At 45.3% G+C, this 72,089-nt stretch overlaps 1 long non-coding RNA gene across 1 annotated transcript; it reads right to left on the reverse strand.

The window, feature by feature from the left end:
* Nucleotides 1-2,993: 2,993 nt before the first annotated feature.
* On the reverse strand, nt 2,994-49,229 carry LOC146860677 (uncharacterized). Its single transcript, XR_014978848.1, has 2 exons — nt 49,116-49,229; nt 2,994-3,752 (listed from the first exon to the last, which is right to left on the reverse strand). It is a non-coding gene; the product is annotated as an uncharacterized LOC146860677 (long non-coding RNA).
* Between the last annotated feature and the right edge of the window lie 22,860 nt (nt 49,230-72,089).

A 72,089-nucleotide genomic window follows, 5' to 3' on the forward strand; every position in this document is an offset into this window, starting at 1 on the left:
TTACTGGAGGTAACAGGAGGGGTTGTTGGTCCCCAAGGATCCTGAACAGCCAATGGGACTTCATCCCCCAACCAGTTGAGCGCCAGAAGGTGCATTTGCAGAGTGGTGAAGAAAGGGTGTGTGGCCTCTGATGACCTCTCAGTAATCCCGCTGTGTGGGACTTATTGAAGGTAGCATGAAGGGTTGTTTGACCCCAAGGACCCTCAGCATCCAAGGGGACTTCATCCCCCAACCAGTAGTGCTTTAGGAGGTGTGTTTGCAGAGTGATGTAGAAAGGAGGCGGGCCTCCGTTGACCTCTCAACAATCCCACTGTGTGGGACTTTTAAAAAAAAAATGTATTTACCATTTAGTATATCATAGGAATACAGTCATAGGTGGTCACTGTCATTGTCATTGCAATTGAGAAAGAGAAAATGGAGCATTCAACGTCAATACACTAATCAACATTGAATGTGTCTATTAGAGAAAGCATACCAGCAAGGCATAAAGAACACAGTCCCGAAGGCCCATCCCTCCACCCCGAAAGCAATCTTACCCCCTCCAGCAACAAGACTATAGGCCCACCTGTGTCCAACCACCTCTTATGAAGCAACATAGGCAAAGAGTCATGAGTACTGCAGGGTACCACAAAGCAGAGGAAATCAATCACTTGAAAAGAGCGAAGTTAGTTACCCAACCCCTGTAGGAACAATGCCCCGTTCCAGTTGGGAGCCAGTGGCTCATCGAGCTTTTTCCACATAGGACCTGTATGGACCCCAGATATCCTTGGGGCGGGAAGAGCTAGGCAGTGTACTGGAGTATATTTCGCTGTTGGTGTTACAGTAAGCCAGACTGTTCAGCCAGCCTTGCAAAGTGGGAGCTGACCTACGACCCCAGTGAATAGCTATTCCTCTTTTAGCTAGCAGCAGGCTGAGAGATTCAAACCTCCTGATGCCCTTAGAGAAGTTGACCACATACCCCAGTAGTGCCACTTCAGGTGTGGGGACGAGTGACAGCTCGGTCATGTCGCCTAGTGTACTATGCACCCCCTCCCAGTTTGACTGTAGTTTCGGGCAGGACCATGTGACGTGTGGAAAATCAGCATGAGGGGTGTCGCATTTACAGTAGGTATGGGGTCTGGATGAATCCAGTCTATGGGCTCTGGAAGGGGTGATGTATATTCTATGCAAGAACTTAAAGTGTAGTAGTTTATGCTTGCTGTTGAGTGACACTTCCTTCGTTACTGCACAGCATTTAGTCCACTGGTCGTCTGTGATGGGGCGGCCTAAATCGTTCTCCCAATGTTTGCGGATCTTGTCGTCATTGACCGGAATCATCGCAGAGCATGTCTTATACAATTTAGATATGAGATGAACCCCACTCTCGTTTTCAATAATGAGCGAGAGCCGAGTGAACGAGTCCGGTTCAATGGGGAAACCAGGCAGCGTGGCACAAAGAGCCGAACGAATCCGGCCTAGCACAAAGCTGTACATAAATGTGGCGTCATGGAAGCGGACATCCTCTTTCACCCAGAAGATGTCACCATCCGGATACAAATCACCCGGTTTAGAGATATCAAATTTGGCCAAAGTGCGCTGCACCAGTTTTTTACCTGTGATTGGCAGCCAGTGGGCGTTGGGGACAGGAAGAGCTGAGGAATACAGTGTGGCGGCACCTGTGACTCGTCGCAGCTTGTCCCAGGCCCAGCTGGTAGTGGAAACAGTCTGAATTTCATTAGGGTCTCTGGGTATACCCTTGGGGAACACAGTGGATAACCACTCGGGAAGGATGAAATCCGCCTCTGGGCGGAGGAAGGGAATCCTAGCGTCAGGGTGGAACCATGCAAAGGCATAACTGCATTGGGCCAACAGATAATACAAGTGAAAATCCAGCACCCCGAACCCTCCCCTCTCGTATAATAGAATGAGCACCTGCCAGCGCACACAAGCTTGTTTGCTCCCCCAGACCAATCTGATAAGGTGTGACTGCAACTTCAAGAAGAAACTGTTCAGGAGGGGAATCAGAATATTGTTGAAAGGATATAAAAATTTGGGGAGCACCACTATCTTAATGACCAAAACTCTGCTGGCGATAGACAGTGGCAACTGCGACCATTTTTCCACTTGAGCCTCGAAGGCGCTGATTGCTTGCCCATAATTGAAGCGAAGGATCTGGGCGGCATCAAGATGGATGTGAATGCCCAAATACTTAACTGAGTCAGAGCACCATTCGAGGGGGAATTCACAGTCCAATGAAGTTGTACTGGAGGTTAAGGGAAAAATAACTGACTTGCGCCAGTTGAGGCGCAGGCCAGAGTGTTGACCGAATTAGAGGATCTCTCTAATGAGCGGCTCCAAGTTCACCTGGGGATCTCTGACATCGAGGATGGTGTCGTCTGCGTTGTGTTCAGATTGGTCTTGAGTGCTTTTTTCCACTGGGACAACACTCTACCATGGGAGTAAGGCTCCCAGATAGTGAACGCTCTGATTGGCTGGCCACAACATGAAAAAAAAATTTGCAGGCAGTCATTACAGGAGTAGTTCCCTAGCCTGAGTTTGTTTAAGAAACAATTTTAGTGAGAAGGGTAGAGATAGTGATCCAGCACGAAATCGGGGGGAAAAAGAGGGCAAATTTTACAACTATCCTTCCTGCGTCGCAGACCCGACGTCACACTAGCTCATTCACACACGCAGTCATTGGTGGGGCCCATAACACCAACACTCATACGTTTTCTCTCTCTCGCTCGAGTCTGCACGCAGGAGGGAAAATGACAATAATCAAGCGCTGGACATGTGGGGGAGTACCTTATTACCTATAGGGAAGAAAAGTTATTTTACAGAATATACATTTGCATCACCACCTATAGGATCCTAACCTTAAACATCAAGGCACTCCACCATTTGGTCGACGGACCAAATAGTTGGACTGGTGGATGGTGATTTAGAACCAGCTAAAACACATTTAAGCCTAGGAATCCTCTAATCTCTTCATAGAAAAACCACAAACTCGTAAATTCTGTTAATCAAGTATTTGTTTATCTAAATATTGTTTAAAATCACTATTAGCATTTTGGTCAATCAAAGTTTAGAATTTTGTTCAATCAGCACAAATCGCATGACATTTATATTTACCTATTCTTGCTATCGGGATTTTTCCTAATTCATTTGGCTCTGCATAACCAAATTTAGCCGTTTAATTGTCCCAATAAAGCAGGCCAAAGCTCAAAGTCCGAAAGTTCTTTGCTCAGCACGTTACAGTCCCAAAGATCTCCAAAGGACCAGGAATCGTGCAAGCATCTGTCATCGCCTGTGGGGTCGATAGGGGTGTGCAGTCATCGAAAACTGCAGAATGCCAGCCCCTCCCTATTCTACTACCTTTTTATAATGAAATTCGGGATAACATGAAACATTCTTAGACTAAGGAAGCAGATGATTGGTCAATTTGATGAATTTTGTAATATCGTCCAATTTTCACATCAGTCTGGGTTCTCATGGATTTTGCTGGTTCACTTCCTCTGTCCATGTCGTCCTCATGCAGCATTGTAAAGTTTTGCTTGTATGTCTCAATTGTTCATTTAGACCAGATTTTACTGACTGAAGTTTGGCAGTCCTCCATGTTCCTATCCTTGACCAGGAACACTGTGCTTCTACTTGAGGTTGCCTGGAGGTCTACGGAGCCATCCGAGTCTGCGCAGTAGGCATCGTGCTCACGAGACGGTGGACATTTCTGAACTCCATTTTGGATGCCATGTTTTGGTAGGTCCAAATGCCAACTTAAGCGAAACAAACACAAAAGAGTAATTAATAAACAGAAATTAAGATTCTAATTTTAAACACTTACTAATCCCTTTATCTATTAGTATTTTCCTAGCTTTTAGCGACATTTAAATCAATAAAACTCACCCTTCGGTCCAAAACAGGAACGCAAACAACACAAAAGTGACATAAATCATGCGATATCCTATTACCACATTTACTACTATTAATAGGCGTACAAATTTTAGTTATTAGAGTCATTCTGCCATGCAAATAGCAATAAGTTCCACGTGTAATTGGTGTTTAATAAAGGTGCAAATAGTTGAATTAATATAACAAAGCAAACAGTTAATTCAAATTATAATATAAGTAGGTTATGTAATTAGTATTTTTATGCAAAATAGAGGAGGTATACAAAATTTTGCTTTACCTGCTCCATCAATAGCATGCCCCCCTTGCACTTGTGGAGATAATGAAGAGAAATGAAATGATATGGCAGTGCTTATTTCAATGGCATAATAATAATAACTGTAGAATCCAAAGGTTGCAGCAAGGTTGGAGTGTTACTGCTATTGGTTTTGCTAGAGGACCATCTTCGGTTAGATAGTTAATTTACTGTAAGTCTAATTCATGCTACTTCGTGCTCATGGGACTGGCTTTCTATTTTCTGGTCCTGTATCAGAAATTAGTTTGTTCATTCTGTCACTTTACTGTCAAAAGTCCCTCAGTGGACAGAAAACCATCACTCTGATGTTCCTTCCTGAATCAAGCATTGTTTTTTTTTAATTTAGACATCCTAAGGTTGTTTGAAGTGAGGAGGGTCTGTCTGATGCTCCTGGCTGATTCCTGCATCAGGTGTCCTTTTTTGCATCCTTAGTTTGAAAGCCAAATCCATGCCAAACTCTGTGTTGGTTTACATTTGTTCAAAACACTATTTTAAAGATAATGTGAAGAGTGCAAAGGTGCTCAATAAAAAAATGAATGCAGAAGAAATGTCTGCTGATTAACAGTGCATAAACTAGGTATAGTTGCATCTACACTACACTACTACACTACATTTCACAAATACAGTGTATTTCAGTGTCATATCAATTTTTTGACTATTTCATTTTCTTTAAATAGAGAGTATCGTGGTAGTACCTAGAAAATACTCTTCTCGTTACATTTAAAAAAACAAAAAAACAAAAACACTACTACATTAAAAACCAGAACACAGACCAAGTGCAGTCTAAACCATAAAGTACAGCTGTAGCTGTGGCATGGAGAAAAGTGGCATATAGTGAAGTCGAGTGGTTTGTAGTGGTGTAGAGTAGAGTGGTGTGGACTGAAGTAGCATAAAGTGAAGTGACACAGAGTCGAGTGACATAGAGTAGAGTGGCATGTGTGGCCTGGGGTAGAGTGGCACTGTGTCAGTGACTTAAAGTGGCATACAGTGGAGTGCTGTGGAGTGAAGTTGCATAAGGTGAAGTGACTTAGAGTACAGTGGCATGGAGTAGAGTGGCATAGAGGAGTGGCACTGTGTGGCGAGAGGTAGAGTGGCATAGAGTAGTACTGTGTGAAGTGGAGAGGCGAGGCATAGAGTGGCATACAGTGGAGTTGCAGACAGTGGAGTGGCATAGAGTGGAGTGGAGTGGCATAAAGTAGAGTACTGAAAAGGTAAAAGAGCTATCTGCTTGTACCTCAGTACGTAATAATGGCCAATTTTTGGAAAGTGTAATATATTTAGGTCAGAAACCATGGGTGAGGCTGGGCTAGAGAGGAACATGGCGGCCGCAAGCTAAACGGCTGCGGTCCGCTCTCCGGGGGGGGGGGGGGGGGGGGGGGGCGCTTATGGTGTTAACGGTGTCCCAAAAGGTCTAACTGCAAATTTTATTCCACCCGTACCGAGGTAGGCCTACCTCTCCCCCCGCCAATATCTTAAGAGGGTTATGTGTTGTGATTTTCTCCCTTTCTGCCCCGATGGGGGACCGGACCGAGATACCTGTGGCGAAGATGGCGTGGCTGGCGGCTGGCGCTGGGAAGAGGCGGCGCTGAAGCTCCGAAGACAGGATCTGGCCCGATTTCGACTCCGGGTCATTGGGGGCAGAGCCAGCACTGGTGCCGGCGTATACTGAAGCTCGAGCTTCTGGGTCCGTATAGAGTGCGGGTGGAGGTCGAGACCCGACACCCAGGTAGGGAGTCCAGATCAGAGCTATTTCCTCCCCGAGAGTAACGGATGGGATGAAGGCGAGAGGCGGCTTTTTTCTTCGTTTGGAGGCTTGGGTGGCAATATGAGTCTCTCTTACAAAACGGCCATTACAATTTCTAAATTGCTCACAGAGGAGGAGGCTCACTTAAACTGCATGGAGATAAGTGGTGAAACAGGGACAGGGATAGCGGGCGCCTCACCACCTAAAATAAATATGTATATTTTACGGGCGAGAGTGGCGCACTCATCTAATAACATCGATATCACTAAGCCTGTTTTCTCTCCACAAGTTGCCCCACCCGTTTCTGAAGTAAGAGCTTCTGTAACACAGCGCAAACAAAAGGAGTCACGAAGGACGACGGGGCTGTTTCTAAGGGGGAAGAGGCTGGTAAGAGGAAGGGCAAAGGTAGGGGGAAGAAGGCATCACCCCCAAAAATAAAAATTACCCACTCATTGAAGACAAACTATAAGGTCATGTCCTCCTCAACTGCCTAAATTGCCTTCGGCTGTGTCCACTCAATGAACGTGGGCCAAGATAGTCCTCAGGTAGGTGAGCATAGCCCTCTGAGGCCCCCAGCGGTGGGCATAAGTCATCCCCAGTAGGAAACATGCGTAGCACAGGAGGAGATGCCTAGTGCTCAACAGGAAAACTCAGTAGGGAGTATTTACGGCGCACCAGCGATACACCAAGAAGTGAGCCTTTCGAACAGATATTATGCCCTGGCCACCCATGACCCTCAGGAAACGCCACAGAGTGTTCTGGAAACCACTGAAGACCTTGTGATTATAAATCCCACGACACACTCCTTGGCAGACATCTTACTCGCCCTGAAAGACTAAATGTCAAGTAGATTCACCGTCTCTGAGATGAACCAGGCTGAGATGACCAGTAGATTTTTGGTCTCAGAAGCAAATCAGGCAGCCATCCAAGCCTCTTGCGAAGTGCTGACTAAACGATTAGACGAAGTTACCCTAAGAACTGACGCAATTGAGTTGGAGATTCCTAAAATTAAAGAGACTATGTATACTACCTCCGTAGAAATGGTTAAGTTATCAGCCCAGAACAAAGAACTTAAGGAAGACCTTGAACGTTTAGAAAACCACTCTAGGAAGAACAATTTAAGACTCTTGAACGTCCCCGAAGCCCTTAAAAGATCAGACATAAAAGGGTTCGTGATTTCCCTATTAAAGGGGACTGTTTTGAAGAACTCATCCGATGTGGATCTCGTTCGTGAAATACAAAGGGTTCATCGTGATCCCTTTAAGAGGAACTTAGCTAGGCAAAAACCAAGGAAGATCCTGGTTAATTTTTTGTCATACTCAGTTAAGGAGGAGATATTATCTTTAGCTCTAAAGGAAGGCAAGATAACATCTGGAGGTCTAAGTCCCTTTTCTTTTTCTATAAGATCTGACGTTTCCCATATTACCGCAACAAGACAGTGGGAACTGGGGAAGAGGCTCGAGGAGCTAAACAACATGGAGGCTAAGGCTCAGCTGAAGTTTCCCGCATTTTTGCGCGTAATGTGGAATAACCATATGCACCAGATTCGAGGAGGCCAATGCTCTTATTGCAAAAATCAAAACAGAGTTGAGGGGTAGGGAGGGGGGCCGCTGAGGTGTTAGGTGGGAGGAGTTATAGACAGGAGTTAATAGGCAGTAAGACCCAAGTAAGACCCTAGTTTCAATGTATTTTTCTAAGCACCGGGGGAGCAGGGACTTAATAGGCTTCACCTATTGGAAGGGAGGGTTCCTCATGGGAACATGGGAAAGGGAGGTTGGGGCACGGGGGAGGGGGAAGGGGAGGGCAGGAGGAGGAGGAGGTGGGGAGGGGGGGTTCACTGGGTGGGGTGCAGTGGGTAAAATAAAAAAAAATAAAACCTCATCTCACTTAAGTTTGAAGAAGGTCTGTCCTGTTGGTTTAAAAAGTCAGCTAGCTAATGATAGGAACCTCATTAAAAGATAGCAAGGTCACCTTTATAACTTGGAATGTTAAAAGGTTAAGGTGCCCCCGAAGGCAAAGATTGATTTTGAAATATATATAACTTTCCCCAGCTCAGATCTGTATTATGCATGAAACACATTTAAGTTTTATAGAAAGTCGTTTAACTTTTTCCAGAATTCCCTGGATAAAATGCTTTTGCACTTCACAACAGACGATTAATAGCAGAGGTGTTGCAATTTTGATTAAGCACGGGGCTAATTGCTCAATTAAATCAGTGCTGACAGATCAGACTGGGAGATGGATAGTTGCGCAGCTGGACTTCGGAGGGACAGAGCTAGTATGTGCTTCATTTTACGGCCCCAATGTTGATGATGCGACATTTATCTGTAAGCTACAATCTAAACTAATTTTGGCAACCCCCCCTGTGATTATAGGTGGTGACTTTAATTCAAACCCTGAGGAACTGCTATCAAGGGGCCTCTGCTAGGATCCTTCTAAACAGCATGTTGACCTCTAGTTTTAATATCCAGAGAGGAACTAGACAGGGCTGCCCTATTTCCCCTCTCCTGTTTAACATCTACATAGAGCCATTAGCGCAAGCCATTAGATTAGATGACTCAATTTACCCTTTTACGTCTCAACAATATAGCTGTAAGTTAGCTTTGTATGCTGATGACTTGATCTTATATACCAACAACCCTGAGGTGACTATCCCTAGGGTTGAAGCCCTACGAGAGGAGTTTGGTTCTCTCTCAGGTTATTTAGCCAACACCTCAAAGACCGAGGTGATGAGTTGGAACATCGACTAATGGGAGAGTATAACCAGCAATGAGTTTAGGTACCTAGAAATACACATTGTTAAAGATCTGGATAAAATCCCCTTGATCAATTTGAATAAAATCACAAAGGAAATAGACCGCCTCTTTAGTAGATGGAGGATCTTCCCTTGACTATCTACGGGAAGGTAAATTTGGTTAAGATGGTCATTCTCCCTAAATTGACTTACTTGTTTAATGCGGTCCCACTGGGGTTTCCCAGTAAGAGCTTAAGTAAGGTTCAGGGTAAGATCTGGAGCTTTATTTGGGGCGAGAAAGGTGAGAGGCTTTCCTGGAAAAAGCTGAGGCGCAAGCTTATAAAAGGGGTTTTGGCCCTTCCGGATATTGGTTGGTACTCAGTTGCTTTCCAATTTAAAGGTATCTGGATGTTACTTTCAAAACCAGAGGAGTCAGCGTGGGGAAGACTGTTGGGTGAAATGGCTATGATGGAAGGTGGAGGAGGCGGAAAGGGCTTTCTGTATAAGTTTGGGGCCCCAAGGTATTTTAAACGAGTACACCTGAAGGTCCTTAAGGCAGCCTTGGAAACATGGCACAAAGTGAGACGTAGATGGGGAATCGGATATTTTTCAGATTTTGCACTTATCTGGGATTCCCCCGGTACTCCTTTATGCCTCAGGGACAGTTTGGCTGTACCTATTAAGAGGGCGGGCATTAACATCTGGTCGGAATTGTTAGACGCAGAGGGGATTTATCCTTGGGAATTGTTAAGGGCTAAGATCGGTATTGGGTTTTCCAGGTTTAAGTATCTACAACTTGTTTCCTGGTTTGAAGCTGAAAAGGAGGAGGTTAGAGGAAACTGGGAAACAGAGTTTTCTCTTCAAACACCGCAGCCAATTAAGAAGGAGATATCTATGTGGTACAACAAGTTATTGGATGTGGAAGATCTGGAAATACCATCACAACTCTCAGTGTGGAATCAATCCCCCCTTGAACCTATTATAGATGCCCTGTACAAGCCTTCTCTGAAAGTACTATACAAATTTATCAAACCAGCAAGCCTAAAAAAGAACCACTTTTTTGTTATTAACAGGCTTTATTACACGCCCGCCAAAATATCCAAGTTTGACCCATCACCTATTCCTAAATGCCCTAGATGTATGACCTATAATGCCAACGATATTCACATCTTTTATGAGTGTCTCGAACTGAAAAACGTTTGGAAGAGGGTGGGAGACGCTATTTGTGGCATTTTTAAAGCGTACATTGAAGTCAACCTGTCTCTAGTATGTTTTCGTGATGACGGATCATTTAGTCAGAATGCATCACAGCCACAACGCGGGTTATTATACGTGGTGCTTCTCGCCCGGAGAGAGGTTTGTAAGAAGTGGAAAGACCCTCTACCCCCGAAGAGTGATGACTGGCTTAAAGCTGCTTTTGCCATGGCGCGCTTAGATCAAGATGGAGTAGGGTAAAGCTCGATTAACACTTGGCAACCCTTTTTGAGCTGGGGTCGCAATTTGAGACTAATATAATCACTCCTATGATTACACCAAGCTCCAACTAAATAGAGCTGGTTTGGGTGACCTAAGCAAGTGTGGTAAGCCGAAGGGTGCTCAGATCGAAATATCGGCTTTGTAAGATCCGCAGAAGCTTATTGGTGAGATGAGGACAAAAAAAATCTTACAAAAAAATAAATAAATAAAAGAAAGTGTAATATATTGGGTGGCTTAAGCCAAGCCCTTGCACTAGGCCATGGAACCACAGAAGAGAAGTTTAGACATGTAGCAAGGTGTCAGACTGTATGCCTGGAATGTTTCCTTTTATCATAAGGCGATAACCGATTCATGATGTACTCTTATTGCGCACTAGCCTTTTTCATTATAGAGCCCTGATGAAGTTCCATGAATGTATCTTGGGAACGAAATACGTTGGCTGGTCGTTCATCAAACTTTTGAATAAAGAATTTTCTTTAAGAATAACAATGGACTAAATCTACATTCTTGGTGAACCTTTTAGCTTTCATCAAAATTCGAAAAGTATTCAATATACTTTTAGCAGTGGTTAATAATTAAATCATTGTGTTTTTTATTTGTGTAATTGTATTTAATCGAAAACATAAATACTTAGATTTCCTGACATTTGCGTCAGGTACAAGCATCACTGAACTCTGAGTAGAGTGGTGTAGAGTGCAGTGGCAAAGAATGGTGCAAAGTATAGTGCAGTCAGGAGAGTGGAGTAGAGTAGAGTGGCATAGAGTGCAGTGATGCAGAGAAGAGTGGTGTAGAGTGCAGTTACAAACAGTATTTTGCTTCTGAGTAGAGTGCAGTGGCATGGACTGCAGTGGTGTAGAGTGCAGTTGCTTAGAGTGGAGTGATACAGAGTAGAGTGGCGTTGAGTGCAGTGACATAGCACAGAGTGGTGCAGAGTTGATTAGAGTGGAGTAGGGTGCAGTGGCATAGAGTGCAGTGGTGCAGACTGCAATGGTACAGAGTAGAGTTGTGTAGAATATAGTGACATAGTGTGTCGTGGCATAGAGTGAAGTGACATAGATTAGAGTTGTGCAAGGTAGAGTGCAGTGGTGTAGAGTAGAGTTATGTGGCATAGAGTGCAGTGGTGTAAAGTAGAGTGGCGCAGAGTAGAATGGCATAAAGTGCAGTGACATAGAGTAGAGTGGTGCAGAGTAGAGTGAAGTGGCATAGAGTGCAGTCGTGTAGAGTAGAGTTGCGTAGAGTACAGTGGCACAGAGTGCAGAGACTTGGAGTAGAGTGGTGTAGAATAGAGTGCAATGGCATATACTGCAGTTATGTACAGTGCAATGGCATCGATTAGAGAGGTGCAGAGTAGAGTAACGTAGATTCCAGTAGAGTAGAGTGGTGCAGAGTGGAGTGCAGTAGCAATGAGTGGTGCAGAATGGAGTGCAGCACCATGGAGTGCAGTAGCATAGAGTAGAGTGGTGTCAAGTGCAATGGCGTAGAGTGCAGTGTTGCAGTGTTGAGTGGTACATAGTAGAGCAGTGTGGGCTGTGGAGAACCCCCTCTTGCGCTCACTGCACTTACATTTGGAATCCATTGCATCTCATTCCTCCAGGCGCAGGAACTGCCATCAGACTTGGGAGGAAGAAAATCAAAGAAAGGACATTAGAATGGAGGCAGGGCTGGGAAGGACAAACGTGCCACCAACACTAAGAAAGGGCTTCTCTTTCCTGGTGCAGGGGGGTTGGAACTGTGACCTCAAAATGGAAGACGGACCAGTATGAGGAAGCACAGCAGTGTTTGGAGAGGCACTTCAAGGAGAAGGTAAATGACAGAGTGCTGGAGAGGGGGAGGAACCTGTGAGAAGGAGGTCTGTGGATCACTGTGCAGGAGAGGTGGAAACAAGGGCGAGTGAAGCTGACCCCCTAGAGGATCCCCAGGAGACGTTTACTGAGGAGAGGTAGATACCGCCGGAAGATGCCTGCAAGACGGCCACAACTCAGGAGAGTTGTAGCAGCATGGTGAGTGGCCTGTTAAGGGGTAGCCTGAAAACACCTGTGGAAAGTGTGCTCACTGTGTGGTTTGGAAGGGTGGTGGGAGCACGGGTGTCGCCTTGGTGCTCTTTTATGCTGCTCTTCAAAACGAGGCTCAGAGACCTATTTATCTTTCCTTCTGCGTCTTCCACAGTTTGCCTGCCTTATTGCTTACAGTTGTTGACTCACAAAGGTGTGTTGCCTACATCTGGTGGAGGGGTATTATATACTAAATATACCATGAGGTTACACTTGGCATTACAATAAATAAGGAAAGTGGGCACACCTATTGTTCCTGGTCACTGAAGGTTCTCGAAACCCCAGTGAAGTTGGTGATTAGACAAGCTCTGATCTCTGGTGGGTATATCAGAAAACATGGGGCAGATCATGGTATCACGGGTGTTATGGTGAAGGAAAACCAACTGCACAGTGGGGAGCTAATGCTTAACGCCTCCTTTCCCATTTCCCTGAGGGTAGTGGCAGCGACAAAATCTGGGAAGACCTGTGGAGAAGGAGAGAAACCAAAACCTCCCATGTTATTGCCAGCTATCCGCTCCGGGGAGCAACATCCATTAGACAATTTACTAGTCTGTTGTGTGATACCAATAAATTACTAAGATTAGTAAATCAAATCAGCCTCCGAAGCCATATATCTGCCCATCCCTCCTACATGGTTGTAGAGTTCAGTGGTGTAGAGTGGTGAAGAGTAGATTAGAGTGGCATGGAATGCAGTGGTGTAGAGTGTGGTAGAGTAGAGTGGCAAAGAGGGCAGAGGCATAGCATGTAGAGTGGTGCAGAGTAAAGTGCAGTGGCATAGAGTAAAGTGGTGCATAGTACATTGGCCAAGAGTGCAGAACCGTGGAGCAGAGTGGTCCAAAGGAAAGTATAGTGGAGTGGCATCAGGTACAGTGGTGCAGAGTTGAGTAAAGTGGCATAGAGTGCAGTGGTGTACATCTTTATTGCATAGTGTAGAGTGGTATAGAGTAGAGTGTCATAAAGTGAAGTGACATAGAGAAGAGTGGTGCACAGTTAAAGTATAGTGGCATAGAGTGCAGTGGTGTATAGTAGAGTGGGGTAGAGTAGATTAGAGGGGCATAGACTGCAGTGGCATAGAGTGCAGTGGTACAGTGTTTAGTGGAGCAGAGTAGAGTGGTGTGAATTGCAATGGCATACTGTCCGGTGGCATAGAGCAGAGCATAGAGGCATAGAGTGGGGTAGAGTGCAGTGGCATAGAGTAGAGTGGTGCAAATTAGAGTGCAGTGGTGTAGAATGCAGTGGAGTAGGGTGGTGCAGAGTAGAGTGATGTGATGTAGAGTGCAGAGGCATAGAATAGAGGGGTGAAGATTGAAATGGCATAGAGGGCATTGGCCTACTATAGAGTGGTGCTGAGTAGAGTGAAGTGGGATAGAGTGTAGTGGCGTAGAGTACAGTGGTGCAAAATATAGTTGTGTAGAGTACAGTGGCATAGAGTAGAGTGGTGCAGAGTAGAGTGCAGTGGCTTGGAGTGTAGTGGCATAGAGTAGAGCAGTGAAGAGTAGAGTACAGTGGCATAGATTACAGTGGCGCAGAACAGAGTACAGTGTAGTGGCGTAGAATGCAGCGGCATGGAGTAGGGTAATACAGAGTAAAGTAGTGTAGCATAGTGTGCAGTTACGTAGAGTGCAGTGGCGTAGAGTGGTGCACAGTAGAGTAGAGTGGTGTAGAGTGCAGTTGCGCGTGCAGAGTAGAGCAGAAAGGCTGTAGAGTGCAATAGTTTAGAGTGAAGTGTCGTAGAGAGAAGACTGGAGTGGCTTGGAGTGCAGTGCCATAGAGTGCTGTAGAGTAGAGTGGTGTAGAGTGCAGTGGTGTAGAGTGGAGAGCCGTAGAGTAGGGTGGTGCAGAGTAGAGTGGCATAGATTCCAGCAGAGTAGAGTGGTGCAAAGTAGAGTGCAGTGGCATAGAGTGGTGCACAGTAAAGTGCAGTGGCATATAGTAGAGTGGTGCAAAATAGAGTGCAGTGGCGTAGAGTGCAGTGGAATGTAGTAGAATAGTGCAGGGTGGAGCAGTATGGCAGAGGGTGCAGTGACGTAGAATGCAGTGCCGTACAGTAGAGTACTTTAGGGTAGAGTAGAATGGTATAAAGTGCAGTTATGTAGAGTGCAGTGTTACAGAGTTCAGTGATGCAGAGTAGAGTAGAGTGGCCATGGAGTGCAGTGGGGTAGAGTGAAATGGCATAGAGTGGTGCAGAGTAGAATAGAGTTACATGGAGTGCAGTGGCATAGAGTTCTGTAGAGGAGAATGGCACAGAGTGCTGTGGCATAGATTTCAGTGGTGTAGAATAGAGTAGTGCAGAGTAGAGTGCAGTGGCATAGAGTAAAGGGGCATAGATTATAGTGGTGCATAGTACAGTGGCAGAAAGAGCAGTGGTGTAGAGAAGAGTGGTGCAGAGTAGAGTAGAGTAGAGCAGACTAGAGCAGAGTGGTGCAGAGTAGAGTAGAGTGGCATAGAGTGCAGTGGTATAGAGTTTAGTCACATAGAGTAGAGTGGTGCAGAATAGAGTGTCATAGAGTGCAGTGGTATATAGTAGAATGGTACAGAGTAGAATATTGTGGCATAGAGTACAGTGGCATAGAATGCGGTGGCGTAGAGGAGAGTGGTGCAGAGTATAGTGCAGTGGGGTAGCGTAAGGGCCATAGAGTAAAGTGGTGCATAGTACAGTGGCATAGAGTGCAATGGCATAGAGTAGAGTGGTACAGGGTAGAGTACACTGGAGTCGATTCCAGTTGAGTAGAGTGGTACAGAGGAGAGTGCAGTGGCATAGAGTAGTGCAGAGTAGAGTTGAGTGGCATAGAGGGCAGTGGCAGAGGATGCACTGACATAGAGCGCTGTGGCATAGGGTGCAATGGTGTAGAGTACAGTAGAGTAGAGTGCAGCATTGCAGAGTTCAGTCGTGTAGTTTAGCAATGGGGCCATAGAGTGCAGTCTCGTTTAATAAAATGGCGTAGAGTGGTGCAAAGTAGAGTAGATAGTCATGGTGTGCCATGGTGTAGAGTGGTGTAGACTAGAGTGGCGTAGAGAGCACTAGCATAGAATGCAGTAGTATAGAGTAGCATTGTGCAGAGTAGAGTGCAGTGGCATAGAGTAAAGTGGTGCATAGTACAGTTGCGTAAAGTGCAGTGGCATAGAGTAGAGTGGCATGGAGTGCAGTGGTGTAGAGTTTTGTTGTGTAGAGTAGAGTGGTGCGGAGTAGAGTGTCATAGAGTGCAGTGGCATTGAGTAGAATGGTGCAGAGTAGTGTATTGTGTCGTAGACTACAGTGGCGTAGAGGCAGTGGCATAGTGGGCAGTGATGCAGAGTAGAGTGGCGTAGAGTGCAGTGGCATAATGTACAGTGGCATAAAGTGGCATAGAGTGCAGTGACATAGAATAGGGTGGTGCAAAGTGGTGCAGTGGCACAGAGTAGAGTGGTATAGATTAGAATGGCGTAGAGTGCAGTGGCATAGAGTAGAGTGGTGCAGAGTAGAGTTGCGTAGAGTCCAGTGATGCATAGTAGAGTAAAGTAGAGTGGCATAGAGTGCAGTGGCATACAGTAGAGTGGACGTGCTTGGAGTGCAATGGTGTAGAGTAGAGTAGTGCAGAGTAGAGTAGAGTGGCGTAGTTTCCAGTGGCATATAGTAGAGTGGTGCAGTGTAGAGTGCAGTGGCAGAGAGTGGTGCAGTGTAGAGTGCAGTGGCAGACAGTGGTGCAAAGTAGAATGCAGCAGTTTACAGTGCAGTGACGAAGAGTGGTAACAAGTAAAGTGGAGTAAAGTAGAGTGCAGTGATGCAGAGTAGAGTGGCGTAGAGTTCAGGGCATAGAGTAGAATTGTGCAGAGTAGAGTATAGCGGCATAGAGTGCAGTAGTGCAGAGTGCAGTGATGTAGAGTGAAGTGGCATAGAGAGGTGCAGAATAGAGTAGAGTGCTTTGGCATAGAGTGCAGTGGCGTAGAAGAGAAAGGTGCAGAGTAGAGTGCAGTGTCATAGGGTAAGGTGGTACATAGTAGAGTGGTGCAGACTGCAGTGGTGTAGAGTAGAGTGGTGCAGAATAGAGTAGAGTAGAGTTGCATAGGATACAGTGGCCTATATAGAGTGGTGCAGAGTAGAGCAGAATGGCATAGGGTGCATTGGTGTAAATTACAGTCGCAGAGAACAGAGAGGTGAAGAGTAGAGTGTCATAGAATATAGCTAAATAGAGTGCAGTGACAGAGAGTACAGTGGCATAGAGTGCAGTGGTATAGAGTAGGGTGGCATAAAGTGGTGCAGAGTAAAGTAGAATAGCATTGAGTGCAATGATGTAGAATGCTTTAAAGTAGAGTGGTGTAGAGTACAGTGGCATTGAGTAGAGTGGTGCAGAGTGGAGTGCAGTGGCATAGCGTAACGTGGTGCATAGTGCAGTGGTTCAGAGTAGAGTGGCGTAGAATGCAGTGGCATAATGTACATTGGCATAAAGCGGAGTAGAGTGCAGTGACATAGAGTAGAGTGGTGCAAAGTAGAGTGCAGTGGCATAGAATGCAGTGGCATAGAGTAGAGTGGTGCAGAGTAGAATGGCATACAGTGCAGTGACACAGAGTAGAGTGGTGACAAGTAGAATGGTAGAGGGCAGTGGCATGGAGTGCAATGGCACAGTGTAGAGTGGTGCAGAGTAAAGTTGTGTAGAGTGCAGGGATTAAAAGTAGAGTAGAGTGGAATAGAGTGAAGTGGTGTAGAGTAAAGTGGTGTAGAGTGGTGTAACCAGCAGTGACATAAAGTGGTGCAGAGTAGAGAGTTGTAGAGTGCAGTGGCATAGAGCAGAGTGCCATAGAGCAGAGTGGTGCAGAATAGAGTAGAGTGCAGTTGTGTAGAGTGCAGTAGTGAAGGGTGCCGTGATACAGAGTAGAGTAGAGTGGCATAGAGTGCAGTGGCATAGAGTGCAGTGGCGTAGAGTGGTGTTGAGTAGAGTGGCTTACAGTGCAGTGGCACAGGGTGCCGTGGCGTAGAGTACCTTGGTGCAGAGTAGAGTGTAATTGTGCAAAGTGCAGTGATGTAGAGTGCAGTTGCATAGGGTGGAGGGGTGGAGAGTAGAGTAGAGTGCCATATAGTGCAGGTGTATGAATTGCAGTGGCATAGAGTAAAGTGGTGCAGAGCAGAGTGCCATAGAATGCAGTAGCATACAGTAGAGAGGCCTGGAGTGCAGTGGCCTAAAGTAGAGTGGTGCAGAGAGGAGCGTCATAGAGTGCAGTGGCATAAAGTGCTTTGGGGTAGAGTAGAGTGGTGCAAAGCAGAGTATAGTGGGGCAGAGTGCAGTGCCATATAGTTCAATGGCATTGAGTGCAGTGGTGTGGAGTGCAGTGGCATAGAGTGCAGTGGTGTAGAGTGTAGGGGCTTAGAGTTTAGTGGCACAAATAAAGTGGTACAGAGTAGAGTAGAGTCGCATAAAGTGCAGTGGTATAAAGCGGTGCAGATTACAGTGGATTAGAGTGCAGTATAGTAGACTGGTGCAGAGAAGAATATGGTGGTGAAGTGTGCAGTGGCATAGCATGTAGTGGTAAAGAGTGTAGTAGAGTGGGGTAGAGTCCAGTCACATGGAGTATGTTGGTGCCGAGTAGAGTGCAGTGGTGTGGTGTGCAGTAGTTAAGAGTGCAGTGGTGTAGAGTGGAGTGGTGCAGAGTAGAGTGGTGTACAGTGCAGTGGCATAGAGTGTAGTGGTACAGGTGGTATAGATTGCAGTAGCAAAGAGTAGAGTGGTGCAGGATTTTGTGCAGTGTTGTAAAGTACAGTGCCATACAGTACAGTGGTGCAGAGTAGAGTGTGGTTGTGTAGAGTACAGTGGTGCTGATTAGAGTTGTGCAGTGTGCAGTGATTTAGAGTGGAGAGCAATGGCATAGACTGAAGTGGCGTAGAGTACAGGGTAGTGGGAGGGAGGGAAAGAAGCAACATGGAAGCTGGGCAGATGGGAGAAAATAGAAGCTAGATGGACGGACATATAGGAGATAGACTAAAATACAAGCACTCATATGGAGTGCTTGAAGAGCAAAAAAAGTAGATACAAAAACAGGAGTAGTGTGAGACACACATACTTGGTCCATGCGTGAGGGGAGGGCCAAACACAGGAAGAGGACATGATGCCCGAATGCCATGAGAAACGGGAGCGACACAAATGAGAGCAACACTAAAGCTAAAAAATGGTGAGCAATGGGCAGGCTGTTAGCTCCCCTGTATGTGAACAAAAGACTTGCAGAGAAATTATGCATGCGCTGTCTACGAGCAAGCATAAGAAGCAAATGAAGTTCAACCACAATCACCTTATATCAAGATATAACAAGTACCCTTGTTTTGGTTGTCTAATCACGAGTTATGCAGCAGAAAAAGCCGAAGGGCATGATAAATGGAAATGTAATGGTCTTGAAATCTCAAAGAACAATATTTTCATAACTTTCCCTCACGCATCCATTGTAAAATGATTCCGAACCAAAGCCGGCTTCGGAGTTATCTCTGCTACTGAAGTCCTCCTGTAGGATAGCAGTGGTCCATAACCTAATGGGGGGTTCTTTCTGCCGCCCGTGCATGCCTGACTGAAGATGGCACACATTCCACCCACAGAGCATTGCCACGCCAATTACATTTTATCTTTATTTATTCATGAAATATTGTCCTCAGGCTCTGTGTTAAGCTATTTGGTGAGGGCCAGATTTACGGTTTTGTTTCAGGTGTTATTTTAATGTGTATAAAAAGGTAAATCAAGTTGCCTTTTGAAAGTTCACACCTCTTACTGGACTATCATCTTTATTAACCTTGTGGAGATTTATTTTACTTCGTATCTGGATAAAAACGTTCCACCAGTTCCTATAATGATGTATTGAGTGATTGACTGCAGCTACCGGAGGAGAATGAAGGAAGGGATGGAGTCCTGTCTTACCAATGATGCCCTGGTACCCAGACTGCTCTGCTGGCAGCAGAGTTCTCAGTGGTGCATGTGTCTCTATGGGTAGGACGCCCACTCCAGATGATTTCTTTTGCATTCTGAGTTCTGAAGTGCTGATTTCATAAACAGAGAAACAGCTAGAGTGCAGAACACAAACCTGGGATGGATAATCAGGACGAGTCTGGCTTATGCAGTTTGTATTTCTTCACATCCACCAAGAAGGTGGTATTTTAATTTCTGGGCTGTCCGAAAACCTATTTGTTAATGTCGCTGAAGAAGATACAGTTCCGCTGCTCTTGTTTAAGGTTCAATACATCCCTCTTATTCATTTTCTGTGCATGGGAGAAATATTGTATTTTGTGTTTTTTTAAACCCCTTTTCTCTGTCGCCTTGTTGAGTAGCACCGACCGTGGTGTGCAAATACGCCCCAGAAGTTCAAATGCCATCATTAGAGTGCTTGGCTACCAGTCCAAGCCATGCTGTGTTCACAATAGGTGAAATTCTTACTTTTTCAACCTTAATAATTTTTATTTTTACAGAGGTTCTCGTTTCCCAAACTTGCTCCGGATTGTGTAAATAGCTCGTTCCTGCACAAATAGTTGGAGTAACTTAAAAGTCAAAGCTGACAGAGAACGAGGAGGGTACGGGAGGGGGGGCTGAAAAAGGTCAAATGCAGGAATCAAGATGCCGTTCAATTTTTACCAATTTTGTAATGTCATTCTGCTTTAGAAGAGCAGTTGTATTTCATGTCGGTATTTGAGTTTGGCCTTTAAAATGTTCGTAAAGACCACGTTTACCAGTTCAATGGCTGATAAGCAAAAGTGTGCAAGAATGCAGGGAATTAGCCGCATTCCCTTGAACGTGCCTAACTTAATTTGAAGCCCAAGATACTCTGATTTCGAGAGCCTTTACCCGCCTGCCCCGACACTCCTTCCGCCAAGAACCCCAACCGCACTCTGGTGCAGAAATGTGAACCGCGTCACAAGCTGGGAGAGAATGTGGTCCTTCGGCTAGACTGCCGACATTGGTGCTGGAAACCAGGGTTCGAGCCTCGGGGTCGCGTCCACATCCTGTGATTCTGGACAAATTACTTAATCTCTCCGTACCTGAATGTGTAATATAAATACGGTGCTCATGTAAAGCGCTCCAATATCTTCGGGTCGAGTTCGCGCTGTATAAATATGCAACAAAAATAAAAATGTCGGGTCGAGTTGGCGCTATGTAAATATGCAACAAACAAAAAAAAACAAGCTGAGAAAGATTAATTTCTCTTAGGGAGAGGACAGTAATGGGCCATGACTTCAACACCGAGACACCTAATTACCCGCAATTTTAAAGGTAATATTTAGATAATTGTATTACACGAAAAGAGATTTTTGTTAAAAAATTATGTTTTAATGGTTTTGTAAGTGGAAAGAAATGACAATTACAAACACCGACTTTAAAACACCCTGACACGGCCTAACAGCTTTTGGGCGTGCGCTTTAGGCCTGTGCAGCGAAAGACCTGTGGCGCTTAAACAGTTCCGATCTGTGTGCAAACAGCAGTTTACACATCACGGTGGAATCGGAAAAAAGCCCTGGTCCCGCCCAGCCCCATAAGCCACTGCATGAGAAATGCTGGTTTCAGCGTCAACCTCATCCCCCACAGGAACCTTGTGGTCGATCTAAATTCAGCAGGACTGTTTGAGGGAAACCTTTATTTTACAAACTGTTTTTCAGCATGTTTCCTATGTTTGTATCTCGTGAAAAGGGGAAGCAACGGCAGTTAAAGAGTAACTAATTCAAAAGTTTTTACTCACGATAAAAGGGACTGTCTTTCGGATAAGAAATAGAGCACCACCTCCTGACAAGCTCGCATTGACAAACAGAATTAGTTCTTTTACTGGGAAAATTTGCTGTGTGAAGACAACACATCTTGTGTGTATGTGAAGAGCCTGCTGAAACCTATTTGAAATTTCTGCAGAAAATAAGTGATTGTTTGTATAGTGCTGTGCTTAATTTCAAAAGAGTAAGTACCGGGGCCCAAAGTTTTGCTCAGTATCTCAGTTTGCTGAATACTAAGGTCTCTAGTTTTGATTCCACCCAAAGGCACTCCCTGGCTCTTTATCTAACTCTTGCGAACTCCTGCGTCTAGCCTTTGTCACATTTTTCAGTCTTTCTCGTCCTCTTTTGTGTTTTTCACTCCCTTGCTCTCGGTCAAAGTCTGATGAGGAAATATAAGTGCCGGCCGGCCCCAAAAGTGAGTCCCAGTGGGCCACGCCTGTAACCACCGGCTCAAGTTAAGCAGTGGTAAAGTGCACATTCACCCCTTGGGGCTGAATTACAGGGGTGTATACTTTATTCTTCTGGCCAAGCATAGTGTATGCTGGTGGAAGTGTGAAAATCTACCACTCCTTTAATACCTTTGAGGCAGATGTGCAAACACTGCTGAACGAGCCTGCTATGCATTTAAGGAGGCAGTCCCAGCACTCGTCTTTGAGGCTGCTGTGTATTTAATGGGGAGATACCAACGTTCCTCCGACAGAGAAGTCAGACCTTTAATTAGTACGGAGCCTGAACTTCTCAGCAGAAAGCCTACACAGTGGTACCCACAGAGTATGCACATAGAAAACCCACTGTGAGGGAATGGTACTAGTGCAGTCAAAGCATCCCTCACCCATCTTTCTTTCTTCCTTATGCTCATCTCAGGCCCCCAAGACTCAAGGAAGAGCTGTAGTTATTAGGACATGCAATCACCCATCTCCCGGACCTTATACCGAATACGCCATCCTCATTTACGCACATCTTCTGTTAGTGATCTGTTTATCCTTTTTGGATACTAGGGGCCAGATGTATGACCATTTTATTTTGCGCCTTACAATTTGCGACTGATTGCGAGTCGCAAATTGCAAGGTGCAAAATAAAATGCACAACTGTGTGTTTAACACTGTCTGCGATTCCCAATGGGGTCGCAAATTGCGAGGCTCATTAATATTAATGAGCCTCTTGCAATTTGCGAGCCCATTGGGAATGTCAGGCCCTCCCAGTGATGGTGGCCTGCTGGGCCCAGCAGACCACCATGTCCTTATGACCACTGCCAGCCCTTAAAAAATATTTTCGTATGTATTTCAAATGCATTACCACCTACTTGAAGTAGGTGGTAATTGCGAGTGTTTTGCGACCGCAATTGCGGTCACAAAACATTAGTACATGGCTTTGAGACTCACTATTTGGAAGGGAACGCCGTTTGCCAATGCAAAAACGGGTCGGACGTCTGGCCCTTGGTTCCTACATCTTTCTCTGGTTGCTCACAGAAGCCTTGAGTGGCCTGTAGCACGTATAGCAGATGCCTCCAAGGATGGGATTGGCAATAACAACCTGTGCAATCCATCTGGTTCCAGTGTTCTTAACCTGTGTATATGTAAATACCCCTTCCGTTTTATTCCCATCTAAGACCACAGTTCCAGCTTTTGCCGAGGTACGGAGGGGCAAAGAGAGAGGAGCTAGATTACTTCATGGGGAAGGACAAAATAGTTAGCAAGCTGCTGCTTGGGTCAAAGATGTGTATAAGAAACCTGAGGACCGCTGAAAGGGGAGAGGGAGCAGAGAACAATGAGGCTGATGCACGCGGAGGGAACAGATGATTGTGGGGCCATACCATGGGGAGTGGGATCAGAGATGTCAGAGACCACTGCTTTGAAAGAGTGAGCAAAGGACAGTTTATTGTTGCACTGCTCGAGTAATTAGAGCTGAGGACCAGAGGGCCATCATTCACATCACCACATACTCTGGTTGGCCTGATTTGGGAATGGGTTGATCAAAAAATTAGAATAGGACATTCACATTGATTTGACACATTTCTTTCTTGCAAGGCATTAATTGGTTTTGAATCCATAAACTATCCTGTGATAAGTTCTTCATGCATGTGGTATCTTTTGTAAATAATTTTATTCCTAGATCCACTGATTAGGATTAAAAACGTAAAGGATGGTGGTCCTACACCCCTCCTTACTGCCAGATAGATTGTTGACATGTTTCAGCTGTTTTTGGTAGTGCCTACAATTTCATGTCATCACAGCCTTTATCAGGACCTTTCAGATCCCAGCATTTTGAATCCTCTCTACACGGCGAGCCGAAGACAAGAGGTTGATGTGGAGCACCACCCTTAGAGTAAGTGTGACTACACGGGGTCGCCTCCTCTTACTCGCCAGTTTAAGCATGGCTTAGTTGGAAATTCGATTTTCTGGAGTGAGTTACTGAGTGGGTCCCTCGCTCTGAGAACAATTTGTTCCGGAGACCCGACACTGGGGGTACTCAGGGGATTCAGAATACTGGGATCTGAAAGGTCCTGATGAAGGCTGTGATGACCACTGAACAAGTTTTAATTCTCACTGCACCTTTTCTTTCAGCGATCCCAGAATCCATTACGTATATGATTATTTATATGTGTTTGTATTGTCTTCCCTTCCCTTTTGCTCCCCCCCGGGCGTTGGTCTGCGCAGGGGTGTATTGAAGCAAGCCCAATGATGAAGCATGTCACAATTTTGTGAGTGAGGGCAGTATTTTTTCACTGCGCACGTGCCACCTCTAATCTAGAGATCCATACACACTACTCCCCCTTGTGTGTGTTACAATTGGTAACACACTGCCATTTTCTGATCCAGATTGAAGATCTTTGTCAAGTCAATGGATAATTAACACAGGTTCATTGTGCAAAGCTTTTCTTTATAAATTCTCTGATCCATCCGACCTGGTTTGCTGTTTTTTGCTTTACAAGGGCAGTAAGAAGCAACACTGAGTCCACCCATGAAACAGGAATGTGCAAAGGTAATCTGCCAGTTTCAGAAGTTATTTGGATTCTTTCTTCATTTTCAAGGGTGTATGCCCCACAGTACACTGTATATTTTGTGGTGGTTGAATCGTTATCTCTAAACCAAGTATCCAAGGTAATTGTCTTGCCTTCCTGCCAGTGCAGTAAAATGATTTAACATAGAGTAGAACAAACTACTATACTGTGCTTCAGGTGGGCCATTGAGGTTCAGCTAAATATTATCATATAGTGAAGCACCTGAGTGATGATTGATCGTTCTTTTAGGGCAGGACCTCAGGCTAACATTCTGCATGCTCAAAGCCCCTCAATACAACATGTGCAACAAGCTCCACTGGTTTTAGGAAGAAGCAGGGTTTGCTATGGGGGAACAAATATGTTCCCCAAATACAGGGGTCTATTCACAAAGGGCCTCCACACGTGTAGGAGAGGTCCCACAGTCATGGCGGGGGTCCGCCTTAGTGGCGGAACCTCTGCTATTGCGGGACCTCTGCAATGGGTATATGCAGGACGGAGGTCCTGCCATGACTGTGGGGCCTCTGTCACGAATTCGGTGGCAGTTTGTGAATCGGGCCCAGAGAGACATACAATCAATAGCCCCTGTCAACTTCTGTGCAAGGTATTATTGTGAGGTTACATAGGCCCTGGGCACAAACCACTTTCATTTCACATGCTCACGAAATGGTTTGCTTAGAGTTATACTTCTTCATAGGCACATTATCAGGCCTTAAAACTTTCTGTACAACGATTTAGTACACTGTGCAAAATGTCGTTGTTTGTTGTTGTCTGTTCAGCTACAGCTCTGGGTGGGGAGAATCAGCAATGACAGCTGGACCAGAGCTCAGGCACAGAACAAATGGGTCCAGTTTTTATATAAACTGCACCACGCCTTTGTTTAGACAGATTTCTAGCCCAGCTGAATTCCAATACTATCCTGAGAGGGACGGTGGCATGTTCTATGGCAAGACTGGCTATCAGATGACACACTCAGGTAAATGGGGAATTAGACTACTGTAAGGTATTCTGACAGACCCACACATTCTACACTGATTAAGATAGGAAGCGCTGGGTAGGAGTATACGTATAATTATATGTATCCATGTAATCAATGCATCAGCACAATGTTTGAACTATTTTCTTCACCATCCTCGTAATGCTGGGTACTCTGTTTTACTTCCTTGTATTAATGATAGCAGTGCACATATTTTATACAAGAGTCAATAAATATTTGAAATTCCAATCCGTGTACTTTTTTTATCTTCTTTTGGGCATTCCGGAGTTACTAACGAAAGGGTAAGATCTGTTTCCATGATTTTCTTGAGAGAATTAGGGTTGTCATGTTCTGAGGTTGCAGACACTATCCGGTACCCTGTCAGGTTTAGGGGTCCAGATGGTGCACTGTGAGCTAGCCAGGAATTAGGTCAACATATTCTGATGGTATGTGCGGACTCAGTCCCACATAGTTTTGACACTTATGCTGCCTAAATCGCACAGTCTTACTGAAAGAACAGGAACGAAACTACAGTACACATGATCAGAAATCATTTTACATGCATTTGCCTACAGCCCGTACTGCACAGCAAAACATTAAAAACAATAAGCCATATAATCCAGTGTACCAACAGAATGCATAGATTCTGAGTAACGATTTTCTTCGGTTTTCTTCAGAAAATGATTCACAATGACGGTGACTGAGGGGCAGGAGGGTTGCCTACTTAGAGCAGTCTTGGAGGTAGGCAAAATTCACATACACAGACAATGAAGTCATTGGACACCACATTTCTTTCTTTACAGATATAGGAGCTACCTGTTCCACAGTTCGTTCTGAGGAAGTCCTAAACCTACCCCTCTCAGGAAGATAAGTCCAAGTTGTAGGAATCAGTAATAAACATATTGTTAATCAGGTTATAGCAAATGTCCCAGTTAAAATAGGGCCTGTAGATTTGTTGGGCAGAGACTTGCTGTGCAAGATGAACTGTGTGATTTATTGCACAGCTGATGGTATTGCAATTGAAACTCAAGATGAAGACCCAGTGTTTAAAATTAAATAACAGAATTCAAGAGTGCAACTGATCCCAGTCCTAACTAAACACGACCTGGATTTAAGACATGCTGTCAAAGAAGTGTGGGATTTCTCTGGTAAAGAAATACAATTAATAAAAAGTACCAAGCTGGCAAAAATCAATGTAAAACCAAATGCTGTGATCCCCAGAACTAAACAATACAGACTTTCAAAAGAAGCAGAAGAAAGAATGAAACCTGAATTTCAAAAATGATTGAGCAGGGAATTCTTTGGGAAGTACTTGGTATTCCTTGGAACTCTCATGTGATGGTAATTAAGAAACTGAGTGGTAAATGGAAAACAGTGTAGGATTTAAGAGAAAATAAATATAATAGTGATCCCATGTTGTCCAGTGGTACCGCATCGGGCAGTAATCTTGTTCTAAATCCCATCAGATGGTGAATGATATATAGTAGTTCACTTATGCCAAGTGTTTTTCTCCATTTCTCTCCACGAAAGAAAGTAATTTTTTATTTGCATTTCAAGTTCAAAACAAAGTTCTTGTTTTGTGTTGGATTCCACAATGGTATACCGAAAGTCCTTACATTTTCCTGAGAGAAAGATCTAGAAAGTTTGACATTGCCCGGTAGATCAGTCTTGGTGCAGTACATTGAAGACCTACCACTCGCATTCAAGACAAAAGAATATTGTAAACTTGACACAATTGCCTTGTTAAATCATTTAGCTGACAGTGGTCATAATGTTACCCCATCAAAAATGCAGTACTGTAAAAAAAGGGATTTATCTTGGCCATCACATTGAAAAGGCAACACGGAAAGCCTCAAAAGGATGTGTCTCTGCAATTCTGAAAATGAGTCCTCCTACCTCACTGAGGGAGGTGAGAATGTTCCTGGGAATTTTTAGATACTCTCATCAGTGAATTCCAAACTTGCATAACCTTTAGTAAGGTTGACCTATAGTTATTTAAGAGATTCTGTGCCAATTGCTTCCGAGACTCGCTACTCAAGTATCAGATGCATGCTGATCGATCGGTCCTATGGGTGTGCTTGGGCGCAGCAAAAATGGCTATAGCAGCAGCATGGAAGAAACCTTAGGCCCCTTCACTCACCCAATGGCACGGGCGCCTATGGAGAGCTCTGACGATGGAGCTCCTAACCGATATAGCTGATGACTCCTGGAAGGGTTTGATTATATCTGGGGCCCCTTGGTTAGCTGCCTATCAGAAGGTTTGCCTCTATTTGCCTGTAGCCCACGACTCAAAGCCTTACACCTCTTTCTGATCTAAACAACATGAGCTGAGCTGACCCTCCCCCCCCTTGTTCCCCGGGTGGAGAGGACGTACCATGCTGGTCGTGGGGCGCCGCTAAGGTGCCTACGACATATACGGTCCTCTATGATTGTGACTGGGGGAGGTACAAGGGGTCCCCCTACAAGAGTTCGCTTTGAACCTACGTGCTATTCTAATGTAGTTACCTCAAGTCCCAATACAAAGGTGGGGAGGATATCGAGGTTATATGAAACTGTGTCCTACTGTCTTAGCCACCTAATGCGGATATATGTACCTACCGAATTCTTTCCATGTATTATGACTGCCTAACATCCGCCGTATGACATTCAGTGCAAAATATATTAATAAAAAAAATTTGACAAGAAAGAATGTTCAGAGGCCTTCCGGATATTGAGCGAAAGATTGTGTAATGCCAGATTACAATTTGAACTTTTATCTTTATTGTCATGAAAAAGGTGAGTGTGCTCTATCAATATGACACAAAAACATGGAGGAATGATGAGGCCTGGTGCTTACTTATCAGCTGCATTGGATCCAGTAGCCATAAGTCTTCCTGGTTGTTTGAAATTGGTTACAGCTGTGCGCATTGCAATTGAGCAAAGTGAAGAGATGGTGATGGGCCATTGTATTCGTCCCACATTTTGTTCACATGAACTCTGCATATGACAAACAGCTTTCTGACCAGATATGAACAAGTAAAACTTGAAGCTGAAAATATCACAATCAGACGATGTAATTCTTTAAACCCAGCACACATGTTTCGTATTTCAAACAAAAGCTGTGAAGACAAGAACCGAGTGATGGCAATTATGATGTACCTGAGCATGTTTGCATCAGTGTTACAAAATCATGTACTAAACCAAGACTAGATGTTAAAGAAATTCCACTTGAAATGGCTGATTTGATTTTGTTTGTTGTTGGTTCCTGTTTAAGACACCATTGTGGAGCATTGAAGGATGCATATGTAGTATGCGCTATATCTGAAATTCTTGAAGCATCTCATCTGTCGAGTGTAACTTCTGCAAAAGTGGCAGAGTTGGTTGCATTGACAAGAGCTTGTTGCTTGTCAGAAAATTTGAATGTGACAATTTATACAGACAGCTGTATGTTTTTAGAATGGTCCATGATATTGGACAACTGTAGTCGCAAAGAGGCTTTATGACATCATCTGGAGCTCCCATCGGAAACAGTTTCTATATACATGACCTATTGAAAGCAATACAGCAGACAAAAGAGATTGCTGTAGTCAGTTGAGCTGCCTGTAAGGCTGGAAAATATATGGCCACTCTTGGAACAGATATGCTGAATAGGTGGCCGGATCTTGTGCACTTGAGAATGAAACTGTGGTTCAAGAAACTGATTAAGATGAATTAAGACTACATTCAATACAAAATGCAGAAAATATCAACTGCTTCTTGTTAAGTGCAATTCAAACTTACTGACTGAATTAGAAGAATCTAAGGTTGAAGTCCCAGAAGATCAGAAAAGGAGATGAGAAAGTGTGGGTTACAAGAGAAAACATCAGAATGTGCACACTATCCCTGAACATAACTTTAGTCTACCTGACTCAATGCTGAATCCCGTGGCACGATATTTGCATACCCAGTCACACTCAGGAACGGATTCAGTGATTAGAACCTTTAAATAATATTGAGAGAAGACACATGTTAGAAATGTTTCAGGATATTTATGTAAATATTGTTGAATATGTTGAAAGAAGAATGAGGGAAGAAGAACCAACACTATGATGTACCACATTGGCAAATCAGAAGGCTCATTTACAAGATACCAGGTAGACTTTGTTGCAATGCCAGTTTAAAATGGCCTGAAATACATTCTTGTAATTGTCTTTCTGTTTTCTAAATGGGTTGAGGCTTATCTTACCCGGAAATCAGACAGCATGACAGTTGCAAAACATTTGTTGAGGGAGTTGATACCTAGATTTTGCACCTGAGTTCTACTAAGACAGATTGTGGCTATTTTAAGAATTACATTACACTATTGATTTGCACTACTCTCTAAATTGACCAGAGGTTCCATTGGAGCTATCATCCTCAATCTTCCAGAGTTGTTGAAAGAATGAATGGAACTCTCAAGAATAAATTGGCCAACATGTGTGCCCCGACTGGTTTGAAATGGCCGGATGATATTCCTCTTGTTTTGATGAGCATTAAACGTGCTCCTGGCAAAAAGCCTGTTCTCTCAGCCCACAAACTGCTGATTGGTAGTACAATGAGAATGGCTTATACTAATTCAGCTACACTTTTGTCAGTCACTGATGATATTGCTCTAGGTTACTGCAAAGGTCTTGCTGATATAGTGAAATCTGTATTCGTCAGGTGAACTTGGCAACAGAAACAACAAAAGAAGTTCAGTACCACAACCTAAGCCCCGGAGACTGGGTAGTCAACAGCGACATGTGAGGATGAGTTGTCTGGAGGAGTGTTGGAATCATCCGTACCAAATAATATTAGTAACAAACATGCTCTAAAGTGTGCTGTAATCCCAAAATGGATCCATGCTGCTCACAGGGAAAGAGTGAAGGCGGTGGATGAAAAAGTGGCGAAAATAACCACTGATTCACAGCCTCAAACCCAATTTCACATAATCCAGAGTAGGTGAAAAATCTGAAAGTGAAAGTGGTAAAACTGGTCAGGAAAGCACAGTTATAAAAGTTCAGATTGATTGAAAGTGAATATTCTGGTGTAAGTACCAGTAGTGTTGTCCAGTTTCTAGGGGAGTATTAAAGAGATGAGCTGTTACAATGTCAAAGGCCGGAGTGGCAGCAGGAAGAAGTAGTCTCTGATCCAAACAATGAAAGCTCCAACTGAAAATGTGAGTCAAAAGAACCCATAGGGAAAGAAAGCAGTTCACAGAGGAATCATGCTGCTGATGCTGATCAGAATTCAAGCCCATCTATAGGGAAGAAAATGTAGCAGTAGCCGTTAATGATGAAGAAAGGTATTTAGCAATTAAGTCAGTGAAATAACCTGTAAAAAAAGCAACTAAACCAAGAGAGACTGAAGTCAATCAATGAAGAAACTGAAGTAATTGTATTAGATTCAGAAAATAGTGAGAGTGAATGACCAGTTGCTAAAAGACGGGCAGGAAAGAAAACTCCAAATAGAAAGTATGCATCATCAGAACAGGTATGTCTAACAACAGTGTCTGTTATGAAGAAGACTTACAACCAGAGATCAACAGTTCAGTAAACCATTGCCAATTCACTTTTGAAAGTGAACCCGAAAGGGAATCGGAAGAAGAAGAACCACCTTGAAAGTTTTAAAAGGTTGTTAAAGACAAAACTACATCGTGAGAATTGTCACCCAAAATTTAAAAGAAGAAAAATAATTTTTTGAGAGCATGAACGGAAATTACCCCAAAAAATAAAAACGAAGACTTTTGAAGTTTTCATTTTTGATTATTGCTCTCAAAGAAATAAGAAGAAAATGTGTTTATCATTTTAACAATTTAATTTTTATTGTTTCACAACAACTTTTTCTTTTAGTCTCAATAGAAAATGGCATACATCAAATGATGTAAAATCATTAGTTTGATTGCCCTATTAATGATATTATTAGTCCTAATTGGGTTGTTGCTGTGCTTACTTTCTCTGGTGGGATATGATTCCACAATGGTTGAATTAACTACAGTACATAATGAAGTGACAAATAACACAGTGATACATAAGGAGAGTTTAGTTAGTGGATTTAATTATAGTATATATGCCAATATGTTGGTTGAATAATGAATGTTAAAAATTGATACATATGCCCCTTTCTTCTCTCTTCTGCAGGTGAAGGTGCTACCTACTTAAAACGTCTGATCTCTTATAGTTTAACCTGCAATGTGTTTGTTAGTATATTTAACAAACATTTGTTTTTTTCTCCTTATCTGTTTGAATTTCAAAGTTTCATTTGAAAATGTATCTATGTCTGAAGATGAAGGTGTTAATAAGGGTCTTAAATACAGTACATTGCTGAAAACAATTGCACAAATTGATCATGAAATTAGAATGGCCAACGGGGGTATGTGTGTTGCTTGAATAAAGAGAAGCATGAATTTGATAAAGAATCCAATGAGATTGGCAGAGGTTGGAGGAATGAAAGAGAAATATGAGACCAGGTTAAAGCTGAAGAAGATTTTTTAATATATTTTTATTTACATTTTTGCAGTCATCCAACATCGTAGCAGCAGTGAAACAGCTTGTGTACACACCCACCCAATATGAGGTTCCTCACACAGAAACCAGTTAGGTTTGCACATCGAGTCCCACTGTGACGTTGGTCCAATCAGCAGACCCCTCTGCCTAACCTGTCCCAATTTCATACTCCACCTGCGCCTCTTCAGTTTCCTTACTTTCCCCCATAGTATTCACCCCCTGGCTTACCTGTTCCTATTGGATTGTGAGTCCTACGTCAATCATCATCTGCCTGTGCATGCTATATCAGTGACTGCGCCATTTTCATCTGTTTGTCTACTCACCAGAGTGTACAACATATCGGCCCAGCATGTCAAGTCCCCTCTTTCTCCCTTGTCTGTCCGCACCCTCCTCAGTTGCACTTCCTCTTCTAGCACCCATTCCACCATATCTTGACTCCACTTTGAGACTGTAGGGCCACTCGCTGATAGCCAATGTACAACGATCCGGTGCTTAGCCTGCAGTAGGCCCAATTTCGCAAATGTATGCTGCATTTTTCTGTGCTTAGGTTTGAAGACTAAGCTAAACAAGCACTGTTGTACTCTTACACATATATATTCAAAATGTTACTGATATTTCTCATGGAACTCAAGCTTTAGAAGAGCAAGTCATGTGGGAGATTGTAGGTTCCTGAGTTAGTGAAATAGTGAATGGTTTTAGCGAGGTTGGTGAATGGACTGATAGTCTGGGATCCTAACATGTGTATTAATTATAATGATTTGTTAATTGTCCTGTTCCTTTTTTCATATTTTATGGCTGTTTGTTTAAAATTGTGGGTTTAATTGCAAAAGAGTGCAAGAAGAGCGAAAAAAACAAAGAAATGGAGAATGTTAAAGATCGTGTTTACAACCAGATAAGGGTGATGGAGGAGATGTCCAGCAAGAAACAAAAAGTGATGCAGTCTGTGGTTGATTACCCAATTAATTAATTCTTATTATTTTAGTGATTATCGACTTATCAAAGGCGGGATTTGTAAGAGGATTTTTATGAATTTATATTTTTGTGCATTATTAACAATGAGCAAAATACAATATGACATTTGAATTCACATGTACCAATTGATGTAGTGCATTTGCTTTTGAAACAAGTTGGCTTTAGTGCAAAACACCCCATCTTGACCAAGATGGAAGTCATCTCTGTCACTCATCTTGTGTCTCCCCAGCACACCTCCTTTACACATAATCACTGAGACACACAATCAAGCTGAAATGTGAAAGGTTATTTCCATTGTTGTTGTTGTTCTATTCAAGAAGAACTTCCCCAGTTCAATTGTAACTTGGAACATTTTGGAAAGACTTCCACTTGTTCACTGAGAACTATTAATTGACATAACACGTTATTTATCTTGTTCTGTTCCGCCATCTCTTGATGATATTCTCATAGATGGTGCTGAATAATTATTCATGTAAGTTCTTAGGTGTTAAGCTAATATGACATTTATTTTCCATGTGCTCTGAACTGCTGAAGAAATGATACATTTGCTCACAACACAATAAATCTGCAGAAATTTTGATTTCATATGCAAGAAATGTGTATAAGAACCCTCGATTTTTGGGGTGAGCAAGAAGACTTTCCTATTCTACAAGGGATCAGTTTCAATTCATTCCTGATTTTGCTGCCCATTTGGGACTTAAAATATTTTCAGATTTTTACATATTCTCCATAACTCTGCAATTGAGAGCCTTCATGGCATAATCTGTGTATTGCTTGTTTTTTAAATCTTTAATAAAACCCATTAACTTTTCATTGATCTAGAACTTAATTATTGAGTGGGCCCAATTAATTAATGAATTGTATTTCTCTGATTTTAATGTTTTTGAAGTGCCTTAACGCAGGAAAGCATTGCCTCACAAAATTGAGGTTTAACTCTGTCTCGGATCCAGTGAATTGTGGGAAATCCGATTAAGGTAACATTTTGGGGTGCCTCAATTTTGGGGTACTCTTTTGCTCCCACACTAGTAAGTGAGCTGCTTCATAATAGGATATCAGGGCCGATTATGCCCAATTCTCCATCATTGGTATATTTACAATCTTTATCGTATGAGACTCAGTGGTGCCCATTATTCCATTACAGTGATCTCATTATGGAGGTCATATTTTTTAATCAGTTCTGAAGGATAAGGAAGGGATAGTTTTGTAAGATAAATATAACTCTAAAGAGAGCTATCATCTTCAATAAAGCAATCTTGCCTAGCAAGGTCTTTGTATCATAGGAATAATGTTTTCTTTCCATGCCATATCTTCTGTATCTGATAACTGTATACCTAGATATTTAATGCTACCTGCATTCACAAGTAGCTCAGGGAGATTTGTCCATTATTTATAATCATGTTCAGGACACAAGGGGAAAAGTCTAAATTTATTTCTGTTTGCTTTTAACTCCAAGTACATGCCAAATCAATTTATGGTACGCACTATTCCCAGGCCTGATTTCATGGGGTACTCAGTTATATAAGCATATTGTCAGTGTATAAAGAGATTGTATCTGATAGCTGGTTGAAAAATTGAAACCCAGTGATGCTGTCATCCTGTTTCATTTGCCCAGATAATGGTTCTATTGTTAGTGTAAATATTGAAGGAGATAATAGACAGCCCTGTCTCCACCCTCTCTTTTATGAGACAGGCTCAGATATAGCATGTGCCTCAGTGACTCATGCCCAAAGTTTTGCATAGTGGGCATGTGGGTTCATTTATTATCTCAGGCCAAATCCCAAATGTCTGAGTATTGCAAATTAAGCATTTCCAACACACATTATTGAATTTTGTTTTAAAAAATTATCATTAAGCATGATTATGGGTTTGAAATGTTATGTCTTAGAGCTACTGCATTGACTGCTGTTGGTATATTATATAAAATGGCCTGTTGAGGCATGAAACCACTTTGATTTAGGTGGGCCAGGCCCCCGTTTCTTTGTAGAGACAGACCACCAATACTTCTGCAAGTATATTGGTTTCCAGGTTTATTTGTAAAATGGGCTTTCATGCATCACACTGGCAACTATCATAAATATGTGTGCGTCTCCCAGGTCTTGTGGCAAAGTTCCGGCTTCCTTCGCTTCTTTGATGAGATTGCATAATAGTTTGGTTAACTGGAAGGCAAAGCATTTAAAGAATGTCCTTGTGAAGCCATTTAGGACTGGTGTTTTACCAGATTGAGTTGGATGATGGAAAATTGCCCTTTCTACAAGGCCTGCCCTGACTTTTCCCTTTTTTTGCTGAAACTAATTTTGTTGGACATAAGGCTCTGTGCACGTCACTCCTGCCTTCTCACCAGTGGTAACATGCTTGTGCTCTCCCTTTTAAAGATGGTAACAATGGAATACCCAATTGGTACCTTTAATTTAGTTATAAGTCCCTGGTATATGGAAATATAGCTACCCAAGGCCGGTAAATTAAATGCTATCAGTGGGCTACAGCACTCATTGTGCCACCCACTAAAGTAGGACTGTCAAATATGTCGCAGGCCTGCCATTACAGACTTTATGTGCAGTTTAAAACTGCCATTTAAACCTGGAAAAATAAACCTTCTGCCAGATCTTACTTATCTCAGTACCTATAAGTCACACCTAAGGTAGGCCATAAATGCCTATGGGTGCATGGTACTTAAAAGTAGGACATGTCAGTGCCGGTCGGTATCCAAAGCTGTGCTCAGAAGCCTGCAGCCCATGCTATTAAAAGTTGTTGCTTCAGATACAAAGCCTGGGTAGTCTTGAATTCACCTCAGGCCTCTTTAATTCACTTCCAGACACTGCATGCCCCCTTATCTTATTTTTGCCTGTCCATTCATTCTCCCTTTGTGATGGCTTTACCGTCTTTCTCTTCCTTCTCCTTTCCCATTTGTATGTTTTCCCTTTCTTGACCTTGGTCAATATCTGATAAGGAAAAATTAGTGCTGGTGGGCCCTACCGACAATCAACGGATCAAATTAAGCAATGGGACATGTATATTTAATGTTTTACATGTCCTGACAGTGAAAACCTCCAAAAGTAATTTTTCACTGTGGCCAGGCTTGCTCTCCCATAGTCTAACACTGGTTTACCCTATTACATTTAATAAGAGCTACATTAAGTTTAGTAGAAGCTAGATAAATATTTCAGACATTCATTTTAATAGTGATGCAAAATTCATATTAATGGTAAAGACAGATTTAATATTTCTATTTTGGAAAATACTTTTTTTTAGAAAGTTGTCATTTTCATGCCTAAACCAGAAATGCTTTACTGCTAGTATCCAGCGTCACCTGATCCCTAATGGCTTCCCTTGGGTATATGTGTATAGCTCGCAGACAAGCGGCTTGGGTGTGGGGAGGTGTTGGTCTTTCCTTGACAAGATGGCATAGGTCCTGTGCTCCAGGACTAGATACACTTCAATAAACTCCCTTCTGTCCCAACAGATACAACTGACACTTAGGCCTCTTTTTGACACTATAGGGAACTGCTGGAGGTTTCCATATGACCCTTGGGGTGCACTTTGAAAGGGCAAGACAGGATGGAGAAAAAGCTTTTGCATATTTACTGTCTGGCTGCTGAAAGGCCAGCTTTTGCTCTACCAGACTGCTGTGTCTGAGTTTCTTGGAGATGCAAAGATTTTCTCAAACTGGATTTTTGGTGTTAAAGGAGGGAGGGCACTAGGATTACCATAGTGCACTCTCCTACACACCCCAGCCTTTACAGCCCGTGTTTAGTGTGGTCAAAGACTTCTGCTATCTTGAAAAGTGCATAGAGTAAGCCCCAGAAACAACCATTACCCCTTTGGTTAGGGCATCCCAGGGGTAGTTCCCACCCACTAGCATGTGCCACACATAGCTGTGGCATGTCCAGGCACCCACATCAGAACACTCTCTGAACTTGAGAAGAACAGAAGGTGGACAGCCCCACTGTCTGTGACCTGAGAAGATTTGACCTCAAATACCCGGGACAAAGAAGTGCACTCCAACTGTCATAAAGCTGGTCTCCTGTTAAAGCTACAGGGACACAAAAAGCTGTAAAAGGCTTTTTCCTGCATCTGTCCAGCTGAGCAGTGGTAACTGGATCTGGACTGTACCGTGCTGTGGCCTCTACCTGCCCACCTGTGAGGCTCTAAGTGCCTCCCCTAATGTCCTGGAGGGCTTTAGAAGTGTACTCCTGAGGTGGTTTGGAAATTAAAGGTCTAAAGTCAGAGGGTAACGTTTTTGACCAGGACACACTTAGTTAGTATGTCTAACCTGCACTCCTCAGCGGTCAGCGTCAAACTGCATTCAGGTCCTGTTCTACCACGCCCATTGACTATCTTTGGCACTTTTTCGTAAGCATATAAAAATGTATAACTCTAGGTCCTCTAATTGAATTTTTGTCATTGTGGCGTAGTTATGTTTATACATTTTACTCTATTTTTCAAATTTGTTTTGGGGATTTTTATTGTTTGGCATTTTGACTTTATTACTTTTCTACTACTGCATCAATACTTCGCACATTGCCTGTAAGTTGAGCCTCACTTCTTTGTGCCAAGCTACTAGAGGGTTAAGCACAGGTTTATGTAGTGACTTCTGTGATTCACCCAGACAAGGACTGTGATTATTATTTGAGGTGAGGTCTCACCCCTGTCAACTAATGCTCCTAATTTCTTACTGATTGCCTCTGCTATTTGTTCCTGTAGTAGTGTTGAATCTAGATATTCCTGAAGGTGTTGCATTGGGCAGGACACAGAGAGATCGTATACCAGCCCATAATATCTAGGGAATTCATTTGTGATTTCTTTCAGTTCAGATAATAGCCCTCTGTCCCTGTATCCAGCCAATGAATTAATCTCCTAGCTTATGCATTCTGCTTTGGGATGGCATTCATGCCTTCTGTGCTTCCTGCAGTCACACCTGTTAATGTTGTAATTGCGTCTGAGTGAGTTTGTATGGGTTGCCTTCACTTTTATTGAGTTTATAATCCTATTCAGCCAGTATTTCCACTTTCTCTAGCTTAAGTAGCCTATTGGCCTGTTTCTTTTTTTGTTGTGTGACACTGCTTATAGTGTTCCACCTCATTACTGCCTTATAGGCTTTCCATAGTGTTGTGGGGAGTGTACCGCTTTATAGTTCACTTCGAAGTAGTGTGCCATATTATCCAATATGGCACTCTGACTTCTGGCTTTAGTGGGCACCAGGGACTTAATCTCCAGGACCCCACTTCACAAATAGATTTACCTCTGAATTGTATTTTGAATAGGGCATGATTCGACAGGCCCGTGGCATGCAGACATGTTCCTTTGATGTGAGACTATTCTAAAGTTAGTATTAAACAATGATCAATGAGTAAAAATGATTTAAGTGCTTCTGAAAAGAAGGCGTACTCCCATGTTTCTGGGTAATAGTGCCTCCATATATGGCTCATGCCCATAGGCCTGTGTGGAAGTGGTGGGATGTGTCATAATTGGGGAACCCCATCTATCTATGAAATAATCCATGTTTTCCCCAATTACTGCAAGATTGTTGGGAATTTCTGGCAGGACTCCCTAGGACTCTGGCACATCTCCCAAATTTTCCTATCCACATATGATATATCTGCAGGGAACCCGGATGTGTACAAGGATGGCTGCCTCCAAAGGACCTCTACAGAGCCTGGCATGTACAGCTGATGTGAGTTCATATCTGCAGAGACGTCTACAGCTGTTGACTATGAGGTGCCACTTTGCGCACAGCTCCTCTCTTGACCTTATTAAGGAGACATGACATGCATCTCACTAGGGTGTGGGGGCTGTGCACATGCTAACACCTGTCTTAGTGAGATTCCAAGGTGGGAGAATTAACTCTCAGGACTGAGTTTGTGCCCCTGAGATATTCTGTGCTCTTTATCTTCTAAACCACTCTAACTTCTCCCCTTCCTCCCTATAATTTTAACTTTGAAGCATTTGTCCATTGATACCAATCTAGAGGATTGGCCAAAAGGAGCTTCATCCATAGATAACACTCACTCCCTTGACACCTTAAAAATCCCCTAATTATTATCTAACCATGAGCACAATTACACAACCAAACAATAATTAATCTATTGTGGGCTTTAGTGGCACCAAATCATATGGCAGAGTTAGTTGACATATGTATTGTACACATCTTCAGCCGTGTACATTTTGGGGTGAGCTGTTTACAGTTATCAAGCTTCCATCAGGAGGAGAGCACCATGTTCTTATGTCACTGGTGTTTCAGATTCATCTTCCCCGGAGTGTTCTTGCGGGCATGCCATGGCGCCCAGGAGCTCCTCATTCCACCCTACAGTGGGACAGAAGGGAGCAGTGGAACACTGCACAACACAAACTGCACTGCGGCTCTGTGGGGTTCTCTGCCTGTGACCTATGGAGGCACACCCCGCTCTGTGACCACACCCTGTTTGCAGCAGGCACAAGGCCCCATGCACCGTTGTGCCTCCTTTCAACGAGGCCCTGCTCATGACCTTACCCAGGACGGGGCCCTTATTAGCAGTGGGTATATCATGCTGAGCTTGAGGAGGGGCACAGAGGACATTTTGGTTCATGCCAACACCAAGAAAAAGAAAAAATAATATTTAAAAAAGCACTCAAAGGATGAACTACAGTAGTACTGGGGTGCTGAAACAACAGCTTGCCAGTCGCCCTTGTCCACATTGCTGTGGCTAGCTGCTGGTTAATGCAAAGCTGCAACAGCCCTCTACATCAGGGCAGAACCTGCACCTGCCGACGTCCCTCACCTGAAGCCACAGGCAGGCCCGCCAGAAGCCCAGGTGCCACCAGCTGAGATAGAACTTGCAATATGATGGATGATGCTACTGCAGCACAGGAGAAAGCATGAGCCCCCGCACCCGCAGCACCACTAGCACATGCAGGCCACTCACAAAACCCAGGCAGTCAGCTGCAACCATTCAGCGAGCTCACCGACCCCGCCACTGCTACGCAAAGATTGAAAACTTGGGTAGGCCGCCTTAACAACTACTTTTGAGCGACCACAGAGACTGACGGAGTGTTTAAGAGGTCATTGTTACTACACTCCGCAGGGGACAAAATATGCACTTTGTTCGAACACCTCTCAGGGACAGATGCAGACAATGATTACGATGTGGCAGTCAGAGCCCGGACTGCCCACTTCGGCTCCCAGATCAACCTAGACTTTGAGCGGTTCAAATTATCCCAAGTGTGCTAATGCGAAGAGGAGTCTATTGATATGGCTACAAGAGCTCACTAGCACCTGCACTGATGACGATCAACCTAAAGATAATGAGCGTGAGCAGCTCATCCAAGGCTGCCGGTCGGTAACTCTCTGAGGCCTTATCCTGTGCAAACTGGGCATCAGCCTTGATAACATCCTAGTCCCAGTGGCGTAGCTAGGCCTTAGGCCCACGAGTTTGCCAAATCTAGGAGCAAGGTGGGTGCTGGTGATTCCTGCGGCCGCCTCTCCACGACACCTGCATGTAAGAGCGGGGGTCGCCGTCTCCAAAAGTCATGCCACCTCAGGCAGATTGCCCCCGCACTCCCCCTTGCTACTCCACATCCTAGTCCTGGCCATGTACCATGACCTCTCAGCGGCACCTGCTGCCAAATGGACTCAGCACACAAATCAAGCCAAGCCAGCTCCCAACCCAACAAACAGCCCACAATCAAGACAGAGGCAGTCAATGCAGTCAATGCAATCAGAACATGTCCAGGAGGAGGAGGAACAAAACCACTGGTATGCACACCCAACACCCACTACAGAAACTATGGGTGAGAAGAGCATGGACAACTGCCGTACCCAAGGAAAAACATGCTCAAACTGTGGAGGACTCAACCACTTAGCAAGGGTTTGCAGAAGTGGGCCGAGAAACCCTGAGACCAGGGGAAGAGCGACACCCTGGAGGACAGCAAGACACCTAATGGTCAACGACACAGAACAGCAGAGCCCAACATCATGACAGGCATGGGCAGCAGAACACTTGAATGCGGGCGCCTCTGAGAGAGAGGAAATCTATCTCATATCTTTCAAGGAACACATGAATTGAAACCAGAGGCTACAACCAATGTGTGAGGTACTCATCACATGGACAGTGGTCAAGGCTCTCATTGACACAGGGGCATCAGTAAATGCCATTAGCCAACAACAATACACCAGTCTCAAGCCAATACCACTCTTGTGCCCCACCACCAATAAGATGTACACACATGAAGACCTAAATCTGCTCCTGCTAGTAGGGACAATGGACATCAAAGTGTGGAATAGAGACAAAGAAACGCCTGTGAAATTCTACATTGTTAAAGAAGAATCTGAAACTCTAGCATGGTGCCATACAGTGGAAGATCTCAGTCTGGTATTCTTCACCTGGAATTTCCAAGCCACTCAAGTGAAGGACATTATCAGACAGTTTTTGCATCTGTTCCAGAGACTAGAGTGCTTCAAAGGACCCCCTATAATATTAGACATTGACAAATCAGTGAGGCCGGTAGTTCTATGGCACTGTATAGTGCCATTCTACGTGTGCCCCATGTCGAACAAGAGCTATAGAAATTAGAGAAACTAGATGTCATCGAAAAGGTGTCAAGTCCCACACTGTGGGTATCTACGATGGGGATTGTGAAAAAGCCCAGACAACCAAGCACAATCTGATTATGCATAGATATGTGCCTTCCCAATAAGGCAATCAAGAGTAATAGGCACATCACTCCCACATAAACAATATAATAGCGGACCTTAACAGAGCCAAATAGTTCTTCAAACTGGAGTTGAATGCAAGCTACCATCAGCTAAAACTGGATGAAGGCACCAGATACATAATCACTTTTTCAACACATTTTGGCCTGAGGAGATACAAATGGCAACATTTTGGAATGTCTTGGGCAGCTGATGTATTCCGGAACACTATATGCGAGACACTACTTGAGGTACTGAACATAAGTGATGACATACTCATCTGTTCAACAACGATAGGAGAACACCACCGCTGGCCCCAATGTCAGGAAGACACTACTGGACAAGACCACCATGGCTATTTCGACCTGGACAAGCCAGCAGAACTAATCGTAGTGCAAACCCTCTGGGGTTAGGGCAGTGCTCCTCCAGGAAGTAGCACCAGGCAGCTGGACAGCTATTGCTTTTGCCATCAGAACCCTTAGCCCAACCCAGATCAGGTATGCCCAGATCAAGAGGAAAGTCCTCGTGATCAAATGGGGTTGTTGACACTTTTATCTGTACCTGTGCGGGCACAGGGTCAAGGTGATTATGTACCATCCACCGCTAGTCTCTGTTTGGAGGGACTACTCCACAACCACCTTCCCGGATCGAGCGCTAGTTCATATAGTTACAACTCTATTGATTCAACGTCCTATATTGACAGAGATCCAGAAATCCAGTGGACTTCCTGTCATGGCACCCTGTACCCAGTAAGAACCCACATGGGCACGATGATTCTCAGATACAAGAATACCTGAGACTGTTGACCCAAGGAGCATGCCCAAAAGTGTTGAGCTTCCAAGAGCTCATCTAAGTGACGCATGGGGATGGAGTAATCCAAAGGTCATCACCAGCCTCCAAGAAGGAACTTGGAAGATGTTCCTAAGTGATGCCAATCAATGGATCAGCCCAGACAAGAGCTAACTGTCACAACTCTGGAGAGTCAGGAATGACCTAAGCACCACGCCTAATGGAGTTATATTACAGGGACACCGTATTGTGATGCTAGCCTTGCCGACCAAGCAGGGCATCACGAAGCTGCCAAAATGAAAACTCGCTTGAGTGAGAAAGTGTACATCCCTGAGCTTAAAGCCACTAACATCAGTCATCACTGAAGATCACTGTGATATGCCATGGTCTAAGGTCAGCCTAGAATGGGTGCATCATGATGGTGATGATAAACAGTTACTACAAATACCCCATAGTGGAGCTGACAGAGTCTTTGGCATTCTCCGAAGTTCGCCCGGAACTGGAGAACGTCTTTGCCCTCTACGGCATCCCTGAAGAGATCAGAACCGACAACAGGCTGCCCTTCCACGGGTCAGAGTTTAATGACCTCCTGCAATGCCTAGGGGTGAACCACCAGAAATAACCCCTCAATATCCGCAGGCCAATGGTGACGTTGAGAGCTTCGTGTGCACCTTAAACAAGACCCTACAAATTGCCGTGCAGGTGGGAGCTGACCGTAAGTTCAACCTCCACAGATTTCTCTGGGCCTACCATGACACATCACACTGCACCACACAGTGCTCACCGTGGACCCTACTTCTGAAGGGGAACAAGCGTGACATGATTCATACCTATCTGGGGTGTGAAGCCCCAGAGTACAACTTGGCGAGCTCACAGGAGCGAAGAAAGCATACCAATGAGAGGGCGAGCCGAAAAGAGAAGTGTGCAGCTGCACCTTAGCCCCAGGAGAGTTAATATGTGACCACTGCCCGAGATGCAAGTTTCGCATGCCCTATGAACAAAGCCTGTGGGTTGTCACTCTCTTGAATGGCACCATGGTGACTGCCTGCCGGGGTGTAGAGACAGCCGTCAGGAATGTGCCATGGTTCAAATGGGTGAGAATCCCGGCTGACAAAATATACTTGGATGCAGGACCTGAAGATGTCCTAGATCCACTCGTAAAAGGAGCCTCCGCAATCGACACCCCAAAGGGGCCTGAAGGAGAAGACTGCTCCCCCAATGGCAGCCAGAATGCAGAGCTGAGAGGTGAAGCGAGTCCAGTATTAGTCACTGATGAATCAGTCTCCACCAGAAGCCAACAGAATAATCTCTGGCCAAACTCAAACTCTAGCAAGAGATTCAGAGACTTTGTATGTACCACTCACTCCGTCACTGATGATGCCGAACTGGACTAAAGTGGGAGCGGATGTAAGGAGCCATAGCATAACAACAGATTGAAATAAAAACAAGGTTTGAAACACATGCCACGACCTATGCCCACTCGTTGATGTCAGTTATTTTATGAGTCAAAACTGTGAATAGACAAAACGCAAATCTCCCCAGCAAATGCATTAAACACCAGTGTAGAACTTATCATTATTATTATCCCCTTAAAATTGCGAGCAAACAAAGACCTCTGCAGTCGGTGCCATAACCCTGATATTTTGAAAAGCAGCCTCTTTGTGACCTCTTATGCAAGCCAGAAGAGATTTACTATCATTTTTTTTCTTGTTGCCAATTTCGTTGAAACAGATTGTAAAAAAGAAATATATCAATTGACAGTCAGACTTTACTTTTTATGGCTCAGCCCCTCATGGTTCCACCTCCTTTTCGCTGCCACACCTTGACCCTCCAGTTTAGGGATTCCCAGGGTAAAGCTTATCCATTTGCAGCCCTCCTTCTTAAAAACAGCCTCAGGAGAAAACAATCCAAGCAGGGGGTAGGCACAGCCATAGCAGCAAGACGGACCTGTGGTTAGCGCTTTGATACCTGAAGATCGACTTTCAAAGTTGGGGTCCATCTGCAAAATTCCCGCGTGCATTGAGAGTTGCCTCTCACAGCATGGAGGACATTTGTACACTTTCTGTCTGAGTCGGTGTTGGAAAGTAGGGGGATCATGCTGGATCCAGATTCTGGCAGCTATTTCTGGGCTAGATCTGGGATCCGGCAGACCCAAGGAAACATGCTGAATTTGTCCTGGTGTTATTTTCTGACATGGGACATAATGCAGCAGCTCACACGTATTATATGCATTCTGGTTGGAAAAGCAACCTGCAGGCAGCAAGAGGTTTTTCATATTTTAACATTTAGCTGGACCCAAAATAAAGGCCTGTATACAGGACCAACAACGCTCCTTTTCATCAAGTATCATTCTGGCTGGGAGCCATCTGGGCCTAACACTTAGATGTCAATGCAATGGAAGGAAACAAAGGCACTCAGCTTGTTATCACTTCACAAGTACTTAAGAGAAACCATAATTTAGAGGCAGATTTTTACCTCTGTTCACATCCCCTGTGTGAGAGATTTGCCTGCACTGTAAGAATGCAAGAATTATCTGTTTGAGAAATTAAATATTGATTTAAATTGCACCTCCAATTTTTATGTAATTCTTTTATAGTGCTACTCATTCCACTGTACGGTGTCAGTGTGCATTACATCACACGCAGAGGCCCAAGTATGTAAATCAATGTACAAGAAACGTCACATAAGAAAATGAGGGCTATGAGGTGTAGGAATCACATATCTTCCATACTTGCAGACATTATATGGTGAGAGCGAGTGGTCGGGAGAAACACAACGTCCGGATACAAAAAGTAACACAGTGATTGTGGTTGTCTGTACTAACAACCTTTATTATTCAACAAAACAAGCCTTCTTTGCTATCCTAAAATATCAACGGATTGAGAAATAAACAATAAGGATCCAAACCCATGACCCACAGTTTACATGCAACTCCTTGATGCTGCTAAATAGATGACTGTGCTATATTGAAACTTATAAACTGGAAGTAACAAAATGAGCTCAGTGTCAAGTAGTAGCCCACTAGTCTATCTAAATAAAATACAAATCTGTGATCTATGTGTTACACAATGCGCTTTGCAGCAGGCACATTTACCCTCTATGTTACATTATGAGTCAAAACTGTGACTTGACAAAACACAGAACTCTCCTTAAATGGTGTTAACCAGTAGAGTTATCTTTCCGCTATTATGATCCTTTCAAAATTGTTGGGCGCACAATGGTCTCTGCAGCAGTGCTTTAACCCTGTAAGATATTTTAAAATGCAGCCTCTTTGTGACCAATTAGGTAATCTAGAGCAGATTTACTGTCACATATAAACTATAATTTCTTTGCAGCAGATTTTTTAAAAATACATGTTAAGTTGGCTGTCAAGCTGCTTTTTTACCTCCACCCCTCGTGTCTCCACCCTCTTTCCTCTGACACCTTGACCCCAGTTTATGGGTTCCCAGTAATTTTTTTCCAAATCCAGCACTGGTCTGAGTACCCACACACATCAGAATGGTAGTGCTGGTCCTTGGGGGCAGCAGTGAAAATGCCAAATTTGGGCTCCCTCTCGTACGACATTTTCAACAGCAACTGCTCCCTTTCAGTGAAACCACAACAAACTCTAAAATAGGGATGGCACACCCTCGCCTCTCTGATTGATGTCCTGTTACCACCCTTCTCACAATGAGGCCCTATGGGACATGCCAGTTTGCAGTATGAGGTATTTAAGCAGTAAATGTTGATACTTTACAGAAAGTAATTGAAGTGCCAAGTATATGGTAAAGTAGTGGGGCAATGTATCTTTCACTTGTTTAATGTTGAGTGATTCTGCTTGTTTTCAGCCCCAGAGTAAACCTACTCGGTTCTGTCTGTTTTGAATAGGCATTGCAATGTATACCAAGCACTGGAAAAGCCAATCAGTCTAGGAAATGCGAGGGTAATTGGCTTTGTCAACATCTGTGTTTTTTGCCGTGTTGTATAGCAGCGTCATAGCGCTTTTTTCCCTGAATCTCAGCAATACTGAACAGCAGCCATGCTGCTATACAACATGGCTTAAAGACATTGACAAAGACAATAGCTCTCGCATTGCAGAGACCCATTGACTTTGTCAATGATTGTTTTTCTTATGGCGGGTGGGGAGCAGGGGCAACGCACACAACATGAGGGTAGGGGATTGGAGATTAGAAGCAACATAGACAACGGAAGGGTGGAGTTATAGCCCAAGAAAGACACTCTCACAGTAACATTGCACCAAGGCGTGTAAAGTGCAAAGTACTCCGTGGTTAAAGCACACATGAGTAGGATGCTCTCCTGGTAGCTCATGAACCTTGCTTTCCTGCTAACTTCATGGCTTATTAGCCCCATCTGATGCTCCTGAGCTTCTGGAACTGTTCTGTCAGGCTACTAGAGTAAGGGGCGGAGTATAGAACACCCAGGTTTTTTTTTACTTTGCATTCTGGGACTTTTATTTCTTTCTTTCTTTATTTATAAAATGAGGACTACAAGCATCAGACTGTAAAGAAAAAAAAAGCTGGCCTGTATTCACTACTCACACATGGGCTCGTGAAATTTGAGAACTCTGTGGGCTTCCGGAGAGCCTGATCACTATTGGCAAACTTGAACGAGGTGCTCAAGCAAATAAATAAAGCCAGTGAAACAAAGTGAGAAAAGAAGGAACATGAGTGGGAAAGAAAAAAGCAATGAACTGGAAATTGAGACATCAAGATAAAACAAATCATTTTTACAGAGCTGCATCTGCTTAACCTTGTTCTCTCCATGCTCGGTATCTCCTGTATTTACACTTTTTACTTTTGTGTCTCAGGCCTTCTATGAAAGGCAGAAGTGCAAGTGGCTGCTAGGACCAAGTGTCGGAAGCAGCTATCCCTTCAATTCTCAGCAGCTGGTTGGAGGGGGTGCTAATTGTAATGACGTCACTGCACTACTGAAGTCCGGGAGGTGAGGCTGCTTTAGGCTCAGCATAGCCCAAGTTCATATTAGTGTTAAAGAAGTGCAAATTACTACTTTCCATTTAAAGCACACAAAAGTAGGACTGCGACTGAGAAAATCGTGATTTGCTTGTGGATGCAAAGTGCAGGGAAGTAGGGTTGAGAAGAAACAAAAACAAGCATTTACAATGCAATGGTCTCGGCAATATTATAGGTAGAGCTATTGGTATTGCTCATTATTTTTTTATCATTTTTGTATCGCTAAATAAATGGCATTGTCATTAGCTTTTTTTTTGCATATGTGATACCTATTGAATTAGCAGAGAGAGAGTGAGGTAGTGAGATAGAGAAAGAGTGAGGTATTGAAAGAGAGTGAGGTAGTGAGAGAGAGTGAGGTAGATAGAGAGTGAGGTAGTGAAAGAGTGAGGTAGTGAAAGAGTGAGGTAGTGAGAGAGTGAGGTAGTGAGAGTGAGGTAGTGAGGGAGAGGGATGTTGCAAGGTAGTGATATACAAGCATAGAGTGATGTTGTGACCCCCTCACCGTGGACGTGAAAAAAAGATCTTCACTTGTGGCCACTACCTTTGGAGGTACTCCTTTGTGGTGCATACAGCCTCGAAGTAGCTGAGCTGATCATAAGATACATTCATGATTCATCACCTGCTCGTTGCCTGAAAGTGCGGGCAGTGGGGCTCCGCCGCCGGGCAGGAGGGGTGAAGGGCAGAGCTCAGACTCTAAATGTAGCAGGTCTGCAGTGATAAAACTGCTGCACGGGCAGCTGCCGCCAAGTATTATCAGCTGCGAGACATTTTTTCAAGCGTCAATAAATACAAGTATATTACAAAGAATTTGATATAACGTTTCTAATCACGTGGTATAGTTATTTCACAGTTTCATAAATACAGAACTGAAGCACGTTCACAATAAGTTACCACAAAGTCATTGTTGTTGCTCAGTCATCTTCTGCAGCTAACAACCATTGATAAAGCCAACAGTCTGGGCTTGTTTTAATATGTGCAGGCCGGTTCAAGTGCACGCCTGTTCTATTATACATCTGGATGCAATTACAGAAAGAGGCACTGTGACATATGGCCCTATTTCGCGTACCAGTGCATTCTACTCTTAGCACGCACCGCACGCTTATTAAATCATACGTGACTAGGGCGGCATTCTCTGTGGTTTTTACTGATCTGTTTAAAATATTGCATATCATACATCCACGTAACGTTTATTAAATATTTAACGACCGGCATGTGGCACTTTAGAAAGCCTCTCCCTTCGAGGAGCGGTACGGTACAGTATGGCCAACTGTCTCTTGCATATAGCGCACATAGCCCTAGCGCGCTTAGCAACACCATAGGTGAGCAGGCAGGCTGACTCACTTTAGGTTTTAAATGTCCGGTTTTAATATGTTATATGCAAATTTATCTCAATGATTTTCATGCTGCAACGTCGACGCTTGTTTGTAATGATTGTAAGTAATTAAGCAATAAAGAGTTACACAAAAAGAGGCAGCGAAATTCTTGTCAGGCAGCTGAGATTTTTAGCTTACATGTTTAAACTGCGCACTTTATCACATAGGTTACACCCCTTTGAGACTCACCATCCCCCCCGTTTTTTCAACCCACTAAGAGCTCCGAGTATAGGTAGGCAGACCTCCCCTCCCCCCAGGTGAGTGTGAAGAGGGTTCATTACTTGTCCCGTTCCCCGCGCCGAGCAGCGCTTCGCCACCTGCCCAGGTGCTGCACCTTTCATGGCGCTGCCTCTGTCACAGAGTTGTAATCTGTGTTGCTTTAATATGATTACATTATCAGACAATGGTTGAAATTGGCTGATCCTAAATTCCGCCCACTGAGGGACGCGTGCATTTTCCCGGTTGGAACCTCAGACTCTCCCCTGGGATCGGCGATTTCAGGCCCTCGGAGGCTCTTCGCTGTTCTCAAACCCTCATTGCCTGCTTCTATCGGCGGACCCTCACCTTCCCATAGAATTGGAGTCCTCAGACCGGAAAACGGAAAGCGGCGAGAAACACTAGTGAGCGGGCGAGGGGGAGCTGAAGGAAGAGAACGAAGGAGAGATGGAAAGATCGGGAGACGACGACAGCGTGAAAGGAGGGGTAAAGAAGGAAAGAAAACTAGAGGGGCATGAAGAAAGTAAAGACATGAAAGGAAAGAAGGTAAAGGCATGAAAGGGAACGGCGAGAAGGAAGCGTCCTGGGGTGAGACTAGAGTCGGAAAGAAAAAGAGGTGAATGGAGGCAGGGCGAGGAGTGCGCGCTTGGACACTGAAGGACTGGTAATGAATGGCCGGAGGCGGAAAGTGAAGGGAGGGGCGAGTGGAGAACACACGGCTGACTTTGCTAAAGGCGAATGGAAAAAAAAAGAGCAAGGACGAACAAACAGGCAAAATGCCTTACCTATACGCACAACAGCAAGAAGATCCTCACGGCCGGAGGACAGCAAAAAAATGGCGGATGGAAGCTCCGAAACTTTTTCGGATTCGGGGGCGTGTTCCTGCTGTTCTAAAAGGGCGTGGCTAAAAAGTGGAAAGAACAGCATAAACACGCCCCCGAATCTGAAAAAGACGGAGCCTATTTGGAGGGACGGCTCTCTCCTCCAACGGCGGGCCTCCGTTTAGGAAGCCAGCCAATGGAGGAGAAGCAAAAAGAGAGGCGGGCTAAGGAGCCACTCTAGGAAACATTAAATCTCGACTTCCGGTTCTGCCTTCGGCAGACCGGTAGTCCTCGACCTAAAAAGCCGAACACGAGCAAGAGGGGGTGAAGAAGAACCAAATGGGGGTAGGGGGTGAGAGGGAAAATAAGCAACAGCAATGGGGGTGGGTGAATGACAACACGAGCACTCATATGGAGTGCTTAAACATAAAAGAGTATCTCTGAAAGCGAAAGCAGTTGATGGACAGAAGTACTCGGTCCATGCTCTAGGGGAGGGCCAAACACAAGAAGAGGCATGACGCATGCATGCCATGGCAAACTGCAACAAAAGATATGAGAGCAGCATTGCAGCTAACAAATGGTAAGCGTGTGGGCGGTCCATAGCCCACTAACTGTAAGCAAAATGTTTCAGAGACAACGCATGCGCTGCCTAGCCAAGACCTAAAAAGCAAATATACTCTACATGTTTGCATAAAGCATGAAACAGCGGCTTCCTTAGAAGTTAAACTACAATTTGCTCCAATTTCCCCAATACTTCGCTGTCACATATATATATATATATATATATAATTTTTTTAAGTAGGACATTTTTGCATTTCCACAGACAACAAACATTTTACTTTCATAGAGAAGACTTCATCTGAATAGCTACTAGATCTCTCTTGGATTGACATAATTAATGAACAGCGACATCGGAGGAATTCTAAGGAGTAACCAAAAGGTGATGGGGGGAAGACATGAATTGATTTCAGCCTCTATCCATTGTTTGCCGTCCCACTTCAGACAGGAACCAGCCATATGCAACACAGCCTTGGTCCTGCCCCAGTAGGAACAGACAAGCTTGCACTGCCAGGCCTGGTCCCTCTTGAACAGGAATACAACATACAGCAAATAGAGGAATCCCATTGACATGATTCCATGAAGGGAAAAATCCCGCAGCTCCTTGATGCTGGCCCATAGATGACCGAGAAGTAACAAAAGAATCGCTGTGTCAAAAGCAGAAGGCCAGTTACCTATCTACATCGAATACAAATCTGTGATCTGCATGTTGCACAATGTCCTTTGCCGGAAGTATTTAACCCCCTATGCTACATTATGAGTCAAAACTGTGACTGGGTAAAACACAGAACTCTCCTGTAACCGCACTAACTACCAGAGTTATTTTACCATTATTATAATCCCCTAAAAATTGCTGGGCACACACAGGTCTCTGTAGCAGCAGTAGGTGTCTTAATCCTGGAAGATATTTTCAATACAGTCTCTTTGCTAAGTAAGCCAGGACAGAGCTACTGTCACATTTGCCCTTGTTGTCAATTTCCTTAAGGCAGATTAAAAAAACTAAAAATTATAAATTGACCATCAGAATATTTTTTCATGACTCTGCCCCCTCATGACACACACCACCCCCTTTTCTCTGCCACACCGTGACCCCCAACTTAACAGCACTCCTCGCGATTGTGTGCAATACAATGAGAGTACTGCGACTCACAGCCGTCGGGTACTGCGACTCACAGCCGTCGGGTACTGCGACTCACAGCCGTCGGGTACTGCTACTCACAGCCGTCGTGTACTGCTACTCACAGCAGTCGGGTAGTGCGACTCACAGCCGTCGGGTACTGCGACTCACAGCCGTCGAGTTCTGCGACTCACAGCCGTCGGGTACTGCGACTCACAGCCGTCGTCGAGTACTGCGACTCACAGCCGTCGGGTACTGCTACTCACAGCCGTCGGAGGGTCTGTCCCCCAGCCTTAGCTCAAAGACATGTTTCGACTTGGAGAAAAATGTCCCAATCCACATCCTGGCGTTGTCTTAATGGGGAAAACCATTCAAGCTTTTATGCAAATTAAACGTAAATGAGAGCCAGGACTAGTAAATGAGCTCAATTATGTCCAGAGTGGTTACATGCCGACGTTAATTATTCATCCTGACAGCTGAAGCTGCGGGGGGTCGACGAGGCTGGGACTGGGATGTCTTGGAACAGGTTCGCCCAGGCTTCATTTGTGATGATGTCACTCCAACGCAGCACGGTTGTGTGGGAATAAAAACACTAAACTCCCCCCCCCCCCCTCCCGCTCTCCTCCCCTGTCCAGTGTCATCTGCTATTAGACAGTACATGAAAAGCAAACCCTTGTCCACAAGAGCCAAGGCCTTTGGAGTGCACACATTTAGCATCGCCCTCCACAGCTTTACCGGTGCAACGCTGAACCATCATCACGTTCTGCTCTTATGCATGCAAGACAAGCTATGCACCCTTTTTTGATGAAGTGACCCTCTTTCTACAGTAGATGCATGGCACTGGAATTATGCAGGGGGGGGGGCAAATTGTGCGGCAGAGATGACTAGTTATGCTGTTTAGTGCGATATATTTTGTGATAGTACTACTTCATTATTTTGTAAATTTCACACGTTAGCACTAGCTTGCAAAGGTTTTGCTTCATTAGTACCAGTTTAATACCCAAAATACAGCAACTGAAAGGTGATCAGTCAGCCTTTGCATTATTTAGTAATGTTAGAGTTTGTTAAAATCTGAAATCTCTACAGCGGATGATGGATTATGTTGCAAATGCAGAAAATCTGAAACTATGCAGAAAGTACAGCAGCCACAGAATGACATAATTCCAGTGGCCCTGAGTACATGCAATAACTTGATAATACTGAAGGGTAATGTTTGCACTCCGCACCTCACAGCTCAGAAGCATGTGCTCCAATGTAGGTGACAGCACCATGTCACAATACTGGTGCCCCTGTCCCATACAAACATTTTGTGCGCAGAAGTATTTTTTGTGAGTGCATAATTCCTATGAGACAGTGGGTAGTCTATAATTATGTGCCCTGTGGTACATCTGTGGCATGCCTATACCCGCAATAGCATCAACGGTGTGGTTGCCCTTAGCAACCACTGACGTCTAGTTTAGTGTCTAATCAAAAGCTACACATTAGTTATGTGCTGAACACCAAGTAAAAGACAACGTGGTAGGAAGGTACTGCAAAAGGTAGTGGGCGTAAGGTGAGAATTAAACAGGATAGGGTGGAAAACAATCTTGAATCACTGGCCAGTGCACAGGATAAGACTGGACCCTCGCCACCTCCTTTCCTGGACCCAGAAAGATTCCATCTATAGAAGGCATTGCTGAAGGAAAGACAAGTCAAGAACTCCTGCTGACACCAAGGGCCTGGAGCTGCTCTCCAAAGGTGAGGCGGATGGGACCCTGTTTGCTTGCTTTAGGGAAACAAAAAGCAGGTGTGCTTCTGACTTCAATAAAGCCCGACTGACTAGGGGGGACTGGACCCTTCAACAGCCTCGGCTAGAGAGAGCCTTGGTGCCTAGAAGCTTGCCTTGAGGATTTGGGGCTGCAAAAGTGACCTTGAGTAACATTCCTGCAATTGAACAAAAGTGGTACTTAGTCTTTTTCCACCTCTAGAGGACTACACCAAAGTGCTTAGGATTGCCCAGGGAGGTTGCGTTTAAGGTGAGCAGGGTCACCAGTTGCATCCCACTCTGGGCTTTTTATCACACTAAAAACAGGTTCAGCTGGACCTCACACAAAATGTAACCAACTTCATGTGGTCATGGACTGCTAAAGCTTACCGCCTTTCTCTGCTGGAGGACTTTGAGAACCAAAGCCTGAATTTAAAACCTTGGACCTAGGCGAGGCAGGAAATCTCTTCCAGTGATGAAGCTAACTGGGTAACTATGAAATCCTGATTTTTTTGTTGTTGCAGATTTATGTAGCGAAAACTCGACCCGAAGGTATTGGAGTGCTTTACATGAGCACCGGTTACGTTACACAAGGACACATTTTTTTTTTGTTTGGGTAGGCACAGGGAGATTAAGCGATTTGCCCAGAATCACAGGATGTGCACGAGACACCATGGCTCGAACCTTGGTTTCCCAGCTCCAAAGTCAGCAATCTAGCCGTCAGACCACATCCTCTCCCCAGCTCTTCTTGCTCACAGCTTTTGGTGTCAAAGCCAACAGCTTCAGTGGAAGCTCGCCAATGACATCTCCAATTTAGAGCGACCCTCGCCGGCTTCAGCCTTAGATCATATCCCATGGGATGACTTTGGCTTCCAAAAAATAGATTTAGGCAAAAGATAAAAACTTTGGGACAATCTGTCTTCTGTATTCATGCTCCATCTAATGTGGTTCGCCTAAAATAGCACCTCATCGTGAGCAAGCACAAACTGTTACTTCTGATTGACGCCTTACTTCTTCTTGGCACTATTTGCTTTAAAACTTTAAAAATTCATATCTCCAGTTTCTCTAATCCGATTTGAATCATTTTGATGATATGATTTGTGCTGATTAATATTTTCTCTACTTTTCTAAATTTGCTTGGTATTTTATTTTGTTGTTTTCTTGACTTTAACATTGCTGTCACTTCTTGAATTTAACACATACTTCTCTTGAGATTTAATTCGAATTGTACCATAATTATCCAGGATTAAGAAGGGATTATTTTAAAAGCTGTCCTTTGGATTCACTTGATTGTGTTTATTACGTTGGAGTTGAACCTTCCCAAATAAATGACCCAATTTCTGACACTGCCAAAACCACGGACCTTGTTTGTGGAAACAATAATGTTGTTGCCTGAAATAGACAGAGCGCCTTGGTAGTCCACATTACGACAAATGGAGCGTAAAGTGCGGGCAGGAGTAAAGGAATCGAAGTATGTTGTTTCCAACTGCCTGTACTGCAGATTCAGGATAGTGGAGGTGCCTAGCCTCCTGTGCACAGCATAAGCTGCAGTGTGTGCACTAACTCACTGAGTTACTTGCTTAGTGCATATAGTATACGTTGCACAATTCTTTAAAAAAATACACAGGGGAAAACGGGATCTCCATATGGCCCATGCTGTTGTGCACAGAAAATTTACATAGAGCTATCTTGTATTTAAAGGGCATGAGATGATTTAACGGTTAAGTGTGGAACCAGGAGCCATATGTTATAAGATAAAGCGCTGAGTTATTTGGTGATCCTGGGAAAATCACATTGGGGCAGATGTATCAAGCATTTTTGAGTTCGCAAAAGGGCAGCTTCGCAGAATCTGCCCATTTGCGAACACAAAAATTGCTTTTTTCCGATGCAGCAAACCTAATTTTGCGATTCGGTAACCTGTTACCAAATCGCAAAATGGTTTTGCGATTCGGTATTAGGAAGGGGCGTATTTATGGCGTCCCTTCCTAATACGAATCACATCGGTATGTATGAATGTTTTGCGACTGCAATTGTGAATCCTTGTGATTCGCAATTAGGGAATCGCAAAATCCTAGCAACATACATCTGGCCCATTGTCCCTCTATTCCTTAGCTCCTCCTCTGAGGACAAATGAGACATCTTAGCAACATGCTGTTATGAAGTACTACTGAAAAGTGAATTAGACATAAATGTAAGACTATTAATGGATTATGGATGTGGAAAATTATGAACACCCTGTGGCATAATGTCAGAACTGTTTTTACTGATAGAAAGCCTGCGATTCGCAAAATCACAGACTTTGCAACCTTAAAAGCCCTACTGTAGTAAAAGTACTCTGTGAGCCAGAAAAGGCTTTCCGATTTCCAAAGTGCTTTGCCCTTATTCTGACTCTCAACGAGTAGGGGCATAAAGGGGGCTTACCCCTCCCCATTGCAAGTTGCAACTACGTGACTAGCGCTTTTCAAACGTATTTGTGACTGCCAACCATTGAGAGTGTCTGAAACAATGATTTCCAAGAGGAAAGACTTGAAACAAGGCCCTGCTGTAACAAGGGCCTGTGATTCACAAACCAGTTGCCAACTGATTTTCGAGTGCAAAATGATGTCTTTGTTATGTAGCACAGGCTCAAAATAGAATAGCAATGTCACAACATAGTGATTTCGCAAATTGTGGCTGTCGATTCTGATTCTCAAAACGTGATTTCTGTATCACGAATCACAAACGCTCTGTAGGAAGCAGTCACGACTAGTGAATATTTGTAAAATCAACACATTTTATGTGAAAAGTATCATCCAGTGGAAAGCAGCTGGTCGTAACCTAGTGCAAAGTATAAGAAAGGACTCAAATGTAAAACAAATTTACACAATGGTTGTTTATGCAGTGGTGACGTGGATGCAGAATCTAAAAACAGAACAGATGAGAAGGGGTGAATGGAAAGGATTTTTCAGTCAGAGGGTGACAATGTTTGATCAGACAGAGCAGGAGGCTTATGCACATTACAGACTGAGTAGGCAGGTGTTATTAGAGTTGATGGATGGCCTGCATCCCATACTACAGAGGCAAACACCGCGCAGCCATCCACTCCAGCACACATCCAGTCACTCTGTTTCCTGCACCTGCTTGCCTCAGGTAGCTGCCAAGCGATAGTACCTGTAGCAGGTGGGATTTCACAAAGTGCCCATTGGAAGGTGTTTAGGAATTTTATGGATGCCAGGCACATTTCATTCCTCCGCACCCCTTTTGAGATTAATGCGACTAACATTGAATGTTATGCCATGGCTCAATTTCCACATCTGATATGCTTTCTGGGTGTCACGTACATACATGTGACCCCTTCCGTAAACTAGACACAAGACAATGTAATACGGTTATCTTCACATGTTTGAGTGGTGTGAACACGTAGCTATCCGCTAGATGCGTGAGACTTCCTCAAAGAAGCACTAAAGCTACTGAATTTACGTGGAAGAGTTTTTAACTCTCTTCCCTGTCGAAGAGTCATCCATTTTTAGTCAGACTACACTTGGTTCCTGGACTTTTGCTGTAGTTTTCAAAGAGATGTCCACATAGCAAACAAGAGGGGTCCGCGTGGGAAGTCGTATTCGTATTCCATACTTCCTATGGCAGTATTCTTTCAGCGACAGCGCTGTGTCCTAGAGCACACCGCCTGTGTCCTGGAACAAGGTTGAAGAGGCTGGGCGGCCATGGCTTGCTGCGTGCTGGTGTAGATTGGTAGACCCCAGCCAACATGCAGCTCTTTTACTATTCCGCTGTGGCATTCAATCACAATAACAATAGAACATATGTTCCTGCCATTGGACAAGCTGCAGAGACGCTGTTTGGGGGTTTTGCTTGGCGCAGTTTTATAACAATAATTTATCACTAGGCATTTCCTTTTTATAGCTCTCGTGGTATTCCACAAACCTTCTGTGTATAGAGTAAGTTGTTATTTTGTGCTTCATTTGTCAAACCTTCTGTGTATGGAGTAGGTTGTTATTTTCGCTTTATTTGATGTCCCTTTTAATCTTATGTGGTTGTTATCGCACCTTGCACTTTAGTGGATCGGGCTCCCTACAGAGCTGAGAGCTGCTACATATATCTACGGATTATGCCATGAATTGTCTCGGTACAGTTTTATTTGTTTTAGCTAGATTGCTGTTTTTTATTTATATTGTGCTGGTTTTAAATAATTTGACACAATAAAAGTCTATCTAATCTAACCCTCAGGGAGTGAGTACCTGTACAGAAATCTAAAGAACCTACGTTCATTAAATTTACAGGCGGAAACTAATGCTATATAAATTATCACCAACCAGGTGCAAGGTATCCGGGGACTACACATGACTTCTTGTTGCAACATTCTGCTCACTACGACCAACTCACAAGGAGAGGCCCTGGTAGTGGTTATGTGCTACACAGCATTGTCATGACCACAAGGGCCAAATCATGTCTACATGTCAGGTAGCAGGACGTATGTGATATATCCATGGACTATGTTACCATACCTCAATCAATGGACCCCGAGGACATGCAGATGCACACAGCACACACACCAGATCTGTCATCGGCATACGGAAGGGTGGCTATCACTCGCTTCACAGGAGCGGAGGGGCACTGGACTATAAACCTAATAAAGGTGGTAAAATGATAACAACTTGTGCACTGTTATACAAAGTTCCCAGGTGGAAGAGCCGGCCATTTTAGTCCACAAATGATGAAGATGAACACCCCTCCTTTCCAGACACAGAGTTAGCAGGGGGGCTAGGGGCACAGTGGCTTCCACTTCTTTCCAGGTTCACCCACACTCTTGCAGAGCTTCTCCCTCTGGGACGCTGGTTGCATGTGAATTAAGTTTGTTTCTTTTGTATTTGCCTCTAGGATCTCGAAAGTGTGGTTGGCTGGGGTGAAAAACAATCCCCTCCAGGACCTTTGATGTGCATGTGTTGGGACGGGGGTGAGGGGGTCACTGCCCATGTGCTCATAGAATGCAGCATGTGAAAGAAGAAACAACATACACTCCTGTCATTTGTGGCTCAGCATGAAGGTAACTGTAGGAAGGTGGATATCTGACTATGGTTACCCCCAACTTTTTGCCTAGTGTCTAGCTGGTTTTTCGACTTAGTTGGCCTGAGATCCTGCCATTCAGGGTCTCAGGCTGTCTGCTCTCTCTTTAAAATGGACTCCATGTACTCTAGGTACATTCCCAATTGGTAAGGATCACCTTATTGGACCCTGTACAGTGTACCCTAGGTACCCAGGGCATAGGTGTACCCGAGGCCTCCCAGGGGCTGCAGCATGTATTATGCCATCCCTGGTCTGGCCTTCCAATCAGACACAACTGGCTGATCACTCAGCTGGGGCAAGGTCGTGTAATCACCCCTTGCTTAGATATAGTATACCTATATCTACCCTTAATATAGATACAAGTGTACCTATCAGCCACTCCTATGGCAGGCCTTAACAATCCTGGAGGCAGAGTGCTTGGTAACATGTGAGATGGTGCTCTAGCATGAGCTGGGCCTGTCTGCAGCTTTCGGAACCATGCCCTTATAGCTGTTCTATGATATAGCCTACCATATACTCTTAAAGTACCTTATAATCTTAAACGGTTATGGTAACTATGGTTTGGCTTTATCAAAACATGTCGTGTAAAGTGTCTAACACTTTGGAATACTACCCCCATACCATTTCTGGTGATGAGGATAGTATTCCCTCCTTCTAGAGGGAGAGACATGTTAAAATCCTACTTTGCTGTTTAACTCTAACCAAAGCCTCAGCATCACAAAATGGATGCTGCTGCCACAGACACGAGTCTGACCTCCTGCTGCTGGGAGTGATCCCGGCAAGGGAGGCTTGGACACTCCAGCCCCAGTCCTGGCGCGAAACTGGACAAAGGGAAGGGGGTGTAACCACCCCCCTCCCAGGTCCCACCCATAAGGCGTGGCCTAGCAGGCAACCCAGCCCCCCAGATTAGTATAAGAGTGGTAGCTGGGCCCCAGGAGATTAGATTATCCTGAACCTGCAACTTGAACAGAAACTCTGGACCTTCGACATTCGACGAAAGAAGAAGACTGAAGAATCTCCCTTGTGGCCAAGCAGTGGCTACCCTGTGCAAACAGGCACCATCAAGAGACTTACCCTTTGCTTTGCTGAAGTTCTACGAGGGACCGACTGCAGAGCCCGACCAGAGCCTTGACTTCCAGACTTCTACGACCCTGATCCACATCCACAGCCGAGCTGAGATCCGTGGAGGAGACGAGAGACGTGGGACCGGCTACCTGGGAAAAGTGGCGAGTACCTTCCAGCGCAGCTTCTGAGGCACCCTCGAAGTTGTGCACCGGGGATTGAGAAGCCCCAACCCCAAGCACCATCTGCACCGAAGATCAGCCCCCCACACTCCATGAGTCCTGCGTGGGGCCCTTCTGCATTTTCCTGCTTGCCGCGTCTGTCCGGTTGCTTGCCCGTTGGCTAGCGGCCTCTGTGACGACACACCTTGAAATCTTCACTGCTGGTTTGGCTCCTCCAGACTGGCTCCCGCTTCTTTGCAAAAGAGAAGCACCCCAGACCTTCCTGGTCTGCACCAGAAGCAAGTCCTCCGTTCTTCGTGGGTTCCGCTTGCCAAGGCTTGGTGAGTCCTAGTTCGACTTCGACGCCGCCGACAGCAAGAGCCTCCGTGGGACAGCTCGCCTCCTGGTCCTGGTCATCCTCGATGTCTCCTGGTACCCGTGGCTGCAGCGACAAACTTCACCTTTCACCTGCAATCCTGGTTCCACGTGGTCACTGGCTAGTGACCTTGACTCTGTCCCTTCTGCTTGCAGGTATCCTCTCTTCTTGATCCCAGCCTTGGGATCCACCGGACACTCTTCACTGACTGCCTGTCAGCAACTTTCCTTCAGACATCCATAGAAGTCCACGACGAAACCCGACGCAAGTTCTCACCTACGCACCCGCAGCCTGTGGGCTAGGTAACTTGGGTACTTCGGTGCTCACAAGGGTAGTGACTATCCTAGGGTCTAGTTTCCGAGTCTCGACTCTCTAGCTGCTTCAGAAGTGTCCTTAAACTGTTAATTTCTAACTGCTAGTAATTCTATCGACTTTTACGCATTACGCGTGAGTGTTTCCACTCTGCACCTGGATCCCGTGGGCCTCCCACTTCCTAACTGTTGCTAGTGTAGTGTAGCCCCAGCGATTCCCCAGGCCTATTTCCGTGACAGTGGTCCTTATACCACTTCTTTAGTATATGGTTTGCGTGGCCCCTAGGGCCTAACTGTATTACTTACCTGTGTGACTTAATGTATGCTTAAATAAGACTGTGTGGTACTTACCTCTAATCTCATAAAGAGTGCTGAGGGTTTGACTAGAATAAATACACTTTATTTTATATATATATCTGTTGTGGTGTCCTTTCATTTGGTATTCAAGGGATGATATATGGTATCACAGCTGGCTTCACATGCCATTCAGAGTTTAGCCTAAGACTGCTCTTGTCCATGCTACCACTAGGATAGCTGGTCTATAAGGTTGACTTTACAACCAATCACCATAAGGGTTGTTTGGACTGATATAAGGTGTACACTAGAACTAGTGACATCATACATCAGGCCAACTTCTCACAGTAACACATTACAAGTTTCCGAGTCTGGTGAGTTGGGGATGGCTGGAAGGCGGAGTGTCTTACCTGCTTTCGAACTGAGGCTTAAGTTTGAGTTAAACATCCTATCGTTGTTCACACGAGAGAGCAAATGGGGAAAAGAGGTGACAGGCCCACTGCTTCATCAGGTGAGCCGTGTCTCCAGGTTTGGACACTTCAGTTCTCATTTGCTTTCTGTATAGGGCAGTAAAAAGAACTAGGATGGGCGTGGACTCTTCTGATATGTTTGCACCCACTTCACTGAGTAAGGAAGGCCTCCATCTGTGACTTGGGCATACTAGGAAGCCACCAGGGTCACAAGTTTCTTTTCTTAGCCGTCTCAGCAGTGCCCAGCTATACAAACTAGGGTCATCTAATGCTCCTGGACCATAGGGATTAGGCTTCATAGTGAGAGAGGTTGGAAAGGAGGAGCTCGCTTGTCTGCAGATGAATACCAGCACACAGGGCTTCTTGGGGTTAATGCCAAAAGTAAAGTTCTCACTGCCATAAAGTTGTCTTTTTTTGTCTTATAGCCCATCTCCCTGTTGCTGGAAAAGTCATTGCAAATGCAGTTACTAACCAGCTACAGGATCATATCAGCAAGAATAATCTACATCGCTGTCGTCTAAACTATCAATTGGGATTCACGCCACACTGCAGTATAGAAACCACCTCACTCCTGGTAGTCAGAACACCCTCTTTCCCAGAAACAAAAACAACCCTTGTCTCCTAGTCCTTCTGAGCCTTTCCACAGCTTTCAACACTGTTGGTCATCCAACATTGATCCACTCTCTAAACTCTCAAATCTGCCTCAGTGGCTCCATCCCACAGCAATTCCCATCCTACCTCACCAACCGACAGCAACTACTTGAGATAGGAGCTACCATCCTGTCAATCATCATTTTCAACCATGATATGGAACCCGTGGGAGGCATTGTAGGAAGGTGGATATCTGACTATGGTTACCCCCAACTTTTTGCCTAGTGTCTAGCTGGTTTTTCGACTTAGTTGGCCTGAGATCCTGCCATTCAGGGTCTCAGGCTGTCTGCTCTCTCTGTAAAATGGACTCCATGTACCCTAGGTACATACCCAATTGGTAAGGATCACCTTATTGGACCCTGTATAGTGTACCCTAGGTACCCAGGGCATAGGTGTACCCTAGGCCTCCCAGGGGCTGCAGCATGTATTATGCCACCCCTGGTCTGGCCTTCCAATCAGACACAACTGGCTGATCACTCAGCTGGGGCAAGGTCGTGTAATCACCCCTTGCTTAGATATAGTATGCCTATATCTGCCCTTATATATAGACACATGTGTACCTATCAGTCACTCCTATGGCAGGCCTTAACAATCCTGGAGGCAGAGTGCTTGGTAACATGTGAGATGGTGCTCTAGCATGAGCTGAGCCTGTCTGCAGCTTTCGGAACCATGTCCTTATAGCTGTTCTATGATATAGCCTACCATATACTCTTAAAGTGCCTTATAATCTTAAACGGTTATGGTAACTATGGTTTGGCTTTATCAAAACATGTCGTGTAAGGTGTCTAACACTTTGGAATAATACCCCCATACCATTTCTGGTGATGAGGATATTATTCCTCCCTTCTAGAGGGAGAGACATGTTAAAATCCTACTTTGCTGTTTATCTCTAACCAAAGCCTCAGCATCACAAAATGGATGCTGCTGCCACAGACACAAGTCTGACCTCCTGCTGCTGGGAGTGATCCCAGCCAGGGAGGCCTGGACAATAGGTTTCCTGCTTGGGGAGGTGCTAGCACCTCCCCAGACAGCCTTTAGTGTATTGGGGCAGGGTGGGCTGAAAGGAATGAGACATGCCTGGGGCACACAAGGTGTTCCTTGCATAGTCCAGTTCAAACCGGCGCTGGGGCACTCCAGCCCCAGCTCTGGCGCGAAACTGGACAAAGGGAAGTGGGTGTAACCACCCCCTCCCAGGTCCCACCCATAAGGCGTGACCTAGCAGGTATCCCAGCCCCCCAGATTAGTATAAGAGTGGGAGTTGGGCCTCAAGATTTTAGATTATCCTGAACCTGCAAAACTGAACAGAAACTCTGGACCTTCGACATTCGACGAAAGAAGAAGACTGAAGAATCTCCCTTGTAGCCAAGGAGTGGCTACCCTGTGCAAACAGGCACCATCAAGAGACTACCCTTTGCTTTGTGAAACGTTCGACGAGGAACCGACTGCAGAGCCCGACCAGAGCCTTGATTTCCAGACTTCTCCGACCCTCATCCACATCTGCAGCAGAGCTGAGATCCGTGGAGGCGACGAGCGACGTGGGACCGGCTACCTGGGAAAAGTGGCTAGTAACTTACAGCGCAGCCCCTGAGGTACCCTCGAAGTTGTGCACCGGGGATTGAGAAGCCCCAACCCCAAGCACCATCTGCACCGAAGACCAGCCCCCCACACTCCACGAGTCCTGCGTGGGGCCCTTCAGCATTTTCCTGCTTGCCGCGTCTGTCCGGTTGCTTGCCCGCTGGCTAGTGGCCTTTGTGACGACGCTCCCTGAAATCTTCTGCGCTGGTTTGGCTCCTCCAGACTGGCTCCCGCTTCTCTGCAAAGAAGAAGCACCCCAGACCTTCCTGGTCTGCACCAGAAGCAAGTCCTTTGTTCTTCGTGGGTTCCGCTTGCCAAGGCTTGGTGAGTCCTAGTCCAACTTCGACGCCGCCGACAGCAAGAGCCTTCGTGGGACAGCTCGCCTCCTGGTCCTGGTCGTCCTCGACGCTTCCTGGTCCTCCTGGCTGCAGCGACAAGCTTCACCTTCACCTGCAACTCTTCACGACATCGCCTGGTTCCTTCCTGGTTCCACGTGGTCACTGGCTAGTGACCTTGACTCTGTCCCCTCTGCTTGCAGGTTTCTTCTCTTCTTGATCCCAGCCTTGGGATCCACCGGACACTCTCCCCTGACTGCCTGTCAGCATCTTTCTTCAGGCATCCATAGGAGTCGACGACGAAAACGACGCATCTTCACCCCTATGCACCCGCAGCCTGTAGGCTAGGTAACTTGGGTACTCCGGTGCTCATCAGGATAGTGACTATCCTAGTGTCTAGTTTTCAAGTCTCAACTTCCTAGCTACTCCGGAAGTGTCCTAAATCTACCGTTTTCTAAACTGTACCATTGCTATTGACTTTTACGCATTACGCGTGAGTGTTTCCACTCTGCACACGAATCCCGTGGGCCTCCCACTTCCTAACTAACGCTAGTGTAGTGTAGCCCCAGCGATTCCCTAGGCCTAGGCCTATTCTATTTCCGTGACAGTGGTTCTTATACCACTTATTTAGTATATGGTTTGCGTGGCCCCTAGGGCCTAACTGTATTACTTACCTGTGTGACTTACTGTATGCATTAATAAGACTGTGTTGTACTTACCTCTAATCTCATAAAGAGTGCTGAGGGTTTGCTTAGAATAAATACACTTTATTTTATATATATATCTGTTGTGGTGTCCTTTCATTTGGTATTCAAGGGATTATATATGGTATCACAGCTGGCTTCACATGCCATTCAGAGTTTAGCCTAACACTGCTCTTGTCCATGCTACCACTAGGATAGCTGGTCTATAAGGTTGACTTTACAACCAATCACCATAAGGGTATTTGGACTGATATAAGGTGTACACTATAACTAGTGACATCATACATCAGGCCAACTTCTCACATTGGTGAGCAGCGGTTGGGATCTGAGCTTGCTGTTGTAATACCATTGTAATCTTGAGATACTGAATTGAAAGATCACACAGATATTGTCTAGGTACATATAACATAGTTTAAAATACTTAAGTCCTACTGGACTTAGTAGTTGTAGGTTGAAGGGAGTAACACACCCTGACTACAACTACTAGAGAGGTTTAGTAGAAACAACTAGTGTAGGTAGGTGCACACACCACACCCTCACTAGATCATGCCTCTGGGAGGAGATCAAGTAGATGCTCTCTCAGGAGGGGCAGGTCTGCAGAAGACCCCCTCTAGGTATGATACCTTAACATTCCAGGAGATGAGACATTTGTGTACCTCCAGAGGAATAAAACAGGGTTCCAACCCTACCCTTAGACAGCTAGTGGAGCTTCTGGAGGCCTATGATGCTGAAAGAGCTGCCAGGGATGGTGCCATAGCTGTAGATAAGGGTCTACCCACCACAGATGAGTCAGATGGGACTTCAGAGGAAGAGGTAGACAGCCAGGGCCAAGTAGGAAGACTTAGCCAGGCTAACTTAAGTTTACATGGGAGTTTGCATGGGGTCCCCCCATACAGACCCACAAGTAGGCATTCACAGAGAAGCAGGAGGGACAGATCCCCTTCAAGGGAATCCATCCACTCCCATGTTTCTAGCATCTCTAATGCTTCCTCTCACAGGGGAATGACTTCACCTGAGAGAAAGGAGCATAAAGCCAGAATGAGGGAAGCTAATCTGAGGATTCAGAGGGAAGAAATTGCCCTTGCCAAGGAGAAGCTTGCTCTGGCTAGAGAGCAAAAATTGTGTGGGTCAGAACCCACTGGTGGCAGCAACATCCCTAGAGATAGGGATAGGTCTTATGACCATAGAAACCTAAGCAAGATAGTCCCCCCATATCAGAATGGGGATGACATCCACAAATGGATGACTGCTTTGGAGAGGGCCTGCAAAGTACAGCAGGTACCCCAAAGTCAGTGGGCAGCTATCTTGTGGCTCTCCTTTTCTGACAAAGGTAGAGACAAGCTCCTCACAGTCAGTGATGAGGATGCAAACAATTACAAAGTCCTGAAGAGTGCTCTGATAGATGGGTTTGGCTTAACCACTGAGCAATATAGGTTGTTGTTCAGAGACACCCAGAAGACACAGACACAGGACTGGTCTGATTTTGTGGATTGTGCCACTAAGGCTTTGGAAGGTTGGTTAAATGGCAGCAAGGTGCAGGACTATACAGGATTGTACAACTTGATTATGAGGGAGCAGATCCTTAATAATTGTCAGAACCAGCTTCTCCATCAACACCTAGTAGACTCAGATTTGACCTCTCCCCAAGAATTGGGAAAGAGGGCAGATAAATGGGTCAGGACCAGGATTAGGCCTAAAAATCAGGGTGGTGACCAAAAGAAAGATACCACCAAGCCTCAAGAGAAGGGTGGGGATAAAGCAAAAGAGAAATCTTCCTCAGGGCCCCAAAACTCCACACAGGGTGGTGGGTCCCAAGCTCCCTCCTCTACCACAGTTAAAAAGCCTTACTGCCATGTGTGTAAAACACCTGGGCATTGGAAAACTGACAGCAGTTGTCCACAGGCTAAAAACAAAACTGTTCCTCCAACTACTCCTGTCACACCACCTATTACTGTCAGCAGTAATCCCCCAGGTGGTGGGAGTGCCCCCAAAAATTTGGTTGGGTTTTCTTGGGGAACACAGGGGGATTCTGGCTTAGCCAATTCCCCTACAGCAGCTACTCTTGTCTGTGATGGTGGCATGGGGTTTGCCAACTTCACTGCCTGTCCCAACACTTTGGGTAGGTACAGACAGGAACCCTACATCAATGGTAGAAAAGCTGAGGCCTACAGAGACACTGGAGCTAGCATCACTATGGTGGCCCATAGGCTAGTTCCCTCTGAGCAGCTTTTGCCTGGTTTCTCATACCAGGTAACTAACATTGATGGCAAACAGAACAGTCATCCCATGGCAGAGGTATGTCTCAGCTGGGGAGGTGTCACTGGCCCTAAAAGGGTGGCAGTGTCTCCAACCTTGCCTGTGGACTGCTTGCTGGGGAATGACTTAGAACTCTCAGCTTGGGCTGGAGTTGAACAAGACACCCATTCTAAAATGGTAGGCCTTTCCAAAAAGGGTAGTGGGGTTGTGCCAGTCACAACACCTGTCCAAGTAGCTTTCCTCCCTGAAAAGGTTGGAAGGGCAGTGGTAGCCACAGCCCAGGCACAGACAGACTTCCCTGTAGAAATTGGCAGAGCTGTGACAGTCACAGCTCAAACACAAACTGAGTGCCTTCCTGAAAAGGTTGGCAAGGCTGTAATGGTCTCAGCCCACACTCAGACTGATATAGGTGTAGTGAAGCCTGAAACTATGGATCACTCCACACAAACAGAGAGTAGTGGGGAGGAAGAAAAGTCTCCCTCTCCCCAGACATTAGGAAGAGGTCAGCCTCCTCAGGGATCTGACCTCACCCCTTGTGAAGGAACTGCCCCAGAGGTAGCCAGGCCTGGCCTGGCAGAGCCTCTGATGTCAGTGGCCCCTTCCAAGGTGGGACCCAGTCTGGTGCAGGTAGCCTGCCTCTCTCTACCCTGCCTCAGTCAGCCCAGGGCTGCAGAGGTCAGGGAGGCCAGTGGACCCCAAGAGGGCCCCTGTCCACAAGAACCCCCCAATCAAAAGAATGAGGATTGCCTGGCTAGTAGCCCTAGCCAGGTGATGGGTAAAAACATTCCTGAGGGATCCCCTTTACAGGTAGTTAGGGACCTCCCCCAGAGGGATTCTGTTGGGCACAGGCAAACCTGGGGCCTTAGGGCCCCAAACCTGACCTGTCCCTCCAGTAAGCCCACAAAAGGGACCCAGCCTCCAGCTTTAGGTAGCCAGAGGCTGACCCTGAGAGCACAGTGCAACTCAGTTAGAGAAAGAAAGGCATCCATGGTGGAGGATGATTGGAGGAAGCTGAGGCCTCACTTTAAGGACACTCACTTCAGTACTCCATCTCAACACCAGCCTTTTACTTTGCAAAGACACACCAAAGGTAGAGATTCCCTATGGTGGAGACCCTATGATATCCTTAGGATGAGGGATTGCTTAGTGGACCATGAGACAGGGGGTAACCATGCCAGTGCTGGTTCTTCCTTATATGGCCACTCAGGCAATAGAGGCTTACCTTGTCAAGGCCAGCCTTATCTCCTTTCGTTTGGGGGGGGGTTGTGTAGGAAGGTGGATATCTGACTATGGTTACCCCCAACTTTTTGCCTAGTGTCTAGCTGGTTTTTCGACTTAGTTGGCCTGAGATCCTGCCATTCAGGGTCTCAGGCTGTCTGCTCTCTCTGTAAAATGGACTCCATGTACCCTAGGTACATACCCAATTGGTAAGGATCACCTTATTGGACCCTGTATAGTGTACCCTAGGTACCCAGGGCATAGGTGTACCCTAGGCCTCCCAGGGGCTGCAGCATGTATTATGCCACCCCTGGTCTGGCCTTCCAATCAGACACAACTGGCTGATCACTCAGCTGGGGCAAGGTCGTGTAATCACCCCTTGCTTAGATATAGTATGCCTATATCTGCCCTTATATATAGACACATGTGTACCTATCAGTCACTCCTATGGCAGGCCTTAACAATCCTGGAGGCAGAGTGCTTGGTAACATGTGAGATGGTGCTCTAGCATGAGCTGAGCCTGTCTGCAGCTTTCGGAACCATGTCCTTATAGCTGTTCTATGATATAGCCTACCATATACTCTTAAAGTGCCTTATAATCTTAAACGGTTATGGTAACTATGGTTTGGCTTTATCAAAACATGTCGTGTAAGGTGTCTAACACTTTGGAATAATACCCCCATACCATTTCTGGTGATGAGGATATTATTCCTCCCTTCTAGAGGGAGAGACATGTTAAAATCCTACTTTGCTGTTTATCTCTAACCAAAGCCTCAGCATCACAAAATGGATGCTGCTGCCACAGACACAAGTCTGACCTCCTGCTGCTGGGAGTGATCCCAGCCAGGGAGGCCTGGACAATAGGTTTCCTGCTTGGGGAGGTGCTAGCACCTCCCCAGACAGCCTTTAGTGTATTGGGGCAGGGTGGGCTGAAAGGAATGAGACATGCCTGGGGCACACAAGGTGTTCCTTGCATAGTCCAGTTCAAACCGGCGCTGGGGCACTCCAGCCCCAGCTCTGGCGCGAAACTGGACAAAGGGAAGTGGGTGTAACCACCCCCTCCCAGGTCCCACCCATAAGGCGTGACCTAGCAGGTATCCCAGCCCCCCAGATTAGTATAAGAGTGGGAGTTGGGCCTCAAGATTTTAGATTATCCTGAACCTGCAAAACTGAACAGAAACTCTGGACCTTCGACATTCGACGAAAGAAGAAGACTGAAGAATCTCCCTTGTAGCCAAGGAGTGGCTACCCTGTGCAAACAGGCACCATCAAGAGACTACCCTTTGCTTTGTGAAACGTTCGACGAGGAACCGACTGCAGAGCCCGACCAGAGCCTTGATTTCCAGACTTCTCCGACCCTCATCCACATCTGCAGCAGAGCTGAGATCCGTGGAGGCGACGAGCGACGTGGGACCGGCTACCTGGGAAAAGTGGCTAGTAACTTACAGCGCAGCCCCTGAGGTACCCTCGAAGTTGTGCACCGGGGATTGAGAAGCCCCAACCCCAAGCACCATCTGCACCGAAGACCAGCCCCCCACACTCCACGAGTCCTGCGTGGGGCCCTTCAGCATTTTCCTGCTTGCCGCGTCTGTCCGGTTGCTTGCCCGCTGGCTAGTGGCCTTTGTGACGACGCTCCCTGAAATCTTCTGCACTGGTTTGGCTCCTCCAGACTGGCTCCCGCTTCTCTGCAAAGAAGAAGCACCCCAGACCTTCCTGGTCTGCACCAGAAGCAAGTCCTTTGTTCTTCGTGGGTTCCGCTTGCCAAGGCTTGGTGAGTCCTAGTCCAACTTCGACGCCGCCGACAGCAAGAGCCTTCGTGGGACAGCTCGCCTCCTGGTCCTGGTCGTCCTCGACGCTTCCTGGTCCTCCTGGCTGCAGCGACAAGCTTCACCTTCACCTGCAACTCTTCACGACATCGCCTGGTTCCTTCCTGGTTCCACGTGGTCACTGGCTAGTGACCTTGACTCTGTCCCCTCTGCTTGCAGGTTTCTTCTCTTCTTGATCCCAGCCTTGGGATCCACCGGACACTCTCCCCTGACTGCCTGTCAGCATCTTTCTTCAGGCATCCATAGGAGTCGACGACGAAAACGACGCATCTTCACCCCTATGCACCCGCAGCCTGTGGGCTAGGTAACTTGGGTACTCCGGTGCTCATCAGGATAGTGACTATCCTAGTGTCTAGTTTTCAAGTCTCAACTTCCTAGCTACTCCGGAAGTGTCCTAAATCTACCGTTTTCTAAACTGTACCATTGCTATTGACTTTTACGCATTACGCGTGAGTGTTTCCACTCTGCACACGAATCCCGTGGGCCTCCCACTTCCTAACTAACGCTAGTGTGGTGTAGCCCCAGCGATTCCCTAGGCCTAGGCCTATTCTATTTCCGTGACAGTGGTTCTTATACCACTTATTTAGTATATGGTTTGCGTGGCCCCTAGGGCCTAACTGTATTACTTACCTGTGTGACTTACTGTATGCATTAATAAGACTGTGTTGTACTTACCTCTAATCTCATAAAGAGTGCTGAGGGTTTGCTTAGAATAAATACACTTTATTTTATATATATATCTGTTGTGGTGTCCTTTCATTTGGTATTCAAGGGATTATATATGGTATCACAGCTGGCTTCACATGCCATTCAGAGTTTAGCCTAAGACTGCTCTTGTCCATGCTACCACTAGGATAGCTGGTCTATAAGGTTGACTTTACAACCAATCACCATAAGGGTATTTGGACTGATATAAGGTGTACACTATAACTAGTGACATCATACATCAGGCCAACTTCTCACAGGCATCCCTGCAGACAGCAAGCTCAAGATACAGCAGTATACTGACAACACCTAACTTTAACTCAAAATCTACTGAACCAGCAACAAACAGAGTCTCAAAGCCTGACTAGAATGCCCCCAACCCTCGATGCCAGCACAATACCTGACGCTAAAGCCCACAAAGGCCAAATTCTTTATGTTTGCCAATAAGACGTGTGCTCAACAGCATTACAGAGACCTGACACACTGCCCTGAAAGGCATCCCTGAGAAAGCAGCATACTTCATCATGGGGCTGAAGAAATCCTATGATATCACCCTCATGCTAGAGGATCTACCTTGGCTCCCCTTGCAAGCCCGGTTCATCTTCAAGATCAGCTGCATCTCTTACAAGGCTCTCTACACCAGACTGCCTGGCTGACAAACTGATAATATCTGGAGGTCACATTGCTTAATTTGCACTAGAATAAGTGTCGGTGCTCAAAACATTGCTCTTAAACCCGTGGCCAATGCAATTAAAAGTCGGCACACCGAATGCCAAGGCTGCGTGGTCTTGAAACGCGCTCAGGCCTCTTAATTCCACTGCCAGACACTCCCTGTCCCTTTATCTTACTTTTACAGGCTCCTGCTTTCTCCCTTTATGATGTATTTTTCGTCATTCTATTTATCTGTCTTTATGCTTTGTTCATTTTCAGTCTCTTGCTCTCTGGTGCAGAAGAATGAGCCCGAATACCCCAAAATAAGCACTTGTGCCACCCACTAGCAGCCACCCGCTCAAATTAAGCACTGGGAGGTTAAAGACAAAAGAGGAGCTCAGACTCTGACAGATTAGCAACTAAACTCTGCAGGAAGGCGAAAACATGAAATAAAGCCTTCTCAACCTATGCCGGGGATCTGGAACAACATTCCCCCTGACATCAGATCAGGACCAACCCTACTACAATTCAAGAAAAAACTGAAAACTCACCTCTTCAAGGAAGACTACCTCAGATACGTTGACTTCTCAACCATTCCACTAACTCTTCTTCCTACCCACATGCACCTTCACTTGGCTTGTCCCCTTTACAGAGCTTCATGGCTAGGCAGCTAGGTTCCAATTTCAGAGCTACCAAAACCTGCAAACATACATGCATCCTCAAGACCTGTGCTGTAAGTAGCTCATTCGCTCTAGTTTTTTCCTTTGCCTTGTGGGACGTGTAGTCCAGTTTATCCCTTTGTTAAATTAAGAAAACAGGTCCCATAATAAAAATAAAAAAAACTGGACTGGATGAGATATTCACACATGGTCCTGGCAAGCCTGAGAACTCAACAAAAGTTTCTTCGGGATATTTACTTGAACCCCGTACAGTCACTGTTGCTGGAAATAAACGGTAAACTTGCAGAGGGGTTCCATCTAGAGAGGTATCTCCCAGGGCTCTCAAAGTCACTTGTATCCTGGTCTGAGTCGGACCTCAATCCCTGGGTTTCTCCTCGTATGATTCCCGAGCCCTCTCCACTAATAGCAACCTGCGTCTCAGTCCTAAGGCTTGCAGAAGAAGTAGCAGAGGTTGCAGGCAGCACTGAAGCTGCAGGGGGCCTAAAACCCTGAGGTGGCAGAAGGGCGCTGAGACCTTCAGAGGCGTCACAGGGGCACTGAGGCTGCAGGAGGGTGAGAGGGGTGCTGGGGTTGGAAGGAGTTCAGAGGGGTGCTGAGAATGCAGGAAGCTCAGAGGGACACTGAGAATGCAGGAAGCGCAGAGGGGCGCTGAGGCTGCAGAGAGCATTGAGCAAGCAAAGTGAGCAAAGGCTACAGGGACTTTAGAGGTGCTGAGGCTGCAAGGGTCACTGAAGCTACAGGGGGTTCTGAGAGCTGCTGATACTGCAGGGGGGTTAAGAGGGGGTACTGAGGCTGCAAGGGTCACTGAAGCTACAGGGGGTTCTGAGAGCTGCTGAGACTGCAGGGGGGTTCAGAGGGGGTACTGAGGCTGCAAGGGTCACTGAAGCTACAGGGGGTTCTGAGAGCTGCTGAGACTGCAGGGGGGTTCCGAGGGGTACTGAGGCTGCAGGGGCATAGAGGTGATGCACCTGCAGGCAGCTCTGCAGCGATTTGGTTGCAAGGAGTTCAGGTCCAAAGGTGCACGCAGGCTGCAGGGGTCACAGAGGCACTGAGTCTATAAGGAGTATCATACTTCTAAGGTTTCAGGAGATTCCGTGGGGAGTAAAGTTCCACGGATGTGGAGGTGCATTGGGGTTACAGAAGGGCACTGATGCTGCAGGGGGCAGAGAAATGATGAGGATGC

Source organism: Triturus cristatus, chromosome 3_1, assembly GCF_964204655.1.
Source record: "Triturus cristatus chromosome 3_1, aTriCri1.1, whole genome shotgun sequence".
Classification (NCBI taxonomy): Eukaryota; Metazoa; Chordata; class Amphibia; order Caudata; family Salamandridae; genus Triturus; species Triturus cristatus.